Source organism: Sceloporus occidentalis, unplaced genomic scaffold (assembly GCF_023333645.1).
Source record: "Sceloporus occidentalis isolate IW3139 unplaced genomic scaffold, rSceOcc1.0.p SCAF_28, whole genome shotgun sequence".
In the NCBI taxonomy this organism is placed as follows: Eukaryota; Metazoa; Chordata; class Lepidosauria; order Squamata; family Phrynosomatidae; genus Sceloporus; species Sceloporus occidentalis.
Window position 1 is genome coordinate 508,623 of NW_028317008.1, and position 60,948 is coordinate 569,570.

General features: G+C 41.7%; 2 protein-coding genes across 2 annotated transcripts; both read left to right on the forward strand.

The window, feature by feature from the left end:
• Positions 1-27,175: 27,175 nt before the first annotated feature.
• Positions 27,176-50,202, forward strand: LOC149299399 (sulfate transporter-like). The gene is made up of 3 exons (XM_089485972.1): positions 27,176-27,289; positions 46,395-46,997; positions 48,601-50,202. Exons 1-3 carry the CDS (start codon positions 27,176-27,178, stop codon positions 50,200-50,202), a joined length of 2,319 nt encoding a protein of 772 aa, XP_089342098.1.
• A 532-nt stretch (positions 50,203-50,734) lies between these two features.
• On the forward strand, positions 50,735-60,666 carry LOC149299400 (sulfate transporter-like). Its single transcript, XM_089485974.1, has 4 exons — positions 50,735-50,894; positions 55,608-55,666; positions 58,183-58,782; positions 59,074-60,666. Exons 1-4 carry the CDS (start codon positions 50,735-50,737, stop codon positions 60,664-60,666), a joined length of 2,412 nt encoding a protein of 803 aa, XP_089342100.1.
• Positions 60,667-60,948: the final 282 nt, after the last annotated feature.

Consider the following 60,948-nt stretch of genomic DNA (forward strand, 5'->3'; position numbering starts at 1 on the left):
TGTAAACAACTAATTTTACTAGTCAAATTATGTAGCATTAGAAATCTCACCAGATGGTCAACCAAGAGTGTGCTTTACTTGGTTACTAGGGTATATCTACCAGTAAGCTCTATACATAGCTTGAAATTGACCCATTATGGACTTATTGTTCTTAATATAACATTTTATTAATCTAGACAGAAGGACAATAGGGTGGCTGGCCTAGGTGTGACAATATATTAATGCTCAAGGTCATTAAGTAGGTGGTATCAATGTGAAGGGCAACATTCACAAATGAATACAATAGTGTACCAATAATCCCCAATTATTATTTATTTATATTATAGGTTATGTGAAAATCATTGATGCACTAGTGGGTAAATATATTGTTTGGTAAACTTTTTTTGGACCAGTGACAGCTTATAACTCATTATAAAAGCACATCCTCATTTAGTACTAATTTAATTTTATTTAAATATGTTATTCATATGTTTAATCATGGTTTCTCAGTAAAGAATAATTACAAACTACTTAATGCTAATAGTGCTGAGTCTTGGAATACGGTTATTTGAAGTCATGTTAAGGTCAAATGCTGAATAGTTATTAAAAAAATCTCGGCCATATCATTGGACCCAACATTGTACATTGTCACATTCCTCTACCAAGATGTCTGCTATTTTAGGTTATAGGTCATGTTCATCGTGTATCATGCGTGCAACCATTTTCAGGTTGTAGTACTTTACCTTTTTCTGTGCAGTGTTGATTGTTGTGTGTAATAGAACATGATAATCACTTCTCTATCCATGTCATTATGTTCCCGATTTAAATAAGGAACAATTAAACTGTTTGTGTGTGTGTTAACTTTTGCTTATTTGGTAGCTTGCATTGCAGTGTGAATTAACGGGATAATTTTGTTTGAGAAGAACTTTCCTATATTGTTAAAATAGTATATTTTAGAGACACGTATATATTTAACAAAATAGTTTTAATATATAAATCTTGCTGTTTAGTATATTTTTATAAAAAAAGGTTTATGTTGCATAAATTATATACATTTATACATCTTATTAATATTATTAAAGTAGTTGCAAGGTACATATTATATGCATTTAGCCTTAATTATTGGATAATCTTGCATTGAAGTGACTCAAAGTCAGCCCGCTGTAGAGGAGAAATAAAACTTCCTTCTACAAATTAAAATTCTATGGAAATGTTTTATCTCTTGGATTGTAAATGTTTTTAATTAAAGATTTTTAATTTCAAATTCTGTATTGTAAATCTAAATAATCATTGTTTTTATTTTCTTGTAAAGTGTGCTTTTACAAATAAATGATTTTTGGCATAATCCATATTGTGCTGTTTTTGTTTCAAAAAGTATAACTTGGAAACCTATAAATTATTCATACTAAAGGCCGATCTTTGCAATAGTCCAGCAATCTAATCTAATTACCAGTGAATAAATTTTGTGCTAGAGCATGCTATGTGAATTAAATGGCCTACAAAGGGTTCACAAAATTAAGAGCTATTAAGGGCTGTCTCATATTTATACTGTACTTTTTTATTAATGTTTCTCCTAAGCAATGAAATTTTATGTTAAACTCTATATTTGCTTGTCCGTTTCCTCTTTAACCTTTTTTATGGACTCTTTATTGTGTGCAGCGTTAAAGTTTTACCACAAAATGAACCATAAAGGAACAGTGGAATTTTCACACCATTCCTAAGAATTTTGTTAAACGCAATTCTCAGTTTCATTATTATCTAACCCAACACATATCATACTTTCTTTAAATCGATTAGGTTTTCATTTTTACCTTATTGCTGGTGTCACTTTGCCCACTAAACCACTGTAAATTAGACAAAGCCCCACAAAAAATCAATGGAATTTACATTTTGAATGTTTCTATCATTGCACTATAACTGACAAAATAACATAGGAGTGGGGGGTACATAGAATATGGGATATATTTGCATGTGCACATATCCTATCCTAGTCAAACAACTATAGAAAAAACACATAAAAACAAAAAAAAATCAAAAATGCTAGACTGACACTAAAACAAGACTTTTAAAAGTGGTGAAATACCCTGGGCTTTTTGTTTTCCTATAATATATCACTTTGGGTGTGATCTTAAGTTATGTGACTGCTGTTAAAGGTGCATATCAAATGCTGAATCCAAACCCTGAAAAAACAGCCCCAGACCATTATTCCTCCTTCACAGGAGGCACTATAAAATCACTGTACCGGGTTGTATCCCCTTTTGCCTTCAGAACCTCATTCATTCTTCGTGGCGTACTTTCTACAAGGTGCTGGAAACATTCCTAAAATTATCTAAACATGTCAAAATGAATCACGTCAAAAATACAGTATATTATTGATTATTTATGAAATATGAATCATTGTCTTATGAGTCCAACACATACAAAATGCAACAGGTGAACAAGCACATTGCATCAACATTTCAGCTTGATCAAATTATATCACCTTATATTTATGGCATTTGTTAACATCAAACCAATTAATTTCCAATCCACTCAACAACCAAAAATAAAACCCCAAAAAAGTAATAATCAGGGTGGTAAGGAGATACTTGACCTAAAAAAACACTATAAATAAAACACAGACACCAGATTTGGATGTAAACAGGCCACAGCAATTTATCGCATATTTCCAATACTGTATTACCCAAAAAAAGAACCATAAATATTAATTATACAAATCAAGTGCTAACCACCAGCCGTCCATAAAGCTCGGTGGGCACGTCCACATATAACCAACCTTAACACATGAGAGGTTAGGGGAGAGATTGAGACCCAACTCGACTTCCGTACCAATCGCTTTCTTTCTCCTGCAGTTATAATCTCTGACTGGCAAGGACATGACAACCGCCACTAGCCACGCTGATTAATTCCTTAAGTCAGCGGGGCGGACCCCCCACCAAGGCCATGGCCTGCTCCACTGCATCCTGAATTGCCAAATTAAAGATGTCCAAGCCGATCTCGTTCAAATGAACGCTGTCGCTACGAAACAAGTTTGAAGCCCCACGTTCAAAAACCCTATGACGAACCGGGATACCCTTTAAACTAGTGACAAATCGAGACACTCGCTTATTGAGCTCACTGCCCAAGATCTTGCTACCCACTTCAAACAGAAGATCGAGACTATTAGAAAAGACCTCTCTTCCTTACAACTCCCTCCTACACCACTCAACACCACTCTCTCTACTCCTACTATACTAACTGCCTTTCCCCCTACAACCGAAGAAGAGAGAGCCACTCTTCTTTCTTCCTCTCACCCAACAACCTGTCCCCTCGACCCCATCCCTTCACACCTCACAAAGTCTCTATATCCATCCCTTGGTCCATCACTTACCCACCTATTTAATCTTTCTCTATCATCTGGAACTGTACCATCTGCCTTCAAGCATGCGCTAATCACACCAATTCTAAAGAATCCTTCCTCAGATCCCGTCTGTTTGACTAACTACCGCCCTATCTCTCTGCTTCCTTTTATCTCTAAGCTGCTTGAACGGATTGTGTACAACCGCCTCATTAACTTCCTCTCCTCTAATTCCCTCCTTGACCCTCTACAGTCTGGTTTCAAACCCCTTTACTCTACTGAAACAGCTCTAACAAAAGTCTCCAATGACTTGCTCTCTGCCAAAGCAAAAGGTCACTACTCTATTCTAATTCTACTGGATCTCTCTGCTGCTTTCGATACTGTTGATCACCACCTTCTTCTAGACTCACTTGCTTCTATAGGCATTCGAGATACAGCTCTCTCCTGGATCTCCTCATGTCTGTCTAACCGTTCCTTCTCTGTCAACTTCTCTGGCAATACATCATCACCCCTTCCACTTTCGGTTGGTGTCCCCCAAGATTCAGTCCTTGGCCCTCTGCTGTTCTCTCTTTATACTTCCTCTCTTGGCAAACTAATCAACTCATTTGGCCTCCAGTATCACCTATATGCAGATGATACCCAAATCTACCTGTCTTCTCCTGATCTCTCTCCATCTCTCCTGTCCCGTATTACCAATTGCTTGTCTGCTATTTCTTCATGGATGTCACAACACTACCTGAAACTTAATCTTTCTAAAACTGAACTCATTATCTTCCCTCCCTCCATCTCCACTCCACTACCTGAATTCTCTATCACCATTAACAACACGACTATCTCTCCTACTAACCAGGCCCGATGCCTTGGGGTCATCCTTGACTCAAACCTCTCCTTCATCCCTCACATTCAGTCCCTCGCCAAATCCTGCCGCTTGCACCTAAAAAACATCTCTCGTATCCGCCCATTCCTCACCCAAGAATCCACAAAAACCCTTGTTCATTCCCTTATCATTTCCCGTCTTGACTACTGCAACACTCTTCTGGTTGGCACTCCACTGTCTCGACTCTCTCCTTTACAGTCTATCCTAAATGCCGCTGCTATGCTCATCTTCCTTGCACGTCGCTCCTCTTCTGCTTCCCCCCTCTGTGAAACCCTCCACTGGCTCCCAATTACCTTTAGAATTCAATTTAAGATCCTGGTACTGACATATAAGGCCATCCATAATACTGCTCCTCCGTACATTTCTGACCTCATTAGTAAATACTCTCCTATTCGATCCCTACGTTCCTCCCATGGGCTAAGGCTCTGCTCCTCACTCATCACCTCTTCCTTTTCCCGTCTACAAGATTTCACTCGAGCTGCCCCATATCTCTGGAATCTACTCCCAAGGAACCTTCAGCATTCTCCCTCCCTCCCAACTTTCAAGAAACATCTAAAAACCCACTTCTTCAGAGAAGCATACCATCTTAGCTGCTAGAACTTCCTTGTCATCGATACAACCCCCACAATACCTCTCACCCTTTCTCTATGCCTTATGTTTGTCACCCCATTTCCCTCTAGATCAGACCTGGGCAAAGCACGGCCCGCGGGCCACATCCGGCCCGCTGAATAGCTCGGACCGGCCCGCAAAGAGTGTCCTGGTGACTCACCAATGAGTCCGGTGTCCCCCCCCGCCCCGGTCACTTACCTTAAACTCCTGTGTTGGAAGCGTTTGTCTCGGGTGCCGGCGCTTTACGCTGGGCGCCGGCATATGACGTCAGACGCCGGCGATCAGCAGTGAAGCGCCGGCACCCGAGACAAACGCCTCACGCTTCCAACACAGGAGTTTAAGGTAAGTGACCGGGGCGGGGGGGGAGATCCTGAGAAGGGGGGGTTAGGGAGTTAGAGGGGAGATACTGAGAAGGGGGGGTTAGGGAGTTAGAGGGGAGATACTGAGAAGGGGGGTTAGGGAGGGAGGTCTTACTGTGTGTGTGTGTATCTTACTGTGTCTGTGTGTGTCTCACTGTGTCTGTGTGTGTCTTACTGTGTCTGTGTGTGTCTTACTGTGTCTGTGTGTGTCTTACTGTGTCTGTGTGTGTCTCACTGTGTCTGTGTGTGTCTTACTGTGTCTGTGTGTGTCTTACTGTGTCTGTGTGTGTCTCACTGTGTCTGTGTGTGTCTTACTGTGTCTGTGTGTGTCTTACTGTGTCTGTGTGTGTCTTACTGTGTCTGTGTGTGTCTCACTGTGTCTGTGTGTGTCTCACTGTGTCTGTGTGTGTCTTACTGTGTCTGTGTGTGTCTTACTGTGTCTGTGTGTGTCTTACTGTGTCTGTGTGTGTCTTACTGCGTGTGTCTTACTGTGTTCATAGCTTATTCAGTTATTGTAATAAATATTTTAGCCCATTTTTTAGCTCAAAATATTTTTTCCTTTTTTTTCTCCTCTAAAATCTAGGTGCGTCTTATCAGCAGGTGCGTCTTATAGAGCGAAAAATACGGTATGCACTCCGAAGCCTTGTTCATTTTGTTCACTTCTGTGCTGTGCTAATAGTTATTCAGGCCTTACTTATTCAAGCACCTCTACCAATGACGTAGGCTTGAATAACTTTATTAAACAGCACATAAGTTAACAAAATGGACAAGGCTTCGGAGTTTGTAGTTTGTAGAGGTCTGGCCCTCTAAAACCATTCCAATTTCTCATGTGGCCCCATGGGAAAATTAATTGCCCACCCCTGCTCTAGATTGTAAGCTTGCGAGCAGGGCTCTCTCCACCAAATGTATCGGTTTGTCTTAGTCTGTCAATTCTTGTCTTGTCATATCCCTTGAATTTATGTATTGTATTAAGCGCTGCGTAAACTGTTGGCGCTATATAAATAAAGGATAATAATAATAATGCGCGAGCGCTCAAGGGCCCGCTGATCATGATCTCTATGCCAAACATTCCGCGAAACTACGTCTGACCATATGATCCGAACGTCAGGAAACAAAAGCCGAACTTGAGCTAAATCGCGTGTAACAAATTCCCCCAACTGAAAAGCCGGAACCAGACCCAGATCGTTTCCCCCCAGATGGATCACAAGCACAGACGGAGAGCCCAGTAGCCTGGATAACTTCACCAGCTCCGGTAGAAGCCGAACCACCTCACCTCCGCCTCATGAGATGCCAAACCCAGACTCTCCCCTCCTGGTCGAACTGCTGCACGCCTTCTGGCCCAGAATATGTAGGAGTGGCCAATGAGCCACACCTGGGGGGGAAGCATACCTGAGGAAAAAACCAAAACAATTAAACTAAGGACTCCAGTCGAACATAAGACCGAAACCGATGAGAGCGCCATCTACCAATGCGACGAACCGCCGAATCCGACAAACCCACCCAGGTGGCCCTGGTGGCCTCAGTAGCCGCCCCAATACGAAAAGAATGGCCACCATAACAGAAATTTGGTAATCCCCAAAAATCCAAAACTTTACGAAATACCTGGATAAATTGGAAATGAGACAGAAAAGAGCTGTTCTGATGAAAGAGGAGAGGACCCAGAATTCCAGGACGAATTAAGCTATAGTTCCGTAAAGCCGAAAAGGGGCAGACCACCGACCCCGGGATAGCCCGAAGGCGAACCCATGAGCACATCAGTCTTGGAGCGCCGAATCCAAAAGCACAAAGACCGATCATCACACAGGACATCCTCCCAGAATATCCCACCAGGGACCGACCTGCTGGGGCTCACCAGTTCCCCAATACGCATTGCCCCAAAAAAAGCCAGTGAAAAAGACAAACGGAAAAGACAAACCTCGAATTCGGATAAACAGACTGAAGAAAGAGCGGAAAATAAACTTACCAACAAAGAGGGTGACACCAGCTTCCGCCAGTCACGAGAGCTGGAACCTCGTTTCCACCCCTTCAGCGCTTGCCTGACTATGAACTCTTTGGTACAGTCAGGAATACCGGAAAGCTTGAACAAGAAGGTAAGGGCCGACAGCCGAGATGACACGGCTGAGTGAGATAAGCCAGCGGCCTCCCAATGGCAAAGCAATGACAATACTCTGTGAGTTCGGAGATAGTGATCGCGAAACGGACCGCATGACTCCTCGAATAATACCCACTCATCCCATACTTTACCATAACGACCCCAGGTCGCCTTGGAAACAGAGTCCCGAATCCACCCCTTCAGTCTTCCAGCCCAAGAGCCCAGAGCTCCATTGGACATGGTGTACCGATCTGATCTGCATGTGGTGCGGCGGCGCAAAACTCTTCCCACTGAAAGCGAGAGAGAGCATCAGCCATGATGTTACATACACCCGGGATATGCAAAGCCCTACACGACACGTTTAAACAAAGGCAATAAATCACGAGATGACGCAGCAACCGAACAACAGGGGGGGATGAGGCCGTCAGATTATTAATGGCCTGCACCACTCCCAAATTGTCACAATAAAAAACCACCCTACGATCACTGAGGGACTCACCCCAGAGGCCCACAGCCACCACTATAGGGAATAGCTCCAAGAACGCAAGGTTTTTGTGAGACCAGACTCACGCCAAGACTCTGGCCAGCTCTCCGCGCACCAGCGCGAACCCAGTATGGCACCGAAGCCAGCCGACCCCGCGGCATCCGTATAGAGATGCAGCTGAGTTTGGACACTTCTAGGGCCTGCCAATAAGACCTCCCATTATAGGAGTCTAAAAAGGTACCCCAAACTGCTAAATCCGCCCTTAGAGGGCGAGACAGCCGTATGAAATTTCCAGGACGTGTTGCCCCAGACGTGGCTGCTGCTAGGCGCCTACTAAAAACCCTGCCCATGGGCATAATATGACAGGCAAAGTTCAATTTGCCCAACAGTGACTGCAAATGAACCAGGCGAATCTTCCTAACACCTCGGCCTTCAGGTCCATCAATTTTTCCCACGGAAGGCGACACTCCATGGCCAGGGAATCGTTCTCGATTCCCAAAAAACTCAGACATGTGGTTGAGCCCACCATTTTTTCCTGAGCCAAGGGAATGCCAAAGCGCTGCATAACGTCCTGCACCGAAGCCAGCAACCGGGCACATGCCGGCGAGTCATGTGGCCCTATGCATAGAAAGTCGTCAAGGTAGTGCAGGATAGAGGAAATCCCGGACTCCATCCACACTACCCACTCCAAGAATGTACTGAAACATTCAAAATAAAAACATGAGATTGAGCATCCCATAGGGAGGCTCAGATCCACGAAAAATTGGGACATCCCAGGAGGTGATGGCATTCCGGGTGCACTGGCAGGAGGCGGAAAGCCGATTCCACATCCACTTTTGCCATGAGTGCTCCAGATCCAGATACCCGAAGCAAGCAAACCGCTGCATCAAAAGATGCATAGGACACCCTACACAATTCCGCAGAGATGTCATCATTGACCGAACCCCCTTTGGGGTACGATAAATGATGTACGCCCAAAGGAGAAACCCTTAAATTAGCCAACGGAGGGTCAGAAAAGGGACCCACCATACGACCAAGTGAAACCTCTTTGGCCAGCTTCTCACAAACCACCTGAGGATAATCTCGAGCAGATCGTAAGTTCCGCATGGTTATCCGCAAGTGATGTAGGATGGTCCGAGAAGGGGATCCAGAAACCGTGCGTGAAACAATTAAAAAGGTTCCCTGCTGCCCTGCGGTTCCTATAACGATTTAGCCACGGGAGCATCGCGCCGACGTCCACTGGCGTCCTCCCCCTTACCTCCCAAGTCGCTTTTTCCGGCTGCCTTACCCCGCCCGAAACACTGGGAAACGGGGTGTGAACCTCCGCATCCTGAACACTCATGCTTGAAACGGCAGTTTGCACCCCACCGACATTGGCTGTCATTGAACTGATAGCAGCAGCCTGGTCTGCGTTGAGTGGCCGGGGGAGTCGTGAGGCCGACCCCACCAACCCCCCCAAGAAAGGACATGTAAGCAGCACCTCTGGCAACATCCGCCACCCCGGAGAAGGGATCAGCAATAGCCGGCGTCCCAGAAGATGCCTCTGGCGTTATTGGGGCCACTATGGGGGTGCTGGCAGATGTTACAGCCTCCACAGAGGTCAACCCGCCAGGAACTGAGGGAGCCACTACTGGAACCGGGTTGTCAACCGTCAGAGCCGGACACGCCGGCCACGGGTGACCTTGAAGCCTGGCTTGCTGTCGCCCAAAGCGAACGCAGTTGAGCGTCCATATCCCCGGGAGGAGGATCATGCTGCCTTTGTTGAACCCCGCGCTCCCACCTATCTAGGAAACCTTTAAACCTGACAAGACATCCCCCACGGCTGGACCCAGGGAATGCCCATGACCGCTATCCTCCCTTAAGGGACCCATAGGAACAGAGGAATACTCACCATCTAGAGACCATCTGGCAAGACATGGCGCTGCGGAAGCAGGAGCATTGCCCTGTGTGTGAAGAAGATCCAAACGGTCAGCCACCGGAAACTACGCCTCTGTGCGAGGAAAAGCCTCAGCATGAAGAGTTGGTGGTGCAACCTGGGACAAGAAGAGGGATGAGACATCCAACCCCTCCCTCTGATCATGGGACCCAGGATAGTGGGCAGTTGGAGTGGAGAAGGAAAGCCACCATCAGGGGCCATGACTGACATTGCAGGGAAGGGGTTAACCGCCTCCTCATCAGAGGATCCAGACTGCTCAAAATTGGGATTCCCCCCCTGCACAGGAGGTAAAAGAGCATCACTGACAGAGGGATCTAAGGCTTCCGTCCGAGAACTACAGTTCCCAGAAGCCTCTGCTCGACGGCCATTTTGGGCCGGAGCATGTGCTCGCCGGCCATCTTGATGCACCCTCCGTGAAGCCTTGCATGCCTACTCACCCTCCTCCTGACCGGAGCAGCACCACGTGGAGTCCTGGAAGAAGCCTGAGGAAGAGAAACATCGCTTTGGGGAGCTCTGGTGCCCCCATCTTCGCGCGCTTCACCGTGGGTGCGCCTCCTAGCTGGGGATTCCCCCGCAGCAGCCTGGATGCCTGCAGCCAAAACCCTGGATCGGGTAGGCCGCACCATCCGTTCAGACACGGTCCTGGCGCCCGTGCACCGAGGAACCGCAACAGGGGATGGGTCAGCAGGCACGGGAACAGGCCGCGCATCCCGGACGGACGCCCCCCGGGATGCACGCGGCCTAACATCGGGACTCCTGGAACCGCTCCAGGACTCAGCCGAGCAGGGGGACGAGCGCGCCGGCGGGTCGACTCACGGCCGCCACGCGTTGTAACGGCTGGTGCCGCTGAAGGATGCAGTCGAGCATAATGCTCCCGGATGGATCTGCCACCGTCGCGGGCTGCATCAGCCCTGAGGGCATCAAATATGCGCTCCAAATCAGGCTCCATCCCTCAGGCCGTCAATAAAGATAAGAGCTCAACACCAGGTAAGCTGATGCTAGCTGCAAAGCCAAAGTGGAAATGACTAACCCCTGGGCTACTGACAGACACCCCACACAAACCACACCCCCCACATTTAAACATAACCAATCACACCGCACTCACCCCCACTCATACATGGGCCCTGTCCACTCAGCTACGCTAGCTCCCAGGGGGCCTTTCTCATTATTACGGGTTATAAGCTGCAGTCTCACAAGCTGTCATATACAATAATGTCATATACTATTTTCCCGAAGGGAATACATTCTTCTATACTGAAGCAGACAAAATTCACCTCTATTCAGGATAATAAAACAATTATATTTACCACCACTTGTTGCTGTGGTAAAACAAGCAACAAGTGTTGAGTGGGAAAATTAAGTGGAAAGAAAAATAACTTTCTTAAAGTTATATAACCGCTAGAAAGTTGCAATTTGTCAGGAAAAATGTTAGACACTCTAAGTAATTAGAGTGAAATATGGTGCCAAGATCTTGTGATGTTCAAAATTCCAACTGTCTGAGGTTTACAATTGTCTGGGGGTCCCAAATTGTCTAAAACATAAGCTTTTAAAGACAGGGCCTATCACCATATTCTGCACCTATTGACTGAAATTCTCCAATCATAATTGTGGATTTTACTCATTATAATTAGAGCTTCTTAGCATATTTGCACCATTGTATTTCCATCCTTTACCTCTAAGAGACACTCTGGTCTAAGAAATAACTTTAAGACAATTACGTATACATCTGGAATGTATCCTTGATCACACATATCTCTAGAAGTTACCTCCTAGGTAGCAAATCAGTTTTGGTGGTCTTGCAATGTATCCCCCATTCCAATTTACATTCCTAGAGATAAGTAGCTTCTACTCCTTACATTTTCCTATAGAATATACACTAATTAGGAAATGTTTGCTGAAGCAGCTATATTCATAAAAGCTTCTTTGTTCTCAATTATAGAGAGAACAAGTAAAGAAAATCATTTATATGATTAAGGAAAATAAAATGGTTCTGACTAGACTTGCGCATTAGTCTTCAGGCGAACATGAAAACGAGCACGAAGAGGCCATTTTTTTGTTCGTTCCGAAGGAACGTAGAACAGAATACAGTGCCGGAAAAACGTAGGTGAAGACGAAGACTCACAACCATGAAGAATCGAAGATTCGTTTTCGCCGCGCAGCCGCCAAAATTTCAAACAGGAGTGAGCTGATCCTCGTCTGTCCAATCAGCTCACTCTTGTGACGTCACGCTAAGGGTCTCATCCAATCAGGGCCGGCCTTTGGGGTGTGCGACCTGTGCGAGGGCGCCACACTCTAGGGGGCGCCGCCGCGTACCTAGCGGGGGGCGGTCCGCACCGGGTGCCGCTCATCAGGGGGGCACCCGGCACCCCTCCAGAGACGGACAGTAATGTCCGCCGCTGGAGGAGCAGGCTCGCAAGGGAGCGGTATCGGAGGTCTTTAACAGACCTCTGGCTCCCTTGAGTGATTTTAAGCCGGTTCAAGGATCTCCCTTGAACCCGGCTTAAAATCACACAAGGGAGCCGGAGGTCTGTTAAAGACCTCCGATACCGCTTCCTTGTGATCCGCGCGGGAACAGCTGCTGTGCGCCGGGGTTGGTTGTCAGATCCCGGCGCACAACACTGAAGCCGCGCCCACCGCTGTCCGTGCCCTCTGACCCAGAAGAAGACAGAAGAACTGAAGAAGAGCAGCGAAGAGAAGGAAAAGGAGCTGTAAGGAGAAAAGAGGAAAGGTAGGAAAGCATTCAGTGAGAGTGGATTGGTATATGTGTGGATTAGTGTATGTGTGGATTGGTATATGTGTGGATTAGTGTATGTGTGGATTGGTATATGTGTGGATTGGTATATGTGTGGATTGGTATATGTGTGGATTGGTATATGTGTGGATTAGTGTATATGTGTGGATTGGTAAATGTGGATTGGTATATATGTGTGGATTAGTGTATATATGTGGATTGGTATATGTGTGGATTGGTATACGTGTGGATTGGTATACATGTGGATTGGTATGTGTGTGGATTGGTATGTGTGTGGATTGGTATGTGTGTGGATTGGTATATATGTGTGGATTGGTATATATGTGTGGATTAGTGTATATGTGTGGATTGGTATACGTGTGGATTGGTATACGTGTGGATTGGTATACGTGTGGATTGGTATGTGTGTGGATTGGTATGCGTGTGGATTGGTATACGTGTGGATTGGTATACGTGTGGATTGGTATATGTGTGGATTAGTATATGTGTGGATTGGTAAATGTGTGAGAGTGGTGGGTGTTATGCTGTACCATTTCCAATGTCTTTTTCATGATCTAATTATGCTCTAAAAGTACATCATAACTCCCATCATTCTATACTGTTCCATACAGTGGCAGAGCTGGGAGGCAGAGGCCTTGCACCCCCACCGCAGGACTCCTGAAAGGTAAGTGAACTTCAAAGAGGGAAAGGGTAGATAGTTAGGAGGGGGTAGATAGGGAGAAGGGAGTGAGAAGGGGTAGATAGGGCAGAAGAGAGTGAGAAGGGGTAGATAGGGCAATCATACTCCTATCATGCCAAGTCTGCGAGTACATCCTGGAATCTGGGTATGCCTGGGCATGATAGGAATGTGATTGCTGTTAATCATATATATATATATATATGTTATATTGTTATTTAATTGTTTTGTCCTATTTTGGTGTGTTACTTACTTTAAATAAAAGTGTTAGATTTTTTTATGGTGTGTGGGGGGGTCATATTCGGTTTTGGCCAGGTAAATGCTGCACTTTCGGTTTCAGTCCAGAATTCGTTTCGGTGCATCCCTACTACTAAGCCAGACAATGAAGTGGTAGGCCTACACCACATCAATGTTTGGCGTAGTATATAGTGATTGGGGTTTTGTTACAAGTTTTGTTACAAGTTTTTTTTGGGATGGGGGGGGCGCCAGAGGAGTAGTCCGCACAGGGCGCCAGAACACCTAATGCCAGCTCGGCGTCCAATGCCTGTGCTGCTGTTTTTTTAATTCTGAAACCGCCTTTATAAGACCAGAGCTTGCCTGAGAGATCCATTCATTTTTCGCTGTGACTGCTTTGGCAACACTGCTGTGCTGCATCCGAGCGTTACAGAGAGAGATTGTTCTGTTCTGTATGAGACTGGTAAGCCTCAGCCTGCCATTTCTCACAGTGTACTGTGTTCAGTTCTACTGAATTAATAATTTTATTAATTTAATCATTTTTTTATTTAATTTTTCAGTGCTTTTGTCTGTCATCAACTGTGTAGTGCTGTTGAGTTGACAGTGCACCCAGTGCCTCACTGGCACTGGGGTGTCCTTGCCCTGGGCTGGCACTAGTGCCTACTGCCTGTCCTGCTTAGATAAATTAAATAATAGAATTTATAAATAAATTTAATAGAATATATAATAATTTAATACATTATAAAATTATATATATATATTTGTCAGTTATATATATATATATATACTATAGTTAGTATACTAGTGTAGAGTGTACTGTAGACATTCAAGACATCTACTAGTGTCTAATCTAAAATCAGTAATATTATATAATTCATTTTAGCTAGCTTAATAGTTGATTAGCTATAAATAGAATTCATAATTAATTACTACTAGCTTATAGTTCAGCTAATCTTATTAGTACTGATGCTGCAGCTCTTTAGTTTGTGCTTTGTTTTAGCAACAGCAAGAGACCAAGTCAATTTTTCTTAATTAATGATATTTAATTTTATTTCATTTGTTTTGCTCACCTCAGTCCATCAGTGAAGTGAACTTGTTGGGCTAGTGAGTGCAGCCGCATAAGTGCTGTGTGTTTTTGTTCAGCAAGCAGTGAAGCTAACTCTTTTGCTGTGACATTTTTCAAGAAAGATTGACTGTGTGACGACAACAACTGTACTAAGCAAAGCTTCAAGGTACTAGCTGTAGTACTAAAATAATTCTAATATTTAATCTTAATCTATAATATATTATATAACATAATATAATATAAATTATAATTCATAATCTATAATATAAGTAATTCTAAATTCTAATTCATAATCTATATTCTTCTATCTTTAATCCATAATATAAGTAATTCTTCTAATATTTATTATATAACATAATATAATAAATTCTAATTCATAATCTATAATATATATGAGTAATTCTTTCTAATTCATAATCTATATTCTATCTATAATCCATAATATAAATAAATCTAATCTATTAATATTATATAATTTAGCTTAGTGGGCTTGAGAGCGTCTGCCTAGAGTTAGACTAGAATACTAAGGAATATAGCTTTAGGTTTAGCATAGTAGTAGGCTAGGCTCTTAGGCCCGTGTAAATTCAAAGTCTTTAATTTTTTTATCCCCTTTTTGTTTAATTTTTTTTTTTTTATAGTTTTTTTAAACACTACACTACACACACAACACAAAATTTGAAATGGATTCTCCTTTTGGGACTAAGGAGGGACAAGCTCCATCTACCACCACCACCACCAGCACCACCACCAGTTCTAAGATGCAGCCTTTGCGTCAGTCTAGTCGGCCAAGTAGGCCAAGCTCTCGCTTATCATTTGGGGAAGCATTGCTTGAAGGATCATCAAGTAAAGGAAAGGCACCAAAAGCAGGCAGTAGTAGTGCTGCTAGGCCCACAAGCTCTATGGTTTTTTACGGAAAGCCTAAAGCACCAGAAGCACGTTCAAAGTTAAAGGGTAGCACAACTAGTACTTCTACTAGCCCAGTGAGTAAAAAGAAGTGCCTTTTGCCCCAAGCAGCATCTTCCCCATCCACAAGCAGCATGCAAGGTACCAAGCAGAGCCAAATTAGCAGCAAGACTCAGAGGGGTTTTCCCAAACCAAAGCGATCTCATTCCTTCATAGGGAAAACCACCACCACCTCTACTGCCTCTACCACCACTAGTGCTGCGCCTACTGTTCCCACTGGTACCCGCCACGCCATGTCCTCCTAGTACCTCTAGCAAGCCACCAAGTCCTTACAATATTTTTGTAAAGACAGTTAGAGAGAGGGCTACACATAGTGGAACTGGAACTCCACCTAGCGAGGTAGCAGAGGAGCCTGAGACTGAGAGGCCAAGTGCAGAGTCTATTCTTCCTGCTCGCACTACTACTAGTCACGAGTCACACGACGATATCAGTCTTAGCTCCAGCCTAGCAGGAATTCCATTCGATCTGGCTAATGAAGAGCTAGACTATGAGCCAGAGGAAGTAGAGGAGATGAGTGGTCAGGAATCAGATTCCTCAGGGAGCAGTGTCCAAATGACTAGTGCACAATTTTCCCCTGAGCCTCCACCTTCTCCGCTACGATCATCACCACCACCACCACCACCAGCAGCAGCAGCAAAACCTAGCAAATCTAAAGCAATTAGCAGTCCCACTATGGCCAGTACTGTTACCACCAGTCCCACCACCACTAGTTCTGCCTCTGTTCATCCACCCCGAGCAGTAGGAGCAGCACCCAAGGCACACTCCAAGGCTATGCGCGCCCCAATTTGGGAGCACTTTGAAAATGTTGAAAAAGGGCGCTATGGAAACTGCAAACATTGTGGGAAGCTAATAAGCAGAGGTAAAGTCTCTTTTTACCAGTGATAGCATGAAGCATCATCTCAGCACAACGCTGTGCTATTGGGGAGAGATGCAGAAGTAAAACTTAGTGCAGGCAGCATAGCTGGTGGCCGTGGTACTACAACAACAACTAGTACCATCTCCAGAGAGAGTGGAAAAACCCCAACAGCTGCTTCTGAGCCAATAGCAGCAGCAGCAGCAGCAGCTAGTGCTGGCAGCCAGAGACCAAGGCAGGTTGGAGCACTGCATGTCCAGCCCACCCTGGAACAATTTGTAGCATTCCAATCCAAAAGGTCAATGTCCAGACAGCAGGCCAATAAAGTAACGCGACTTATTGGTCAGTTCATTGCTGTTGGAGGGCCATCCTTCTCCACGATTGAAGGGGAGCCTTTCAAACAATTGATGGCGGCTGTGGCTCCACAATATACAGTTCGGTCACGTTCCACTTTTAGCAGGAACATTGTCCCCTCATTGTATCGGTCCTGTGTTTCAGCAGTGAAAGAGGAGCTTTCCAAGGCTGCTGCTCAGTCTGTTCATTTCACAACAGATTTGTGGAGTGCACCTAGTGGGCAGCATGCCTTTCTTTCTTTCTTTGACAGCACACTGGTGGCAGCCCGGTGTGCCCAAGGAAGCTGCTGCAGCAGGCCACCGATCATTCCTTCTCCATGCAAAAGTGATGGATGAAAAGCACACTTCCCAAAATATTCTGCATGCAATGAGGAAAATGTTTAGCCTTTGGGTGGGAGCAGAGGCAGGCACCAATGTTGAAGTTGGTTTTGTGGTAACTGACGGAGGTGCCAATATGGTGAAAGCGCTGCGAGATGGTCATATTGTTGGTGTGCGCTGTGTAGCCCACATCATCCATCTTGTAGTGAAGGCAGCAATGTCAGAAGGAACTAATGTAGCAGCAGTAGTTATGTCCCGCTACAGAAAGATCGCTGGGCACTTTCACCATAGTGTTAAGGCTAGCCAACTTTTGAGGGAAGAGCAAGAGAGGTCAGGTCTTCCCGTACACTGCCTACGACAGGATGTCAGTACGCGGTGGAACTCCACGTTAGACATGCTGGAGAGGATTTTGGAGCAGCAGAGGGCAATCCATAATCTTGCCTCTGAGCATAATATTGGGATTACATCTCCATTGAATAGGGAGAATTGGACAGTGATCGCCCAGCTAGTGGCAGTCCTTAAACCATTCAGGTATGCCACTGAAAATGTAAGCTCAAACACTGCCAGTCTGGCCCAGGTAATCCCAGTGTTCTCCCATCTAGGCAGCAAGATGGATGTGTTCCTTGAAAACCGTGAGGCTGTTCAAGGTGGCCCTCTACATCCTGACGTAGCAGCCATAGTCAGGAAGCCGAAGGATCTGCTAAAAGTACACCTTCGCAAACGCATGGAAGAGAGTCCCGAAATGATGCTAGCGTGCCTTTGCAATCCAAGAATTAAGGGAAAGCTAGCAATGATGTTCTTAGTAGCTACCGGGAGCAATTGGTTAACAAGGTGCGTGACTGGCAGCGTAAAATGGGAATGCTGTCCGAAGAGGGAGAGGTGCAGGAGGAGGAAGAGATGATGTGGTCTGCTACTCCTAGCAGCAGCATCAGCAGCAGTGCCACAAGCATCACAACACAGCTGAGTGGAGCAGCTGCGTTTTGGGAAGAGGCACTTGGGAACATCTGACAGAGCTAGCAGCAGAAAGGAGAGTAGTGCTGAAATGGTCAAACTTTACCTCTGTGAAGTTCCTTCTGCACCTTATGTTGATCCTCTTAGCTACTGGGATGAAAAGAAGAGTGTGTGGCCATGGGTTGCGCAGCAGCTTCTATCATGTCCGCCAACCACTGTTCAAAGTGAGCACGTGTTTTCTATGACTGGAAACATACTGAGTCCACAGCGCTCACGCATGGCACCTCATCTGATGGAGCAGATTGTCTTTCTTAAATTCAATCTGCCCAAGTTGGGTTACCCAGCTCTTAGCTTGGAAAGTTAATTTTCTTTCTCTAATGTTCAAGGTAGTTTCTCCCCCTGGTTGCACGTGTTTGCGGTGTGGCAACGTCTGCTACCTCCGCCGGTGTAGCTAATTTACGCTAGGGCCTTGTGTCTGAGTTCTGTAAGTCCGCTCCCAAACGCCTAGGACTGACAGTCTTCGGATGCTTTGCCCTGGGGTGAAACAGGTGAGCGGGTCGTCAATTGCCCACTCATTCGCCTTTCCCAATGCTGCTGCTGCTGCTGCTGGTGGTGGTGCCAGCGTCTCTTCTCTGCCAGTTCGCTTCCTGGCTAGTGTCATGCCTCAAATGTCCAAAATGTTCAAGGTAGTTTCTCCCCCTGGTTGCACGTGTTTGCGGTGTGGCAACGTCTGCTACCCCCGGCCGATGTAGCTAATTTACACTAGGGACTTGTGTCTGAGTTCTGTAAGTCCGCTCCCGAACGCCTAGGACTGACAGTCTTTGGATGCTTTGCTCTGGGGTGAAACAGGTGAGTGGGTCGCCAATTGCCCACTCATTCACTTTCCCAATGCTGCTGCTGGTGGTGGTGCCAGCGTCTCTTCTCTGCCAGTTCGCTTCCTGGGTAGTGTCATGCCTCAAATCCAAAATGTTCAAGGTAGTTTCTCCCCCTAGTTGCACGTGTTTGCGGTGTGGCAATGTCTGCTACCCCCGGCCGATGTAGCTAATTTACACTAGGGACTTGTGTCTGAGTTCTGTAAGTCCGCTCCCAAACGCCAAGGACTGACAGTCTTTGGATGCTTTGCTCTGGGGTGAAACAGGTGAGTGGGTCGCCAATTGCCCACTCATTCACTTTCCCAATGCTGCTGCTGGTGGTGGTGCCAGCGTCTCTTCTCTGCCAGTTCGCTTCCTGGCTAGTGTCATGCCTCAAATGTCCCTAATGGTAAGGGTAGTTTCTCCCCCTGGCTGCGTCTGTTTGCGGTGTGGCAACGCCTGCTACCTCCGCCAGTGTAGCCAGCTTACGCTAGGGCCTTGTGTCTGAGCTCTGGAAGTCCCTTCCCAAACGCCAAGGACTGACAGTGTTTGGATGCTTTGCTCTGGGGTGAAAAGGTGAGTGGGTCGCCAATTGCCCACTCATTTGCCTTTCCCAATGCTGCTGCTGCTGGTGGTGGTGCCAGCGTCTCTTCTCTGCCAGTTACCTTCCTGGCTAGTGTCATGCCTCAAATGTGCCTAATGGTAAGGGTAGTTTCTCCTCCCTGGCTGCGTCTGTTTGCGGTGTGGCAATGCCTGCTACCTCCGCCGGTGTAGCCAGCTTACGCTAGGGCCTTGTGTCTGAGCTCTGGAAGTCCGCTGCCAAACGCCAAGGACTGACAATGTTTGGATGCTTTGCTCTGGGGTGAAACAGGTGAGCGGGTCGCCAATTGCCCACTCATTCGCCTTTCCCTATGCTGCTGCTGCTGCTGGTGGTGGTGCCAGTGTCTCTTCTCTGCCAGTTCCCTTCCTGGCTAGTGTCATGCCTCAAATGTCCCTAATGGTAAGGGTAGTTTCTCCCCCCCTGGCTGCGTCTGTTTCCGGTGTGGCAACGCCTGCTACCTCCGCCGGTGTAGCCAGCTTACGCTAGGGCCTTGTGTCTGAGCTCTGGAAGTCCGCTGCCAAACGCCAAGGACTGACAGTGTTTGGATGCTTTGCTCTGGGGTGAAACAGGTGAGCGGGTCGCCAATTGCCCACTCATTCGCCTTTCCCAATGCTGCTGCTGCTGCTGGTGGTGCCAGCGTCTCTTCTTTGCCAGTTTGCTTCCTGGCTAGAGTCATGCCCAAAATGTCCCTAATGGTAAGGGCAATTTCTCCCCTCTGGCTGCGTCTGTTTGCAGTGTGGCAACGCCTGCTACCTCCGCCGGAGTAGCCAATTTACGCTAGGGCCTAGTGTCTGAGCTCTGGAAGTCCTCTGCCAAACGTCTAGGACTGACAGTTGTTTGGATGCTTTGCCCTGGGGTGAAACAGGCGAGTGGGTCGCCAATTGCCCACTCATTCGCCTTTTCCATTTTTCAATGCTGCTGGTGGTGGTGGTGCCAGCGTCTCTTCTTGGCCAGTTCGCTTCCTGGCTAGAGTCATGCCCAAAATGTCCCTAATGGTAACGGCAGTTTCTCCCCCTGGCTGCGTCTGTTTGTGGTGTGGCAACGCCTGCTACCGCCGCCGGAGTAGCCAGTTTACGCTAGGGCCTAGTGTCTGAGCTCTGGAAGTCTGCTGCCAAACGTCTAGGACTGACAGTTGTTTGGATGCTTTACCCTGGGGTGAAACAGGTGAGTGGGTCGCCAATTGCCCACTCATTCACCTTTTCCATTTCCTTTTCCATTTCCATTTCATTTTTTTCTGTCTGATACACAACCTACCAAACAACACATAACACAGTGACCAGGCCCGTACTGGCCATCGGGCACACCGGGCATTTTCCCGGTGGGCCAGGCGGCCCAGGGCCGGATTGACGTAGGGGCTGATGGAGCTGCAGCTCCAGGCACCTACCTTAAAATAGGCTCAGTCAGGACCGGACTGACTGGGCCTATGCGGCCGCATTAACGCAGCAAATCACTTTTACAGCAAAAATAAGTTTTGCAGTAAAAATGCAAGGAGCTCCAGGGATGATATGGTTACTCACGTACCGCACAGGCTAAAGGGCTGATTTTAATAATATTTGCAGTTCATCAGGATTTCAAAAATTGCCTCCCTCTACCGTTGGCTAAATTTAACCCCATGATCAAAGGGATCATGGGATTAAAAATTAGTATTGGCCATTTTTAAAAAGGGAATATGACTTTTTATAGCTATATGATCGCTGTGGTAACATTGGCTACCACAGTGATCATTTAGCTAGAATACTTAAACTTTTTTTTTTTTTTTAAAGTTTAACTACTTTATGTTTAAATCATTTTTTTACATTTTTTTTAACGTAATTTTTTTTAATTCTTTTTTTACAAGCTATATAGCATTGGAAAGGTGAGATAATTACCTTTCCAACGGTATATGTTGGATATATGTACCGGATATATGTATATACAGTATATGTTGGATACAGGCATCTAAGCAGCATGCCCCCATACCGCTTTAACTGACAATTGTCAGTTATTAATAAAGTTGCACGGTGACATCATCGCGTCATTGCGCGTGCCGTCACCGACCGGATCGGGTGGATCAGTGTGAGGGGCAGATCGCCGGGGTAGGTGGTGATGGGGGTCCACAGACCTCCATCAAGGTAAGATAGTGCTAGCGACGGCATGGTGCCGGTGTTAGCACCTGACTGGGACTGCTAGCGACGGCACCATGCCGTCGTTAGCAGTCAAAGGGACTGTCCTGGGTGGCTCCAAATTCGGCGGGGGGGGGCAACAGGGTCCCCCTGTAGCGACGCCACTGCAAGGAAATAATTAACATAATAATCTAGAAAAGGAAGAAGAAATTTAGTGTCTGTAAGATAACGAAGTATCTTTGTAAGACTACAACTAAGAGTGATTTTGATGTTTATGGGGATTATATCTAGATATGGGTCATGAGTCATGACTGTATGGTTGTACAATACAGTTTTGTTACAATATAGCCTGCTGGTTTGAATTAAGAAAATTTCCCCTCACAGATTATTGGAATCTAATGGAAATTCTGGATGCCTTCCAGATAGAGTTGTACTTTAGATAAAAGTGATCCTGAAAGATGGTTGCAAGAACAAACCCTGTTTGTCGTTTATTTGAATTGCAGCAGTAAACAATAAAAGAATCAGTAAATTATATGTTTCATTGGGTATAAACAACAGAAGGCCCACACCCATCCATTATTCCACCAGAAATCTTTATAGTAACCTTCACAATGCACTCCAATGCACTTGCCCTTGCAAGGCCGTTAAAGGGACACTCTTTTGTACCTTTCAAGACAATGACTGATTTAACATTTCTGCAGTTTGTGTTTAGCTATAATTTTCTTCTCTCTCATCTACTGTACCCACATAAATAATATATTGATATTTCAGATACTATTTATTTTGAATTATAAAGATTAATGTATAAAATTGTACTTCGCAACATCAGCAAGACTGGCAGCACAACAATCTACATAGGTATTTTAATGGGTTAACCAAGAGAGCTAAAGTAACTCCCAGAGATCACCCAGTATCCTCCTGTTGTCCCCAGAATAACCTCCAGTGCCAGCCAGCATGCGCACCTTGGAACCCTGCTATGTGTACCCAATAAGTAGACACAACTACCTTGAATTGAGTACAGCAGGAATGAACAGTTTATTGTTGTAAAACATACTCATATATCCACAGAACTTAATTAACATAAATCAACATTGATAAACAAGTACATGTAGACAACCCAACCTTTAATCCCCTTTAGCTACTGAATCTCCTCCTGGCAGCAATCCTGTTAATGGGATTAGTTTACACAATGGAGTTCCTGCCTATGCAATCTTTGTTTGGCAGCCAGGCTGGAGCCATCTCTGACTACCTCGGGGCCTTGAATAGACAGGTCATTCTGTCACAGGTATCCTCCTAATAGTCACATATCAAAGCTAGCTCCCCCAATGGCCATCCTCAGCATGGGCTTCCTACAGTACTGCAAGCGCTTCCGCTATGGGAAGTTCCTTGACGTACAGCGGGAGACAGAGCTGACTTGACTGCAGGATTTAAAACCCAGAAATGCTGCATTACGGTTGCCTGACATCTAGTCAGTTTTTTACCGTTTCTGTTGGCTTCTCATTTTATACTGGGGTATGATTCCTTCCCCGTGCTATGTGATTACACAATTATTCTAGACTTGATGACCGAATAATTGGACTTTTAATAAAGACAGGAGGAAAATATTTGCTTAACACTTCCTTTACTTCTCACCATAGCAGCAAATGATAAAAATAGTAACAACAGTGAACCAATCACAAAACAGAAAACATATAATATAGCTGCCAGTAACCCTTCCTCTTTCTGCAGCCTGCAAACACGAAGAACACGAACAGAGAAGTTGCCAACGGAGCACACATAATCCAGCAACGAGGAAACCAGGCCAGAAGATCCATTTAAGGAAGATTTTACACTGAAAAAGAAGAGAATTTGTGACAGCAATATATGACACATCTGAAATATATAGTTAATAAAAACCTCTATAGTACAAACATTGTCACAGCAAATGATTGAAACCAAAAATCATCCCAAGGAAAATAAGGAACTAAGGGTTCAAATTCCAATTCGGTCATCAAGTCTAGAATAATTGTGTCGTTTTATGGCAAGACAGGCTCATATTTGTAATTTTAACATCTAGACATTAAGGACGGTTTGAAATAAAACTCACGAAAAAGAGACCAATCAGCCGCCCTAAGAATATCTGTTAGAACCACCAGAAATAAAAAGACAAGAGCCATCGAATCCATCTAGCTAAAGTAGGAGTAGAGACAGGGCGAAAAGGTCTTGAGTATGATAGTAGTAGTTGAGAGCTAGCTCTTTTACTATGAGAAAGGAGAGTGACCACATTAGGGTCAAACTACGGAGCCATAGCCACTTTCCGAGGGCAATCTGCCGGTAATTTGTTACGAACCTCTTGTCCTAAAGGGTGTCAGACGTTTTTATAAATATAGAGCAATATGCTCAGGAGGGGCCCATTCAGTAGTCCTAGGATGGCGCATTACAGCAGGATCGAAGAGCACCTCTCCGGATGGATTCAGAACCTGGGTGTGGGCAATTGGAGACTGAATAGTCTGAGAATTAGGGGCATTAGCAGCTGTCATGGACTGATGGGGCTCATCCACCACAGACTCATGGACGAAGTGTGAGTGTTCTCCCCTGGACGGAGCCAGGATAACGGAATGCTGGGAATCATCAGATGAATTGGCATGTGATTCATCAAGGAGTGTCATTACACCCTCAGATTTATCAGATGCCGTAGAAACACGGCCAGACCCAGCAAAAGTATGAGAGGAGCTGGCATATTTAGAACGTTTGGCAGGAGCCTTTCCCTTGCCTGCAGAGGCACTATTGCCCTTCCATGGGCGTTTAAGGGTATAAGAGTCTTCCGATTGATAGGAATCTTAAACATTTGATTCTTGCAGTGCCTGTTCAGGAATAGGGTCTAATGGCGCAGAATCTTGAGGCTGAGTAGAGATTGTGCCATATGTTTAGCCATGAAAACTTCCATAGAGGAAGCAAACTTGGATTCTAACAAAGATAACAAAAAAATCTGAGAGGGATTGGGATCTTCAGCCATGGTATTTAAATAGAAATAGGATTCACCCTAACAGAAAAACAATACACAACTAAAGAAAACCAAAGCAAAAATGCACAGGGACTCACCCTGAATGTACAACACAGGGGCTAGCTATATATATATAATGGTCAGTGGCTGACTATGCCATAGTAGCTCTGATACCGGGAGAACCAATCCGCTACCAGATTGTTCCTCCTAGGATGTTATTCTGCTTGAATCGAGATGTTTGACCAATTGACCAAGGAACTGATACAGATCCTTGGTCAATGCGTCAAGATCTTGGAAAGCGAACCCCCCAGTTTGTTTATGCAGCGGACAGCTAAAAATGTGTCCATCGTGAGAAGAAAAGAACAATTTGAACAATCCTTCGCCAAACTTCTATTGTATCGCAAACACTGAATGGACACTGATAAGAGGCCCATGATGCGAGCTAGAGTCCGAAGAGACACCTCTGGTAACTTCAGGGCCCAACGCAGCTCCTTCTTTATGTTGTTGATCTTGAGCTAAGGGAGTCGCAAGACTGCCGAGACGGAATCCATCTCGAAGCCTAGAAAATGAACTACCTGGGAGGGAGTCAAAGCAGACTTTTGTTGATTGATCACAAAACCAAAACGTTATGACTGATGACGAAGATAGTTTGTTACCATGAGAGTCCTGGGACATAAGTAGGGTATCGTCCAAATAGATGATTAAACTAATGCCTAACTCCCTGAAAAAGGCCATGACAGGTTTCCATATTCTGGTGAAACACCACGGGGCAGAACTCAACCCAAATGGAAGTCCACCTGAACTGGAGGAATTTTTGAAAATCCTTGTGGACCTTGTGGTGAGATAAGCATCTTTTAGATATAAACTGGTGAACCAGTCCCCTTCTAACAAAAGATTGCGAAGAAGATGGATACCTTCCATCTTGAAATGGCGGTACACTACGAAGTTGTTGTCCTCATGAACAAGACAGTCGTCACGGAAGTTCCCTCTCTGGGCTAAGAATGCAGTATGGATGGCGTACTGTGCTCTGAAGGATCCTGGCTGGTGGAAATTTTGGTAACTGCCTCTGGAGCCATATGAAGCTTGGCTGGATCCTTGGCCCTCTGGGGGTGGAGGAAAAACACCCCTGGGGTGTAAAAGCCTTTTTCATGGATGGCTTGATTTTTCCCAAGAAAGAGTAAAGCTGCACGTGACGATTAATCTCCTTGATGAAAGATTCACCAAACAGGTGACCTTCAGAAGAAGAGCCCAGCTATTTTTGCCCCAGCTCCATGAGATGACCTTTGATCCTTAATAAAGACGCCTTCCTGCTTTCCGCGGATAACGCCGCGTTAGCGTTATATAGTAGTATCAGAGTGCATTGGTCCCATTCACTAATGAGACAAGGATTCAGTTGACTTCCTTCCACTATTGCCTGTAAAAAGATCTGAGAGGCCGGACCCGCCATGTCCAGTAACTTGTCTTGTGCGATGCGCAACCCTTTTTTAATGCCCTTCTGCGGGTCCTTTCCGTGACAACCCAGGAAAGTCACCATCATAGAGTGGAGCTCTGGAGTCTGCATCCCCTTGTGGGGCACAGATGGTCTAGGGTACTCCACCCTCAATTTATTGCGTGCTCCTTTTTCCAAAAGGCGCCTCATCCACTTCAGTAGTACATTGGAGATATGCTCCGGAGGTGACCACTCTGAAGATCTCAGATGCTTGACGTTCTCTGGGTCTAAAAAAGGGCTCCCCCAGTGCATCTAAGACTACATCATCGGCCACAGAAGCCTTGCTGGATCTCGCTACTTCTGTGGGTTGAGCAAACTCCAATCTAACCCGTCGAGAGAGGGGCCGGGTAAATCATCAGCAGACTCCACTTCTGACTGATGAGCTTGGCAATGCGAACCATAGAAGTTGGGGTCCAATTCATCATCTGACTCTTCTGAAATCGAGGACGCTCCTTTTGTGTCTTCTGAGACAGGGTTCTTAAAAGGACGCTTGGTGGGTGCCTTACCCTTGACGCCAGGTGGGGGATTGTCCCATTTTCTAGAAGCCATCTCTGTAGAGTCCCAGGAGAGACAATTTGAGGGTCCACCAGGGTACTGATAGGAGAACCTTGAATGGGCAGGTATGTCAACACTCTACTTAGGGCTTGATCCAAAGAAATTGTCGCATTGGATAGCCAAGTTTTTATTTCTTCAGGGGCCGAGGGCTGAGGCTCTCCTGTAGACATGGTATAACTTGCACTCTGCAAAGACAGAGCAGACAAACATTAAAAGATACGTATCAACTCAAGTAACTGTGTTAACCACTGAAAAACAGCTAGGGGAGTACCCACTAAATCACAATATACGCTATGTTAAGTAGCATAACAGGGGAAGTACCCCAGGGAGTATCAAAGAGTCAATTGAACGGGGATGTGCCCCAGGTATCACACCTATTTGAGAAAAGAAACCACCTGCAGGTGGTATCGGGTAGCACCCAAACTCCCTTAATAATAGCAGTAAATATATATGTATGCTATGTTGTTGTTGTTTTTTAATTGAAAATAATAATCAATATAGTCAATTTAATGTAATTCATTTTTTCTTTTTATTTATTTATGTATTATTATTATTAGTTTAATTATTGTTTATTTATATTGCCTCTCTCAAACACATCAAGAAAACATAAAACGAAAAAAGGACACCTAAACCTAGTCAGTAATAGGCAGGAGCAGTGAATTGCACTGCTGCCTGACCCAAACCGATACAAACAAATATACGGCAAAAGAAGGGAGAAAGATAGAGAGTTGGCATACGTATTACCAAACTGCAAGATGGCCGCCGCACACAAAAACGTACAGAGACGGGAGAAGAAGAAGAAGGAAGAAGTAATGGTGCAGAGAAACGCCGAAATGAGGATGGAATCTCTACGCCAGAACGAAGGACAGGTGAGAAAGGAACAGAAGGTGTCGCTCATCAGGGGGGTGCCACCATGCCAGCACCCCTCCAGAGACGGACAGTAATGTCCGCTACTAGAGGAGCAGGCTTGGAAGGGGTGATCAAGGAAGAGGAGGAGGAGAAGGAGCTGTAGCAGGAAAAGTGGCAGGAAAACATTCAGTGAAAGTGTATTAGTACGTGTGTGAGAGTGATGGGTGTTATGCTGTAGTTTATGCTGAATGTTTGTGAATGAATGTTTGTGAATGAGTGTGTGCGTGATAGCATGGATGTGTAAGTGTGTGTGGGGATGTAGCATGGCATAGGAGGGTGTAATCACATTTCTATCATGACCAGGTTTCAGCATGTACTGGCTGCCTGGGCATGATAGGAGTGTGATTGCCGTTAGCAATATAATTAGTTATATATTTGTGGTTTATTTTTTTGTCCAATTTTTGTGTGTTAACCACACTTTTATTACAAGTAAGTAACACACCAAAATTGGACAGAAAAATTCAATAACAATTTTAATATATTGTGACAGGCCTCCCTTTTCCTTGGGATTTTTTTGTCAAGGATCTTGGCTGTAACCACAGTCTTCTAGGGTAAATGAAGTCCAGGACACATCCAGCTCAGCTTCAATGTTTATTTTAAAGAAATAAACAGCAGCCGTTTATAAGTAGCACAGGATAACAGTCTTTGTTTGAGCACTTGCTTAGTAAAAACAGCTCCAAACATTCACAAGTTATCATCAAAAATGGTTTTAAGAGAGAACCCACTCCTCAGTTCATCAGCTCTCCCAGCTGGAATAACACTGGTCTCTCTCTCTGAATCAGGCTCAATCCCTTTAACCTTCTGGCTGCTAATTAATCAGCCACAGGTGAGCTGTTACTTAGTCCACACCTGTGGAGCTCCTGTCCAGAATACAGGCTCTGGACTGGATCAAAACAGCAAGTAGTGCTGTTGGAGCACTGGCCCACCCTGCTCTTCCAGATGCTCCGCCCCAGGGACCCTTACCATGTTTTGCAAACTGCCAGTAGTGCAGTTTGTAAATAAACAACATATTTCCCTGGGACATATTTTAAAGTAGGCTACTATTGACCAAGGCTGGTCTAATATATCTGCCATCTATCACTATACCACACCTTTTGTCACAATATATATATATATGATTGTTAACAGCAATCACACTCCTATTATGCCCAGGCAACCAATACATGCTAGAACATGGGCATGATAGGAGTGTGATTGCTGTTAGCAATCACACTCCTATCATGCTAAGTCAGCCAGTACATGCTGGAATCTGTGTATGCCTTGGCATGATAGGATTGTGATTGCTGTTAACAATCATATATATTTATATATTGTTATTGATTTTTTTTGGTGTGTTACTTACTTTTAATAAAAATGTTTTTGTTGTTGTTTGTTTTTAAAGGTGGGGGGTCATTTTCAGTTTTGGCCAAGTGAATGCTGAATTTTCGGTTTCGGTCCAGAATTTTCATTTCGGTGTAGCCGTACTATATACTAAGCCAGACACTGAAGTGGTAGGCCTACACCACATCAATGTTTGGCTAAGTATATAGTGATAAGTGGGACTGCTAAGGGGTGATGACGTAAGATGCTTACTGGGCGGAGCGTCTGGCTGTAAGCGATGCCGTCGTTGGTATACTGCGCTTCGAGTCTGATGAATTTGGCTGTCCCGACAAGTCTCTATAGCCAACAGGCTGCTGGTGATCCCACTTGGTGTTCCTGGTAACGCGCCGCCCGTTGCGAGGACATTCACGTCCCGTTACAAGCTCTGTACTCTCCGCTCCGGTGCTAAATATAGATAACGTTCTGACCGGAGCAGATGGAGGTGATCTATGGGCTCTGAGAAGAGTGAAAGGAAGTCCCCCTCAGTGGTGGAAACCGTTGGAAGAGCCTGAGACAAGGGAAACTAATTGCGTAATATACATGACTGCCAGTACAACTATATTGCTGCGAAGAGATAAGTACTATGACTTATGAACTTCTGGAATTTACATAATGAATTTGGAAGATAATCTAAAATATTAATTTGGGACGTATTATAATTACTATCTAATGAATTATTCTAGAGGATTTATTATTAACATTTCTTCTATTGTATGATACATATGGCTGCTATTATATTCAAATAATATAATAATATAACTGGGATTCCAGTTAATCAAACAGAAATATAAAGTATTGTCCCCAGTTGAGAATGCCAAATAAAAAGGAAACAGACTATAAATTACTTATCAGGAAAGAAAAAGAGAAGGGGAAAGACAAAAAGAAAAAAAAAAGAATTGATCTCTAAAAACAAGAGAAAAATTGATAATATATTTTCCCCTCAATCTCAGAAGTTACTGGATGTAACAGCAATGTCTACTCAGCAAGATACAAGTATAGATATGACGGAAATGGATATCAAGAATTCTCGTATGGATAGCTTAGGAGATTTAGAACAAATCCGGAAATTTCTCAAACCCACTTACAAAAAGCTCTAAGTTCTGAAATGGAATTAATAAGGAAAGAATTGTCTAACTTCTTAGTAGAAATAAGATCGGATATTAATCAAGTAAGAGAGAGAGTAATTACATCAGAAGAAAAAATTGCGGCACTCAAGATTAAAACTGCAGAGTTATGTAAAGATAATCAGAAAAAACAGCAACAAATTGAGGATTTGTTAATGAGAATTAGGCCCAAAGAAAAAATATCAGAACAAGAGGAATTGACGAAAACATTACCCAAGACAAAATGATGGACTTTCTATTGAATTTGACTAATAGCATCAGAACCAGATACCCCTGGAGCCTCAGACCAACTACACCACCACTCTGCCAAGCAGCTGGCACTTGAACCTATCTTGTAGATGCAGACCTATATGACCCTCAAACTTGTGCCGGAGGACTCACTGGTGCCAGAGGTTGGCACCGGTACAGGAGTTCACCAAACCAAATATAGGAGCAGCATTAAATGGAAAACCTGCACTAATACACAGGACCCCAAAAACTCCCTTAAGCCCCAATGCCACCCCAACGTGTGCAGGAAAAGTAAAAGGAGTAAGGTGGATGTTACAGACATAGCCTCTGAACTTGGTGGAGTTGTAGGAGCGTGGCTAAAGAGGAAATCACCCCCCAGCAACTACTTAAATAATGCCCCAATCAAGTGACTCTTCTCTTGCCACCAACCAGGTCCCCAGAGGCCCCTGCCCAGGCAGAAAATATTAGAAGAGGAAGCAAAGGGAGGAGTAAAAGAAAACTCAGTAAAGAGGTGCCTGCACCCCCTCTGTCATGTGGCCCTTCCGTCCAAATGACCCTACCTCCAGGGCTGTTCTTGAACTTTATTCTTGATCATATTGTTTTTAAAAACAAACACATTACTGCCTCATTTGACCTCTTAAATTCAATAAAAATATTTTACAATTGTGACTCAAGTTATAGCAAGCTATTACAGGTGTTTCTAGAATCATAGTTATGATTATTTTCTTATAATGTATGAAGTGCCAACACAGGAATGTACTGTTCAACATCAATGTCAAAATAACATAGAGTGAATCACATGAAAAAAAGTAATGAAGGAACTAGAAAATGCACAAGTGCAACAGAAGTTTAAAGGGGATTCAAGTAATTGTACTTGATTCTTAGCTGTTACTAGTGCTTTACGTTCTGAGATTTGGGAAACAGGTGAATGGATTCAGCAAACAGCAACACAACAAGTGGAAGTGGAAGCTGGAAGTAGAAGAGACAACAAGATGGCTCAAAAATGGCTCATGACTCATTTAGAAAGAAGATTATAGGCAGGGCCAGATTAACAACAGAGCACATGGATCAACTGCTATAGCACTGTTCACAGGGGCCCTACAACAATTGCAAGGCGCAGGATGACTAAACGGCACCGTAATTGTCCATTGCTGGACATTAGTGGGTTAAAGAGGTTAATCATGGGTCAGGATAGGTCAGGGTTGTAGAGGGCTTTTGCAGCTAAAACCAGTTTCAATGTTATCAGGCAGTTAAGGTAGGTGTCACAGGTGATCACAAGCTAATCACCTATGCTTTAGTGCAAGCTGATTGGTGCGCTCTCGGAGCGAGACGTTTTAATTTTAAATAAATAGCAGCGCGCAAGTTCAATTTTCTTACCCCCCCTTTTAAATGAAATTTTGTTATACTGTCGTAGTCTTTAAAAGGGTTAAGGTTGCCTCTGGTTTGATGGTGATATAATCTGGCTAAGGAAGGGCGGATTGTACTTTATATATACAATATATGTTATATATTGAAATGTTTGTTATTTGAATTGGTTATTGTTTGTTAATGCCTTTTTAACCCTCTAATAAAGCTATGGCCATTTGTATCCAATATATATGGTGTTTGTGTTTCTTTTATTATGGTATTATGTGTGTGGGGGAGATAGAAGTTGAAAAGAAGATGAGAAATGTAAAAGGCAGACAATCAAGATAAAAACAGGGAAAGAAGATAAAAAAGGTGAGGAAAAGATGTCAGCATGGGAGGTGCAAAAAGGGGATACCCCAATTCATCACAAAATAACTACAAATAACTAAATGGGCTGCTCAGTCTTAAATGCCCGGGCCTGGACTGGGACAAAAAATAGGCCCGGCCGCCCATTTTTTTATTTTTTTTTTGTTAAACCAAATTCTGACAAATGTAATATACCATTTCTTGTTGTCTATTAGTTATATTTCAGCATGCTTTTGTCACTGTAATCAATTAGCATTACATAAATATATAATCAATGAATCATAACGTCATGCAATTTATAAAGTGCTATATCTTTAACCCCTTTCGCGACCTTTGCCGGTTCAGGACCGTCATGACATGAAGGTCACAAAATGACCTTTGACGGTCCTGAACCGTCAAAAAGTAAAATAAGCTTAGAAAGTGATCAACGATCACTTTCTTCGCTTAAACGGCGTTACTGTAATGCCTCTATGTCGAGGCATTCAGTAACGCCGAGATCGGCATCGGGGGCCATGTCTGGCCCCTCTCCGAGGCGTCAACAACCGCCATACATTGTAAAAGAAACAAACAAGTTTTTAAAGTTCGCTAGATGGTCTAGAGAACTCTGGCTCCACTTGCAGGTTGAATACAGGTACTGCATTCAACCATGCAAGTCAATGGAGCCCAGCTTTCTAATCACAATGTGATTAGTAAAATATTAAAAAAAAAAAAAAAATATGGAAAAAAAAAATATGGAAAAAATTAAAAGTGCTAACATTTAAAAATTATTATGCAGTGATGTCACTAGATGAACCATCCAGCAAAATGTGTAAAAAAAAATATATATATAAAAAAAGTATTAAAAAAATAAAATAAATAAATAAAGTTTATTATTTTGAGCAAGTGCTAAAATTTCTCAAAAATCTCAACAAAGAGTTAAAATAAAAGCACTTCAAATACCCAAGGGGTGTCTAATATAAAAAAAATGGCTGATGGGGTAAATTGGAGTGGCTGAGCTCAAAGATAGGGCATAGGTACAGACTTTCCAAAATGGACAAAAAAAGCGCACTTCCCAAATGTGGCATTTTAAATCTCAAACAACACGACAAATCCATGCATGTCGGGTATCACTGCACTCAGGAGATGTTCCTGAACACACATTGGGGTGTTGTTTGACAGTGGCATATACCAGGACCTGTATATCTATAACTAAAGTACAATTTGTGTGAAAAAAAATTACTATTACAAAGTTTGACAAAGTGTAGTTGTATAATTGGTGCATGGAAAGGGTTAAAATAACAGCATTTGGAATACCCTGGGGTGTCTAGTTTTCAAAAATATATGGTTTGAATGGGTTAAATTGAGTTAACCGGCTTCAAAGATGTTCCAAAGAGGAGATGGAGGCAGAATGACCAGATTCGTTAAAAAAGATTTGGAAATCATAAAACACTGCTTGTACTTATTGCCCTATAACTTACAAAAAACAAGTAGTAGAATCTATTTAGCTAGTTTTTTTACTTGCTTTTTTAGGTGAGTAAAAGATTTTTCAAATAAAAGTCATAAAATGTTTTTTTTCAATTTTTCACCATGTTTTTTTATTTTTTTTATAGTAAATAAGATGATACGATCAAAATAATGGTATCTGAAGAAAGCCCATCTTGTCCTGAAAAAAACAATATATAACTTATGTGGGTACACTAAATGGGTGAGGAGAAAATTACAGCTGAACACAAGCACCACAAAAGTATTAAAACAGCCTCGGTCCCACAGGGTACAAAACGAAAAATGAGCCCGGTCCTTAAGGGGTTAATGAAAGATTCAAAACAGTAACTAATCTTTGACCATTTAGTTGGTACTTAGAAAAAAAACTAGAGGCAGTGTGGCACTACTTGGGCCTTGGCTGGTCAGGTCACCCTCACTACAAGTGAGTCTGTCATTCACAGACTCACAGCACAGCACAGCAGGGAAGAAAGTCAGACCTCAAACCACCCCAACTGAATTGCAGCACTCAGCCAATCCTCTATGTGGAGCAATATGACAACAGGTAAGTATAACCCATGACCAGCCTCCCAGGAGTGCAATATGGGAATAGCGGGAAAATTAGTTATGGATTTATTTATTTTTTTGCCAATTACAGTTTGGCTGGCCCTACTGAGCGCAACTGCGCGCCGCAATCGTGGATGTGATCGCAGTGCTCGTTTTGGTTTTTTTATTTGCCAACTAGAGCTCGGCTGGCCCAAATGAGCGCCACAATCATGCAGCGCGATCGCATATGTGGCAGGCTCAGTTGGCCTGATCTGAAGTCTGAGTTTCCTCCCTACAGTGCTGTGAGTTACAGCATTTCAGGGAGAAAACTCAGACCAGCCCAACTGAGCCTGCCACATATGCGATCGCGCTGCATGATTGTGGCGCTCATTTGGGCCAGCCGAGCTCTAGTTGGCAAATAAAAAACCCAAAACGAGTTTTGGCCCAGCATTGCAGGGAGGAAACTCAGACCTCAGACCAGCCCAATTGAGCCTGTAACATCACGCTCAGCCAATCCTCTAGGCGGAGCAATGTGACGTCAGGTAAGTATGCAGCCCCATGACCAGCCAAAGACGGCCAAAACTCGTTATGGATTTTTTTTTCTCAATTACAGCTCGACTGGCCCAGCCAGGGCATCATGGGATTAAGAGCATCATGGGCCTGGTGCTGAGGATTTTGGTTGGCCTTTTTTGGAAATAAATAAAATAGACAGAATGGACAGAATCTTAACTGATCGACATTCATGTGTACTGGATAAAGAGAACATCAGTGCTCGGCAGATAGTGTAAGATAGAATCTTATGTGATGGGAGTGGGAGTACATCAGTACACTAGTCATACACGGGACCCCTGAAGCCACAATTTAGTGCCACTAATCCTTTTTAATGAGATACGCAGGTTGAAATAGAGTAAATAACACAATACCTTTACTTTTGCTCTCACTGATTTCTGGGCCTAGAGTGTTTTGTCCTCTGAAGTGACTACAAATTCAGGAGGGTGTTTCATCTCTGGATAAGTAAAAATGAAGTAGTTCAATTTATTCCTACAGAAAGTAAAGGGCCAGAAAACAGATTACTAAATACACACCAGGTCAGGCTCTGCCACCCAGACACACACACAAGGACAGACTCTACCACACTGACACCCAAACACACACACACCAGGACAGGCTCTGCCACACTGACAACCAAACCCACACACCAGGACAGGCCCTGCCACACTGACACCCAAACACACACAACAGGACAGGCTCTGCCACACCGACACCTAAACACACACACCAGGACCTACCACACTGACACCCAAACACAAACACCAGGACAGGCTCTACCACACTGACACCCACATCTGGAGGGCCGCAGCTGGCCCTCTTGTGTATTGATACCGCCAGCCCCCACGTGTATTTGTGCACTCCACTACACCATTGCGTATTTATGCCCCAAGCCAGCCCCACATTGTATATTTATCCCACCAGACAGCCCCACTTAAGTATTGATTTATGTCATGCCCCAGTCAGCACCCGCTTGTGAATTAATGCCCCCACACCCTTGAGTATTGCCCCCAGCCAGCCCCACATTGTGTATTTATGCCAGCCATCCCCCTTTAGTATCAAATCAGATCTGGCACCCAGACCTGCCTAGGACCCAGATTGGAAGAATAGGACTTGCCATCTTTGCCCCCAAAACAGCCTGCCTGTGGCATCTTTGCCCCCAAGACAGCTTGCCTGTGGCATATTTGCCACCAAAGCAGCCTAGCTGTGGCATCTTTGCCCCCCTTACACATCCATGCTATCACACACATATTCATTCACTCGTTCACAAATATTTATTCACTAATTCACAGATAATCATTCACTCATTCAGATATTCATTCAGATATTCATTCATACATTGATACTCATTAATTCCCTCATTCAGATACTTATTTACATATACTCATTCACAAACATACATTTACTCATTCCTTCACAGATACTCATTAATTCACTCACTCAATCTCACATACTCTTTCATACAGCCTCCCCCACCCCCTTACCTGAACGGAAATGTATGTGCCGCTCGCAGACTTCCACAGGGGCCCGCTGCTTCATTCGAACAACCTGTTTTAATGCACAGGGGAAGCAGACGCGCAGCAGGGTCATGTGACGTACGTGACATACGTAACATGACTCCGTTGGATTCCTGCGTCCCCCTGGCGGTAGAAGAGACGGTAGACGCGCGAGCAACTAAGTAGCGTAAGTAGCGGCCCCCTGCAGAATTGATCGTGGGGGTTGCCCGTGCCCCCTAGAGTAGCGGGCTTAAGGGGCAGATGCCCCTTTTGCCCTGTGTTAAAGACGGCCATAGAGGCCGCATAGGCCCAGTGGTCAACTAGGAGGGAGCAAGAAGATTTGGTACCGGCTGCATTTCCCAGAACTCTTTGTTAAGTTTTATAAATATTAAAAAGAGATTTGCACCATTGTACAGATATCCATCTGTCTTCTGCTTGACCACTAATGACAACACCCCAAATACTTCAATTATTTGTTGACTTGGATGTCAGACACAGATGTAGATAAGGTTGCCAGTCATGCTTCATTTTTCTCTCCTCTGTGGTATCTCCAACACTGAAAACTGATCTCAGGTTTGTGAATTTGCACATTTATCACAGCTATTACTGTGTTGTTGATATTTGCTTATATCTAAAGATAAAACAATGTAAATCTCACATTGGTTGGCATTTAATAAGTTGTTATGTGGAAAGATCTCACCTTTGAGTAGTAAGGAGAAACAAGTATCCATCCTGTGAAGTTCAGAGGGTTTAAAGAATGTTTTGCTGTGTCATGCCTGTATATGTTGAAGTCAAAACATAACATGGTATTTTGGTCAACCTTTGTTCTTATCTAAAACTCAAAACCGCAATGTATACCTGTTAGTGACCTGTTCATTAACAGAAATATACAAAGAACAAGAGGTCACCCTCTAAGACTGGAAGAGCGCAGGTTTCATAGACGACAAAGGAAGGGATTCTTTACAGTGAGTACAGTAAAGGTATGGAATTCACTTCCAAGGGAGGTAGTGTTATCCAATACATTAGATACCTTCAAAAGGGGCCTCAATATTTTCTTAGAAAGGCATGACATACAAGGATATAAATAGAATAACATTAATATTTTAGAGCTTCTTGATCCAAGGAGAAATCCGATTGCCTCTTGGAGTCAAGAAATAATTTTTTCCCCCTGATGGCAGAATTCAAAGTAACTTAATTAGGTTTTTTTTGCCTTCTTTTGGATCAAGTATAGGAAGGTTAGGTAGAAGGGTTGAACTTGATGGACTTAGGTCTTTTTTCAACCTTATGAACTATGTAACTATGTATTCAATATTCTTGATGTGTCTTCTATGATAGCTACTTAATCTAAACCATACCCTGGCTATGAATGATGTTGGCACTGAGTAATATAATTAAAATTGTTCTTTATCCAGGACCAGGCTGGCAATCTGGCATTGCCAGGCTATGCCTGGCTGCTCACAGAGTAAGTATAAAGCACACCTTTTGACAACAGGGGCAAGACTAGGGTTAGTGATCAGTCTGGGTTCATTATTTGTTCAAAGGCCCCCTATAACTAACACGCATACATATGAACAGGCACACTGACTTTGACACTCATTCGGTTGACCACCTTACACTTAAACATACACAATAACATACTTAAACATATATACTATGATACACACATATACAGGAACATCTGAACAGATGTGTTGCACAAAAAGAAGAAATATGTAAGATATACTTATTGCTTTAAGTTTCTTATTGTCTGGCAGTATATATATGAACTTAGTGCTCTACATATGAAAAAAACACATGTGTGACTCAGTAAGCATTAACCTAAATTGTGATCTTCATCCCCCTTTGGAAATGCACTCACTTATAGATGAGCCTATAGATACAGGCTCAGGTGTGTAGGGTATTTCTTATACATAGAGTTGAATTTATTCCATCAGGAAGAGGTAAATATAATACTGTTCAGTTTAATTTAAAACTTTTAAAATCAAATAGTTTTGAGTGAGTTGCATGTGTCTCAGCCCAAGCAGAGATATGGTAGCCCCATTGGAGATCTTTGTCAATTTTGTCTGTGTGCTGTGGGGTTATTCCACTTTTAGGTTTCTTCTCACCGTCACTGCAGGTCGGACACTCCAACTCTGTACACGCATTGATGTTTTGCCCAGAATTGTATGCCACAGGTATACAGGAACATATTTACAAAGGGGGCAACATCCTTACTTACACACATACTAACATACATACATACAGCAACATACTTTTGATGGCTCAGGATGGGGTAGGTTGGTGGCAGCTCTCCTGCTCCCTCAAGGAGCCAACCAACATAAGCCGTTCATGGCACGGTGGAAATGGTTCTTTGAGCACAGATCGCTATGATTTTATCCACTGCTGTAATGTTCAGAGGACTAGTTTGTGAATTTCGGAGTGTTTATACATTTCTAAACAGACACTCTTAGTCAAGGGGTCATGTAAAGCGAAATGGACTGAACTGGTCCTCAGGTTAGCACTGTTGATAGAATTAGGACAGGTCTGAAGGACAATTGTTCCCTTGCCCCCACGGCCAGCCCGCCTCTGGTGAAGGTGTTATATTTAGCCTGTTATTAGAAATCCCTGTTACATTATATTCCCAGGAATCTAAATTAAAGGGAATGGGAAGGTGACCATAGACAAAATGAGGGTGTTGTCATGGAAAGCAAAGTTCCTGTATTTGCTAAGGTTAACTCGACAATAACACCTCATCACATTACCCTGAAAGAAGTTGAACGATACATTAACTCTGGCCAAGCAATTCTCCTTTTTATATTTAAAGGTTGATAAAATGTCTAATGGAACTTTTAAGAGTTGATATGTTGATTTAAGATAAAATGGGTTGTTCCGGTGTTTAAAAAAACAAGACAATATCTAAGCTCCGGCATTGTTTACTATTTTTTAGAAAGGCTTTCAGCCATTTTATTTTGGGCAATTGTTTGTTAAGAACAACATAAAGGTGACAGGTTAAACAAGACATAAGTTATGTTAAAGTCTTTTTGCATCCCCTGTGTTGCATGAGCTATTTGTCTGGTCATCTGTAGGGTCATTTTGGCTACAGTGGTTAAAATAGTTGAAGGTACAGCTACATCAACTGTCATTTTGAACAGATTTTTTCTCCGTGTTCGCTTTCAACTTACAGAAAATATGACTTGCATCTAAATTGCCCGAGGGTGAGACTGACATGCAAAGTTTTCAGCAAAACACATCTAAGTGTTTGTTAAATGCTTGTGTACCTGTCACTTAATATCACAAAACACAAAACTGAATATATCCTGCATATTCTTACGGGTATGAAACTTTGATATGTATAAAATGCAAAATATTTTATTTACATTTCAATGAAAATGGAAAATGTCTACAAATAGCAAATGTTTAATGCACAATTTAAATGGAATTTTCCTTTCTTTGATTTATCAGATCTAAATTGTTGTCTAAACAAGGATGATTACAGCCTAAACCTGAAAATACAGCGGAGGTGTTATGGTTTTCTATTAGGAGCTGTCTGGTTGGACACTCGCATTGCAGTACTGTCTATAAAACAGAGGGAAGGAGTACTTAGTGCTTCCAAATCCTTTCATTCAGAGGATACAAGGATTCAGCCATCATGAAACAGGTCTGATATACATTTCTTTTTGCTTCCATTTTCTAATTCATATTGGATGTGGTGATATATAAGATATAAGTGATATAAGTTAAAATAATGTCATGTGAGTATAAAATACATTTTATAAACTGGGTTATGTTCTGTGTATGAAACTTTGGGGATATATTAAATAGTTGAAATGTCGGTAATGTCTAGCAAGGTTACACTCTTTTCCTGTAAGTTGGGTGAGCCAGGAGTTCTGGAGAATCTCTTCTGTCTCCATCATTTTGTTATTATAAGTTTTAAGAGGGACAGGATCAGACTAATACGGTGATGGAGATTTTTCCAATGTAAAGGCACAAGAGAGCTAAAACTTAAGAAGCTCCCTAGCGGGGGACGTCTGTTCTGGGTGAGCATCTCAAGTTTTGTATGGTATTTCACCTTTCGGGGATCTCTTGGGGCCCACCGAAAGTGTAAAGGTCAGTCCAGACCTATTTACTTTCTTGTGCCCAGAGGGATACCAGCCATACCCCACTGATGAGGCCAAGAAAGGCTGAAACATACATCTGGGGTTATTGGTTGCCTAATGCATGTGAAATTTGCCTCAGGTTTCAGAGTCTGCTAGATTTTACTGAAACAATCCTCGTGTTAGACAGAATTTAAATTCTTGGTGCCAGAGCAGGACTGCACCCAATCTAAAACAACAAATTTAGAATAAATTGATATAACTCAAGTGAATTGACCTGTTTATTCCGCCATGCAGCAATGTTTCAATCCAACTACAGCATCTTTTTCAAGCCATGGCTTGAAAAAGATCTTGTAATTGCATTGGAACGTTGCCATGTGGTGGAAGATCCTATAGTTGCATCGTAATCAGAGCCGGCCTTAGGTGTTCTGGCGCCCTGTGCGGACTACTCCTCTGGCGCCCCCCCATCCCAAAAAAAGAAAGGAATAAAAACTTGTAACAAAACTTGTAACAAAACCCCAATCACTATATACTACGCCAAACATTGATGTGGTCTAGGCCTACCACTTAATTGTCTGGCTTAGTAGTAGGGATGCACCGAAACGAATTCTGGACTGAAACCGAAAGTGCAGCATTTACCTGGCCAAAACCGAATATGACCCCCCCAACACCATAAAAAATCTAACACTTTTATTTAAAGTAAGTAACACACCAAAATAGGAGAAAACAATTAAATAATATTATATATATATATATATATATATATATATATATATATATATATATATATAAAGTCCAAAAATAGTTACCGGCACTCCAGGGACTTTCCAAATAACCACACAAACAACTTCGGTTTTCAAGTCTATATATATCATATATATATATGATTAACAGCAATCACATTCCTATCATGCCCAGGCATACCCAGATTCCAGGATTTACTCGCAGACTTGGCATGATAGGAGTATGATTGCCCTATCTACCCCTTCTCACCCTCTTCTGCCGTATCTACCCCTTCTCACTCCCTTCTCCCTATCTACCCCCTTTCCCCTGTCTCACTCCCTTCTCCCTATATACGCCCTCCTAACTATCTACCCTTTCCCTCTTTGAAGTTCACTTACCTTTCAGGAGTCCTGCGGTGGGGGTGCAAGGCCTCTGCCTCCCAGCTCTGCCACTGTATGGAACAGTATAGAATGATGGGAGTTATGATGTACTTTTAGAGCATAATTAGATCATGAAAAAGACATTGGAAATGGTACAGCATAACACCCATCACTCTCACACACTTACCAATCCACACATATACTAATCCACACGCATACCAATCCACACGTATACCAATCTACACGTATACCAATCCACACGTATAGCAATCCACACGTATACCAATCCACACATATACACTAATCCACACATACACCAATCCACACACATATATACCAATCCACACTTACCAATCCACACACATACCAATCCACACATACCAATCCACACATATATACCAATCCACACACATACCAATAAACACACACATACCAATCCAGACGTATACCAATCCACACGTATACCAATCCACACATATACCAATCCACACGTATCCCAATCCACACGTAAACCAATCCACACATATATACCAATCCACACATATATACCAATCCACACATATATACCAATCCACACATATACACTAGTCCACACATATATACCAATCCACACATATATACCAATCCACACATATACACTAATCCACACATATATACCAATCCACACACATACCAATCCACACATATACCAATCCACTCTCACTGAATGTTTTCCTACCTTTCCTCTTTTCTCCTTACAGCTCCTTTTCCTCCTCTTCGTTCTTCTTCTTCAGTTCTTCTGTCTTCTTCCGGGTCAGAGGGCACGGACAGCGGTGGGCGCGGCTTCAGTGTTGTGCGCCGGGATCTGACAACAAATCCCGGCGCACAGCAGCTGTTGCCGCGCGGATCACAAGGGAGCGGTATCGGAGGTCTTTAACAGACCTCCGGCTCCCTTGAGTGATGTTAAGCCGGGTTCAAGGGAGATCCTTGAACCGGCTTAAAATCACTCAAGGGAGCCGGAGGTCTGTTAAAGACCTCCGATACCGCTCCCTTGCGAGCCTGCTCCTCCAGCGGCGGACATTACTGTCCGTCTCTGGAGGGGTGCCGGGTGCCCCACTGATGAGCGGCACCGGGCAAAATATATTGATCCTGTAGATGTTATCAATAGGGAAAAGATAACTCAATAACAGAGAAACAATCCTCCTACAGATTACAATGAAAAAACTGATATTAACAGTAGATTTTAAGTAAGGCATTAAAATATACCAAACTTAGAATAAAATGATATATTTCAGCACTCAGTTAACATGTTTATCCCACCATGTGGCAACGCTTCAATCCAACTACAGAATCTCCCACACCTCACACGTGGCAACGTTTCGATCCAACTACAGGATCTTCCACCACCTGGAAACATTACGATCAGGGCTGGCCTTTGGGGTGTGCGACCTGTGCGACCGCACAGGGCGCCACACTCCAGGGGGCGCCGCTCGCCCCCCCCGCTAGGTACGCTGCTGGCGGCAGCGGTACGCTACGGTGGCGGCGGCGCCCCCTGGAGTGTGGCGCCCTGTGCGGTCGCACAGGTCGCACACCCCAAAGGCCAGCCCTGATCGTAATGTTTCCAGGTGGTGGAAGATCCTGTAGTTGGATCGAAACGTTGCCACGTGTGAGGTGTGGGAGATTCTGTAGTTGGATTGAAGCGTTGCCACATGGTGGGATAAACATGTTAACTGAGTGCTGAAATATATCATTTTATTCTAAGTTTGGTATATTTTAATGCCTTACTTAAAATCTACTGTTAATATCAGTTTTTTCATTGTAATCTGTAGGAGGATTGTTTCTCTGTTATTGAGTTATCTTTTCCCTATTGATAACATCTACAGGATCAATATATTTTCAGATAAGCAGGAGCTCAGTTTTAAAGCAAGTTACTGAACTAATCGGGTAGACTGTGGTTAAATAAAGAGGTAGCTTTGAGTTGCTCATCTCAAGTTCTACTAATATTTACCAACCATGAACTCTAGTGCATTTTGTCCCTAACTGAGAGCCCTAGGTGCCATAGTACCATTCATACTTTAGCAGGGAGGTCTTCAAGGATAGACAATGCAGAGTTTTTTCTAAATAAAAGTGAACCTATTAGCTCATACATAATAAATAAATTGGGCTTAGAAATAGATTAAATTTTAGGCATCCAGTATTGACCTAAAATAAAATTATATGACTAAATTGTCAACAGGATACAAGTGGATTTTGTTCAGAAATCCCTAACAATATATACTGAATTAGAGTTGCCATCATATCAATGACAACTATGTTGCCTTTATATTACTAACATTGTCATGTCGTGCAAGTCACAGAGTGTTTAGGGTCAATTATGACCTTCTACTTGTCTGGTTTCACAATATTTAACCTAAAATAAACCAGTTAACAATTCCCTGTGAGGCCTTTGCTAAGGACAGAAGTGTAGTAAAAGCATACCAAAATATTTAGTAGTTTTTACAATAAAAAAGTCACTAAATAATACAATAAATACCGCAAATCCTCTGAAAACCTCTGAAAATCCCCTTGTCTTGTATTCAAGGCTGTCTCAAATAGAGATCTGACTATAAGACTAAGATCCAGATTCCCCGCAGTGCTGCAGGGGACCTGGATCCTCCTCTCTGGTAACATGCGATGCTGCGATACCCACAATCTCTGCTGCTGCCGGCACTTCCACTGGGGCTTCTATGACTAAGCACCGGAAGGTCACGGCGGTGCTCTGTCATAGAAGCCCACGGTCGAACTAACAGGCAGCAGAGGTTTTATGGGGTTAAAAGGCATTTCTGGGGGATCAGAGTGGCATAATGGGGTTAAAAGACATATCATGGAGGCAGAGTGACATATAGGCAGGTATAAGTCATATCTGGGGGGCAGAGTGGCATATAGGGGTGTATAATGCATATATGGGGGGCAGAGTAGCAAGCCGTGGGGCAGATGTGCAAAACTGGGTGGCAGGTTTGAAAATAAAAGGAAATAAAACAAAAAAATAATTTTTCTCAATCATAGTTTTTATTAAATATGAAAAAATTGTTTACATGTGAATTAATATTTACTAGTAAAACATTTTTCATATAGGATAGTCTTATATTCAGGTGTTTTCTTTTTTTCCTAAATTAATAATAAAATTTTGGGGGGTTGTCTTATAATTGAGCAAATACTGTAATAATAAAAAATATGCAATAAAGTGAGCTAAGTGATGTCATTGTGACATTACTGGCATTAATAAAATATTCAAGAGGTCCCTAAGAGGACCTCTAACCATACTGAACTGATAAGGAATGCAATTTAAAAAAATATATACAAAATTAAAAAATACAAAAAATAAAATAAAAAAATATAAAAAAGATAACAACAATAAAAAAAGAAAAAACCCTTACAGCCCATTGCCCTAACACAACATCTAAAAGGTATAACCCCCCTGCCCCCATTCACAACCACCAAACCCGTTAAGCCATATAAAAAATACAAAGCATGTGGGGTATTTCCGTAATCAGGAGATGCAGCTAAATTTAGGCTGGGTTTCACTGCCGTAACAAAAAAAATCTAAGCAACACAGAAGTGTTGGTGAAAAAAAGCGTAGGAAATAATTTCTGTGGCCACCTTTGACAGTGATTGGTGGCCAAATAGCTGCATGATGAGTGCCCAGATACCCCTGATACAATAGTATACTATTGTGGTTATTTCTGGTTTATTTGTTTAAAATTAGAGTTGCAATCCCATCATACCTAATGTAAGAATTATACGGCTTTGTAGAGAATAATGAACACCTTATAATATGTTCCCTATAAGTACTGGAAAAGTATGGAAATTCTATATACCGTATTTGCTCGATTATAAGACGACCCTGATTATAAGATGGTCCCCCAAAATCTGAATATTAATTTATGAAAAAAAGAAAATGCCTGAATATAAGACGACCCTATAGGAAAAAAGTTTTACCAGTAAATGTTAATTCATGTAAACTATGTGAACAATTGTTTGTTAATAAAAGCTATGATTGAGAAAAATATTTTGTTTTAATTTCCTTTTTTTTCAACCTGCCCCCCAGTTATGCACATCTGCCCCCTGGCTTGCCACTCTGCCCCAGAAATGCCTTATACCCCCTATATGCCACTGTGCCCCATGATATGCCTTTTAACCCTCTAAATGCCACTGTGCCCCATGATACGCCTTTTAACCCTCTATATGCCACTGTGCCCCATGATATGCCTTCTGACCCCTATATGCCACTCTGGCATTTAGGGGGTTCAAAGGCATATTATGGGGCAGAGTGGCATATAGGGAGGTATAAGGCATTTCAGGAGGCAGAGTGGCATACAGAGGGTTAAAAGGCATTTCTGGTGGCAGAGTGGCATTAAGGAGGTTAAAAGACATTTCACAGAGCACTCTGCCTCCAGAAATGCCTTATGCCCCCCCATTTAACACTCCCTCCCCCTCCCTCCTCCAAACTTACCGGTGCTTCGCGAATCGCGTAGTGCTCTACACGCTGCCCGGACTAAGCACCGGGGACTCAGAAGCACCAGTAAGTTGGGGGGGGGCATAACACAGGAGGGTCCAGGTCCCCTGCATCGCTGCGGGGTATCTGGATCTTTGTCTCATTGTCAGACCTATTTGAGGTCTGATTATAAGAGGACCCCGATTATAAGATGAGGGGCATTTTTCAGAGCATCTGGAAAAAACCTCGTCTTATAATCGAGCAAATACGGTAAATTAGGTATTTCTGAAATCAGGACACCTACATTGATAAACTTGGAGGGGGTTTTCCATCACTTTACCTAATTATGTGAGGGTAAATTTTCAGCGTATTATTTAACTCTGGTATCAAAAGAAAGCCCTCAATCTCCTTGAAAAATCAATATATAGTTTACATGGGTACACTATTCCCAGGAAAGGGGAATAATAGCTGAGCCGACATACTGCAAAAATGGCACAATTGCTCCGGGACTTGAGGTACCAAAAACCCCTGGGACTGAAGGGGTTAAGGTCCCTTGGTTTGTTTGTTTTGGACTTGCATTAGGGCTTATAAACCTTAGTCTGATCCAGTGTCAAAAATTAATTATGTATAGAATGTATTAATATCAACTATACTAACACTTTTATATGTGCAGCACCATGAGATTTCTGAGGGAAAAAACAAGTCTTCTGGTTTGTCTGGTGTCTGTACTATCCCCTTAATTTTAAGTGGAAGGGTTTTCCATTATTACCCACCATAACTTTTGTGATTGGTATTTCTAACACTTTCTTTATGTCAGCCAATGCCTCTTACCATTATAATTTAAAATTAGTAAGATGTATGCCACCCCCCACCTCCAATACGATTGTGATACAATGTAAAATATTGTTTCCCTCTGTTAAAATGCCTACACCGTGCAAATTATATTACATGTTTTTCCTTCAGGAGGATTCTGAGGAAATTAAAAAAAATGTCTATCCTGAACAGAATGAGGATTTGGGACCTGGATCATTTAACTACATGCATGTAAGGTTAGAGGAACATAAGCAACCGGAACTTAGCACTAAAGAACTAATCACAGAAAAAACGAAAGAGGTCTGCAGAAGTGGCCCAAAAATACTAATAAACTACCTTTACACGCTCTTCCCAGTGCTACATTGGCTTCCACGCTACAAAATTAAAGAATATTTGCCAGGAGACATCACATCTGGTATCATTGTAGGTATTGTCACCATTCCACAGTCAATTGCCTATTCACTTTTGGCAAACCAGGACCCTATATATGGACTATACACAAACTTCTTCTGCTGCATCATCTACTTCCTGATGGCAACCTCTCGTCATAATTGCGTTGGTACATTTGGTGTGCTTTGCCTTATGGTTGGTGAATCGGTAAACAAGCAGTTAATTGCTGCAGGGTTTTCAATAGATGGTGACAGTACAACAACTTTAAACTCAACGCTGGCGTCCAATGGGACTGTGTGTGGCAAGAATTGCTATGCAATCACAGTGGCCACATCCTTAACATTCATTGCTGGAGTCTACCAGGTATAGTATGACCATAACAATTATTCATGCAAACTGTAATAAATAATGATGCAGTGTCATGGTATGTAAAAAAACATTTCTCATTTGCTTCACAGAAAGTCTGTTACAAAGTTCACTTAAAATTAGCATTGGTAGTAACAATGGCCTCATTAACTGAATGTAGCATGATGATCGTCTTCATTTGGCCACCCAAGGCATGATAACTTTATTGGTCTTGTTCAAGTCTATGTACTCCATTCAGGTCAAAGAGGCCCATTCAAGTCATTGGATGATGCAATGTATCCTCCAAATGCCCTATACATAGCATCTATATACCGTATTTGCTCGATTATAAGACGACCCTGATTATGAGATGACCCCCCAAAATCTGAATATTAATTTAGGAAAAAAAGAAAAAGCCTGACTATAAGATGACCCTATAGGAAAAAAGTTTTACCAGTAAATGTTAATTCATGTAAACTATGTGAACAATTGTTTGTTAATAAAAGCTATGATTAAGAAAAATATTTTGTTTTTATTTCCTTTTTTTTACAACCTGCCCCCCCCAGTTATGCACATCTGCCACAGGCTTGCCACTCTGCCCCAGAAATGCCTTATACCCCCTATATGCCACTGTGCCCCATGATATGCCTTTTAACCCTCTAAATGCCACTGTGCCCCATGATACGCCTTTTTACCCTCTAAATGCCACTGTGCCCCATGATATGCCTTTTGATAGCCTATGTGCCACTCTTCCACCAGAATTGCCTTATACCCCTATATGCCACTCTGGCATTTAGGGGGTTAAAAGGCATATTATGAGGCAGAGTGGCGTATAGAGGGTTAAAAGGCAATTCTGGAGGCAGAGTGGCATATAGAGGGTTAAAAGGCAATTCTGGAGGCAGAGTCGCATTAAGGGGGTTAAAAGGCATTTCACAGGGCACTCTGCCTCCAGAAATGCCTTATGCCCCCCGTTTAACACTCCCTCCCCCTCCCTCCTCCAAACTTACCGGTGCTTCGGAGTCCCCGGTGCTTGAGCGGACGTTGTCTACGCGAATCGCGTAGAGCTCTACACGCTGCCCGGACTAAGCACCAGGGACTCAGAAGCATCGGTAAGTTGGGGGGGGCATAACACAGGAGGATCCAGGTCCCCTGCATCGCTGCGAGGGATCTGGATCTTAGTCTCATAGTCAGACCTATTTGAGGTCTGATTATAAGACGACCCCGATTATAAGACGAGGGGTATTTTTCAGAGCATTTGCTCTGGAAAAAACCTCGTCTTGTAATCGAACAAATACGGTACATGTTACATGTATACATGATAATCTGTTTTTCTATATGTTTTGCATCCTTTGAGGGCCAAGTGGTATATAGGGATTTTCGCTGTCTACCCTCCTGGCACCGAAAGGTGTTAGAAAATGAGAAAAAATAGGAAATAGGGAGGGCATTGTTAAAAAAGGAGATGGACTATATGTAAGAGTTTCTAGGTCTGTTGTTAAGTTATTTCCATCTTGCCTATGCTAGAGTTTCTCAACTTGTGATACATATATACCATGAATTCGGGATGTATTACCTGTAGTATTGGCAGATAAACATCACATTATTTTCTTTTTTTCATTTTTAGATTCTAATGGGGATCTTCCGATTAGGTTTCATCTCCATGTACCTTTCAGAGCCCTTGCTGAGTGGCTTTGTTACTGGATCCTCTATCACCATTCTCACATCCCAGATGAAATACCTCCTAGGCATAAAGATTCCACGTCATGATGGTGCTGGAGCACTGGTGATGACTTGGATTGACATCTTCAAGAATATAAGAAACACCAACATTTGTGATTTAATAACAAGTCTTGTTGCGATAGTTGTCATTGTTCCTGTCAAAGAAATTAATGATAGATTCAAGAGTAAGATGAAAATTCCCTTTCCGGTTGAATTGTTAGTTATTATAGTGGCAACACTAGTTTCTCATTACTTTAACTTTAAGGGCAACTATAAGTCTTCCATTTGTGGGACAATCCCTACTGGATTTCAAACACCTAGAGCGCCAGATTGGAGTCTGATTCCAAGTCTGGCTGCTGATGCTATCCCTATTGCAATTATTGGGTTTGCAATGACAGTCTCCCTTGCCGAAATATTTGCAAAAAAACATGGGTACACGGTTAACAGCAACCAAGAAATGATAGCTATCGGAATGTGCAACCTTATACCATCTTTTTTTTATTGTTTCACTAGTTGTGCCGCTCTGGCCAAGAGTCTTCTAAGAGAGTCAACGGGAGCCAATACCCAACTCAATGGCATTATCAGCTCTGCTGTATTGTTGCTTGTGTTACTTGCTATTGCTCCACTTTTCTATTCACTGCAAAACTGCATTTTAGGAGTTATCACTATAACAAGCCTTAGAGGTGCTTTAAGAAAATTTGCAGACACTCCAAGAATGTGGCAGATTAGCAAAATTGACACTGTTGTGTGGTGGGTCAGCATGCTATCATCATCCCTGATTTCAACAGAAATAGGGCTGCTGGTAGCTGTCTCTTTTGCCATTCTTTGTGTGATAGTACGTACTCAGAGGCCCAGAGCTACCCTTTTAGGTAAAGTCAGTGGGACTGAAATTTATGAAGACCAGTTCACATACAAAGAACTCACCAATATTCCCAATGTCAAAATATATCGGTTTGATGCCTCTCTGTACTATGCCAATAAAGATTATTTTAGAACCAGTCTATACAGTAAAACTGGTATTAACCCTTCAATAGTTGCTGCTTTACAAAGAAAGGCAAAGAAAGAGATGGAGGCAGCAGCCGGAGAAACACAAAATAGATTTATTGCAAGGTTCAATTTGATTAAGACAGTAAAAAAGACCTATCCAACATCTAAACATTCTGTCCCACAGCTGGACATGCACTCCCTTATCATAGATTGTGGTGCTATGCAGTTTATTGACACTGTTGGCCTTGGCGTGCTCAAGGAAATTCACACAGACTACGAAGAGATAGGAGTCAGAGTTTGTCTTGCCAACTGCAATCCATCAGTGCGCCACTCACTCCAAGATGGAGGGTATTTTAGTAAATCTGGTGGTGATGTGGAGTTGGTGGCTTTTCATAGTGTGCATGATGCAGTCACATTTGCTGAAAGGAAATTTAAGGAAAAACAGAAGGAAATTCAGCTGATAGATGCTGCATTCTCCTTTGACCCGGATCAAGCTGTTAGCGATGATCTAAAAATATAAAATAACTTGTTTTGGGGAATGATTAGTGTGAGCCCAATTACTTTCCAATCAACTACTTATAGATTACTTCTTATTAAGAGTAGATTCATAATGAAAGATTTAGATTTTCATTTCAATTCACTTTGAAAGTAGCTTTGATGTTCTATGTTTCCGACCTACTAATTTTACAACTAGAACTGTGTTCACTTAAACAGTTCATTTTCGGGTTAACTTTTGTTGTCAAACTTTAAGATTAAATATCTAGGAATACATTAGTGGATCCACAAGCACTCCTGTACAGCAAGTGGAGTTGATACATCTAATTGCCAAGGATCACAAGTTTGGCAACAGCAATTGTTTGTGCTCGGGAGGCAGGAAATGCTCTGCAAACCAAGGTACTAGGGGCAGGAGTAAGGGGGCAAATAAGTGTATACAGTTTACAATATACTTTAAATGGCTAAAAATGAAATATTATTTAGAAAAACATGCTTCATTTGAAATTTCAGCTTTAATGTAATAGACCCTTGCCTCGGAGCATGATGGCTATTGACACATGACTGATCCAGGGCATCCTATTCATTTTTGGCTGGAGAAGATTGGCGTTCAGTTTCATCCACTCGTGACCACGTCTTCCAACTACCTCACTCACTTACATGTGGCTAGTTCTGCCTCCGCTTACCTGGCTCCTTCAACTCCCAGTTCTGTTATAGAGCGTAAGGATGGAACACCCCTGTGCTGCTTAATATTCTAACTAAAATTAAGGTGAAAAGTACTTTTCTTACATATAACTTTTATCACACTTTGAAAATCACAAAAAAATCTTTAGATCACCTGATGTTTAATTATAATATTTAGGGGGCTAGTAATAAGATTTAATGCTTAGTAAATGTGGATAGATCGTTATCCTTAAACAGAATTAAGCTGTAATGCAATGTTCAAAGGTGAAAAATATGAGAAATGATGAGATGTTTGCATGGTATTCAACTGTAAAAGTATGTACTTGTGTTTAATAAAGTATATTTGAGCATAGTTTGAGTTATAGCGGGAAGAAATTACCCAGGATTTGCTCCCAAACTCTTTTATGTGTGTTACCATAAATCTTTTTCATTGTAAAACAATTTAGTATTATCCTACCCAATACCACCACCCAGTGGCATCATCCTCCCATGCTTCTTTAACTCACCCATAGCAATTGCTGCAGCCTTGTTGAATTAAATGAATACCAAATGGAATATGTATAGCAAACATCTTCATTGTCAGATGTTTAATACAGCATTTTGAGGTGAAGCTATTACTCTTATTATCAACACATACATATTGTACAGAAAACGTTGAAGGGGTAGATGTTTGTACTAGAAGGAGTTGAAAAGCGTGCTGTTGAGGAACTGGGGGAAAGTTTATGTTGACGTAAGGAGCTCCTCCAGAGTTTTGGGTTTTGCTAAGACCTATGTGCAGTATTTAATCAAGTACTTCGGAAAACCCTTATTAACACTACAAGCATTTACCAGGAGTCATAAAGAAATAATGAAAGGGCTTTAGAGCTCAACCCTAACTCTTGATGCACTTAAGTGAAATGAGTCTGTTTAGTAAGTAACAATCATCCAGTTATTGTGTTATTCCATAAACTAGATCTTCTGAAGCCCAAAGAAAGTCACTGCATAAAATAGGACTGGATAGTCTTCTTCTGCCTCAATGTATATAAGTAGGAAGATGGTATGATTTAGAGTAGGGCTGCTCAGCTGCAGTCAGTTTTGCATGTCCCAGCTTCAGTGCAGGCATTGTAATATACTACTAGTTTTCAGGCAAGGATAACAGAATACCTGATCAATTTCCTCATCGAGGACTGCAACCATTCAGCCCTGGTGTAGACCTCAGTTGATATATATGTACATTGCAATGCACCTTGCATTCTACAGTGTAATATTATAAACACAATAGGAAAAGTGAGGCTGTATTTGCCATTAATGAGAATCATAATAATAATACTAATAATTAAAAGGGGTTAATATGGAAAAATAAAAGACCAGTGACACCCTTTTAAAACAATAATAATCAAAAATCTTTATCCCTTCACTTTACATATATTCATTCATGTACCTGGTTGTCATTTAAATCCGTAAAAGTGATGTTGTTAACCCGTTTCCATCTAAAACTAGAGTGAAACTAAGCAAATAGCAGTTTCCATGTTCTCACTACATGGGCTAGAATCTGGGCTAGAGAAAGGCAGGCAAGATCCATGAAAAGCCTATGAATCACATCTTGCCTTATTTTCACCTGACATTGTTACGAATGATTTTCTTAGTAATAAACCCAAGACAGAGGTTGACACCCCATTGGTAAATTGTTCCATCTACTGCCTCTAGGTTTTTTGAAATCTTTTATCTTTTAACAATATGCTAAGTCTTTCACGTTTACAGATATAATCACCCAAATTTGTCCTGTTGTTATGCAAAGAAGGTGCAGTTGTGTTTATTGTGGAGCATAAGGGCAAAACACTTGTAAAACATATATGAATAGCTCACCTGAGAATGGACAGTACTTTCTCCACTCTCAGAGAGAATCTCAGGTTTTAGCTTAGCTGTAATATTTTAGTGGACTATAACTTTTGCTATATCATTCTAATCCCATCCACATGGGCACAACAAGCAAGGAATTCTTTGTCTAGACTCACTTTTACACTTAGGGAAAACCCAATTTTTAGACCCAAGTAAAATGCACACACAAAATGGCGACTAGCTCGGCTGAGAACAAACTTAACTAGCCTACTCTATGATGAATCCCATCTTGGGAAAGTCTTAAGCTTCTGATTACTTGTGTTGTTACAGAGGAAAAATATCGCCACAAGCATATGAATATTTTTACAATTACACTGCATGGGGATCCATACATTAAATCTATCAATTTATCTTAAAGGTGCAATCATGTACATGTTTGTTTCAGGATGAAGGAAATTGTTCCCTAACATGCCCCAGTGTCAAAACAATGCATAGGCTAGGATGCTGGTGTATGCTAGATAGGCTGGGGTGCTGTAATAGATAAAGAAGATCATTATGCTTTCATAAAGAAAAACATTAGGAGGCTTGATTTTTTTATACTTGTTCTTAAAATTTACCATGTCAAAGCTGAGGTCAGTAGCAGCAATCAAATCAACATCACATTTCAGATGACTCTGTGTGCTTATATATAACCACATAGTTTACATAGGTTATTTATAATGATGTCTCTTAAAATGACAAAATAAGCTGCCAGCGTGGATTGGGTCTCTGGGCAAATGTCCAGTAGACTGATGAGTGATTAGCAAACCTGGGAACTCTCCAGGTTTGTCTCGGAGAACTCTGTGAGAAGTGCCGCTTCTCTGGTTCTCTTGGTCAACACCTGGATCCTGGGTCTTGACAAGCCCATTTTCCCTTTAAATGTGGGTGTTTCCCACAATGTCAGTGGGAACGCCCACTGACATCAATGGGAACACCCCTAACATCAGTGGGACCGCCACTAACATCAGTGGGAGGTCCTGGCCGTGTCCTGCAAGGATAGGCTCCAGGTTGCCGGACACCACAAGTTCCCAGATACGGTTATAAGTCCAAATAATTAAGACAGAAACTGCCAAAAATACCTACAAAATCACCAACACTGAATAAAACTTAAAATAAATTGAAAAGAATTGTCCTATAAAATTAGCTTTCCAATATGAGATATTTTAAGAGCATATTTATTTTTCTAAGCAGACTGTGTCTGCTGTCAACAGTGTATTAACACGCATGAGCAAACCAGCATTTTTCTGTTCTAACCTGTATTATGAACACATTGACACAGCTAGCTAGTAATATAATTGAAAAGCAGTAGCTGCACGTAGTGAGAGGTAATCGCTGGTTCATCATTCCGTAATGTTTACAATAGTATTATTTTCTATAATAATTAAAATATTTTTGCAACATTGCGCAAAACAGTGCTATAAAAAAACCCACAACAAATATTTCAGTCAATTTTGCACAACTGTACTTTATGTAATATAATTACTTATTGCTTATTGTTTTACAGTGAATTATTGTTTTGGATGTTTGTTCTTAAGAACTACAGTGGTATGTGTCGGTCTAATGGGATAGCATGTCTGGGGCTGCAATCCCTATGCCACAATACAGTGAAGGAAAAAATGATTTGATCCCCTGCTGATTTTTTAAGTTTTCCAACTGACAAAGACATGATCAGTCTATAATTTTTAACCCATTAAGGACCGGGCTCATTTTTCGTTTTGTACCCTGTGGGACCGAGGCTGTTTTGACACTTTTGTGGTGCTTGTGTTCAGCTGTAATTTTCTCCTCACCCATTTAGTGTACCCACATAAGTTATATATTGTTTTTTTCAGGACAAGATGGGCTTTCTTCAGATACCATTATTTTGATCGTATCATCTTATTTACTATAAAAAAAATAAAAAAAACATGGTGAAAAATTGACAAAAAACACATTTTATGACTTTTATTTGAAAAATCTTTTACTCACCTAAAAAAGCAAGTAAAAAAACTAGCTAAATAGATTCTACTACTTGTCCTGAGTTTAGAAATACCCAATATTTTTATGTTTTTTTGCTGTTTTTTGTAAGTTATAGGGCAATAAGTACAAGCAGCGTTTTATGATTTCCAAATCTTTTTTAACAAATCTGGTCAGTCTGCCTCCATCTCCTCTTTGGAATATCTTTGAAGCCGGTTAACTCAATTTAACCCATGCAAACCATATATTTTTGAAAATATTTTTTATATATATTTTTTATATATTTTATATTTTCTATAATTGTATCACAAGCATTCTCTATTTTTATTTCCTTTTATTATTACTACACTACTAACTTTCACGAGATTGTCTTTTTAAATTTTTTTATTTTATTTGGACTTAATAATAAGTGCTCACATGATAAGTTGCTTTTATTACAACACTTTTAAGCTATAACAATTACTTTAATAAGTATTTATGTAATATGTTGGTTGATATTCTGACATGTTATAATACTTTTTTAATTGTATCACAATCATTCTCTATTTGTATGGTATGGAATTGAATGTAGGGCATGTGGAGTTAAAAATCTTAACTCGATAATCTGGTCATTAGATACCGTAGCAACAACTAACTTAATAAAAGGGAAAAATATGATTTTAGAGGGTAAAGTTCCGGCTTGGTTCACCCTCAAAGTGAAAATGGGTATAAAAGAGAAACTGTTAGAAACTCTTGATATCCAACTACTAGAATGTGTGATTAAAGACCTCTCTCTAGAGGATTGGAAGATTCCTGGGATATCTAAAATATCAGATATTTATCAAAATGAAATTATCCCATACCCAACTCTGATATAATAATTCAATATACCTAAAGCTAACATCTTTAAATATTTGAGAGTGAAAAACTGTACTTTATTTACTTTATTTTAACTATCAGTCCGCAAGGGAAGGCTCCAGGTAGCTGGAGTCCAGAAGTTCCCGGGTATGCTCATACCTGTATGATTTTAAGAAAATGTCACAGAGCGTGTATTGCTCTACTATTGGTCACTAGTGCCAGAAATAAAGACGCACCATCCCTAATTACACGCCAAAGCTGTTTCCATACACAAAACCTGTGTTGGTAACATTATGCTTACCTTTGGGGCATATTAGGTGAGGATGATATAAGGTTCGGGTCAGTGAAAGACAAACTTATTAACAAATATTCAATATCTATCTATCTGCTTATTCCTAGACCCTAATTCTTTGACCCTCTGGGCTTGTGACAATAAAACGTACATTTGAAAATATAGTTCATTATCTTAGGCGCTAGTAATCTGATTACATTTACAGCCGTAATATCAGGAAAGATAAATAGGGAATCACTGTTAATATACAGGAAATTGATCCTAGCTTTAGCACCTACCCATAGTAAACGTGACAGCTACTCTGTGCAAATTGAAACTATAACCTTTTTCAAAAAATTTAACATGGTGCCATTTTTGTTTTATAGTTTGATATAAAACAGATGGATATGTTTTGAAATCAGAAACAGATAATTAGGATGTATTTGAAAGATAAATTTAAAATGACATCATTGTATGGATCATATGAATGCCAGGTGATCACAGAGCATACTAGAAAAGCAAACTAACAACAAGAAGGTTAAATTATTATAGCCTACAATTATATAAATGACATATCTTAAATATAAAACTACTAGCAATAATTATTGTGCTTTGTTTCTCCTAATCATATTACGTATCTACAAATATGTTTTGGAAAACTATCTAGCTTTTCCTTCCACCTGACTAAAAATACGGGGTAACCAATAAGACTTCAGCTGCCTGATGATGCGGATGTAAGGTATAATATAAATTCCAACTATCCGTTATTGTTGTGCAATTTACAGGAAGATCTTAAACGAATTGGATATCCAAGGCTTGAAAAAAAAAGCATACATGGCAGCCATGGTACAGGTTTGAATATTTATTTGTGCAAAATTAAAATACTATATGTTATGCATTTCTTTTCATTATTGCGACTTCAATGATTATTTAGGCAAATGTTTCAGGCGGATATTTGAATATATATATTTGTTTTCAGGCAACAAATTGTGTTATCTGCCCATTTGGTTTGAATTAAATTTGAATGGATTTTTTTTTCAAGAAGTGAAATGTAAAAAACTTTTACTTAATGTTAAGGAAGATTTACTTTACTGAGAGTTGGATGGATATGTGGAATACCCCCCCACCAGCAGAAGTAGCTTGAGGTCCACAGAAACTTTGAGATGTTTCTTTTCCTTAGCTTTGCACCTCTTTTTTATAAGTTGGTCTTTTTCGTTGAGAGTTTGAAATATATTATTAAAAGTTTAGTTTTAGAATGATCTGAGGTAGGAGTTTTTGCAGTATAAGTATTTCTGGCATTGCAATTGTTACCCTTTTTGTCTTTGCTGTATATAACCTTTTGCACCCTGTCCTTGATTCTTTTTCTGGAGAGTTTGTATTTGCCAATACTTAATCAGCAGCAAATATTAGTTGTATTGGAGTCAATGCTTAACACATGTACCCACTACATTTTCTGGGAACATTGCCAAGATGCCAATCGCTTGTTTAAAACTGTCATACCCGCACAAAAGTAACACCATCTAATAAACTGGTAATTGTCTCAGAAAATGAGTGACATAGATGGAAAGAGATGACGCAACAACAGCAGACAAACAAATGAATCAATCTTCAGAAAATGCCAGAGGTTTTGTCATTTGTTTCCCATTGTTTCGTTCTTATATGATCGCACCAAATTGGCAAAATATGGTAAAAATTAAGTTTGTATAAATCCAAATGTACAAGTCTAATATATATATATATAATTTTATATATAATTATATATATATATATATATATATATATACTCTACATTATAAAAAAAGTTATAATAATATAAACTGTATAACTAAAAGTGTTATCCATTAGTGACATTAGGCAGCAGTTTTTTTTAACAATCAGAGTTCATAATTTTTATTTGTTAAATATGGAATAATAGTGAAAACATTTTTATATTTTTTTATGTGGATCTTTTCTCAGTTCAACTGGGCAAATGGAACCAGGAGTAAAAATGTCAAAGGGTTGCTGATTGAGGAATAAAGCATATTATGTTAATTTCACAGAAATTGAATTTTTTTCTGGCATTAGTTGTCTTCCTATGGAACCCAAATGTCCATAAGGCATCGTAATTAAAATGTTAACTGTACCTCATTGCACAAGTAACATTCAGTTAAATATCTTTTAAAAGCAAACATCTGATTTATTTAAAATTATGATACATGTACAAAATGCACTTGATTATATATATATATATATATATATATATTCTACTAAAATGTAATGCATATTAAGGTCTTTTTATTTGTAACACATTTGTACATTATGTTGTAATGTTTCTGCATTATGACTTTTTTAATGTTGAAAATCATATCGTTACAATTTTATAACTTCACAATGTGATCAACTAATGGTTTTCATCTTGTGCCTAAGGATTCTGAGGATACCATCAAGAGTGACTTCCCTTCCCTAAACGAGCGTTCACCTTCTCTTCCCTTTACTGGTTCGCATGTGGAACTAGAAGAACAAAGGAGGCCAGCACTAGACACCAAAGACATAATCATTGATGAAACAAAAGAGTTCTGTAGAAGTAGCCCAAGGAAACTAGGCAGATACCTTTTCAACCTCTTCCCAGTGCTTAAATGGCTCCCACGTTACAAAATTAAGGAATATCTTCCAGGAGACATCACGTCTGGTATCATAGTTGGTATTGTCACCATACCACAAGCAATTGCTTACTCTCTTTTAGCGAGTCAAGACCCAGTCTATGGACTATACACCAACTTCTTTTGCTCTATAATCTATTTTTTTATGGCAACTTCACGTCATAACTGTGTTGGTACATTTGGTGTGCTCTGTCTTATGGTTGGTGAGTCTGTGAACAAACATTTAATTGCTGCAGGCTTTACGGACCTTGAAGAAAACGAAGATGTACTAAACTCTACGCTGTCCACAAATGGCACTGTGTGTGGAAGGAGTTGTTATGCTATTAAGATAGCTACTTCACTAACATTCATTGCTGGGGTCTACCAGGTACGGTTCTGCAATGCTGATGCACTGGTAAATCAAGATTCTAGATTTAAGAATATTCAAGGATTAAAGGCATGGTGAGATCAGACTAGAAAAGACAAAATACTGATCTGACATGTATAGAAAATACAAAAAGCTTTAGGCAATCTGATAGATTGAATACCTGCTTGTCTTTGATTTGATGGATATGTTTTCTAATATAAGCAACAAATGCCTTATTATTTCTGTCAAAGTTAAAATCAGTTAAAACTTAAAAGTTTTCATCCAAACACAATATTTTTTCTCTTTTCCTAGATCATTATGGGAATCTTTGGATTAGGTTTCATCTCCATGTACCTGTCAGAGCCATTACTAAATGGTTTTGTTACTGGATCATCCATCACCATTGTAACTTCCCAGATGAAATACCTACTTGGTATAAGCATACCTCGCACTGATGGTGCAGGATCATTGGTTATGACATGGATCAACATTTTCAGGAATTTAAAAAACACTAATATATGTGATTTGTTAACAAGCACTGTTTCAATAGCAGTCATGGTACCAGTAAAGGAAATTAATGAGAGATTTAAGAGCAAAATGAAGATCCCATTTCCAATAGAATTGATAATTATTATAGTGGCCACAGTGGTTTCCCATTACTTTGACTTTAATGGCAATTATAAATCATCTATTTGTGGCACTATTCCAACTGGATTCATGACTCCTAAAGCACCAGAATGGGATCTTCTCCCCAAATTAGCAACTGATGCTATACCTATTGCAATTATTGGATTTGCCATGACAGTCTCTCTTGCTGAAATATTTGCCAAAAAACATGGGTACACAGTCAGTACCAATCAGGAGATGATAGCTATTGGCATGTGCAATCTCATCCCTTCTTTCTTTCACTCATTCGCAAGTTGTGCTGCACTTGCCAAAACACTTCTAAAAGAGTCTACAGGGGCCAATACTCAACTCAACGGTATAGTTAGTTCCATTCTTCTGTTGCTGGTGTTACTTGCTATTTCTCCACTGTTCTACTCCCTTCAAAGCTGCATATTAGGAGTTATAACTGTTGTTAGTCTTTCAGGTGCTCTCAAGAAATTTAAAGATACACCAAAAATGTGGCGGGTGAGCAAAATTGACACAATTGTATGGTGGGTCAGCATGCTTGCATCTGCCCTTATCTCAACAGAGATAGGCCTTTTAATAGGTGTCTGCTTCTCTATGTTCTGTGTCATAATCCGCACTCAGAGGCCAAGGGCTACCCTTCTAGGCAAGGTCAGTGGGACCGAGATATATGAAGATCAGTCAACATACAAAGAACTCCGTAATATACCTAATGTCAAAATATACCGGTTTGACGCTTCTCTTTACTATGCCAATAAAGACTATTTTAAGAATACACTATATAGTGAAACAGGAGTTAACCCATCTTTAGTGTCTGCACTACAAAAAAAAGCAAAAAAGGAGACAGAGAGGGAGAATTCTGGGGAATTGAAACACCATTTTTTTGCCAAATTCAATGTAATAAGAACCGTGTACAAGGCCCACAAATCCCCTGAAACCATCATACCTACAATCAATATGCACTCACTTATAATTGATTGTGGTGCCATGCAGTTTATAGACACTGTTGGCCTCAGCGTGCTAAAAGAACTTCGCACAGATTATAAAGAGATTGGAGTATGGGTTTTCCTTGCCAACTGCAACCCATCAGTGCGCCGTTTACTACATGATGGAGGATATTTTAGCTCGATTGGGGATGAAAAGCTAGCATTTCACAGTGTGCACGATGCTGTAAATTTCGCTGAAAGAAAATTCATAGAAAAGCAAAAAGAAAATCAAATTGCAGAGAACACCTTCTCCGTTGACTCGCATCAAGCTATTTGTGATGATTTTTAAAATATAAAATACATGACAAAGAAATGCATTTTAAAGGGCTAATTAATTATGTTGAGAAAAATGATGATGGTTATTCTTAAGAAACCAGCGTTTGTTTTTAATCAGATTTGATTATTGGTTGGTTTTGAGGAAGTCATATCCTAAACAAATAACCTTTTAGGGCAAAAAGAAAGTCAGTAATGCCATTAGAAAAATAAATTATTTTATTATCATAAAATTATGGACTAGCATGATATAATTTATCATAATGATATAAAACACATCCTCCGGCAGCCGTGGATG

Coding starts and splice junctions, on each gene's coding strand:
- LOC149299399 (XM_089485972.1), top strand. CDS start 27,176: ATGGCCGCCGCACACAAAAACGTACAGAGACGGGAGAAGAAGAAGAAG. Junction 27,290..46,394: donor TACGCCAGAACGAAGGACAG/GTGAGAAAGGAA, acceptor TTTTTCCTTCAG/GAGGATTCTGAGGAAATTAA. Junction 46,998..48,600: donor TCATTGCTGGAGTCTACCAG/GTATAGTATGAC, acceptor TTTCATTTTTAG/ATTCTAATGGGGATCTTCCG.
- LOC149299400 (XM_089485974.1), top strand. CDS start 50,735: ATGACTGATCCAGGGCATCCTATTCATTTTTGGCTGGAGAAGATTGGC. Junction 50,895..55,607: donor TCCCAGTTCTGTTATAGAGC/GTAAGGATGGAA, acceptor TTTAACTATCAG/TCCGCAAGGGAAGGCTCCAG. Junction 55,667..58,182: donor TCCCGGGTATGCTCATACCT/GTATGATTTTAA, acceptor CTTGTGCCTAAG/GATTCTGAGGATACCATCAA.